Here is a 71,150-nt window from a genome sequence, read left to right on the forward strand (position 1 = left end):
TACCCTAAAGGCTTTGACCTGTGATGGAAACGAGAGGAGAGACGTTGGTCACGGTCCTATGCCCACATACCTTTCAAGAGAAAAACCACGTTCTGAAAAAAGTGAGACCAAATGCCCACCCTCACTGGAGGCAGCTGCCCAATAGCAACAGTGTGTTTTACCATCTGATGCAGAAAAGAGAAGCTGGGACTTGATTTGCAACACTGTTGAGAGCCACCTGTTGGTCTTGGGGAAACCACCCCCACCCCCTCTAGCCCTTGGTTCCCCCATCTGTAAAATGCAGAAGTTGGAGGAAATGACTTGAAATCTCTTCCAGGTTTGAAGGCAAGGTTTGTCAACCCCTTGCCTCTAAGTTTAGAAACATTTGCTCCCACCTGAGTTCCTAGCTCAGGACTGGTGATGGGTGGTTCCACTCCCCGCCAGCAGACCTCTCTCTTGTCACTGGCAGAGGACCGACACCTAAGCAGTTCACCGGCTCCTGAGCACAGGGAGACCAAAGGGCAGCTAAAGAGTTAACATAGCCCCGTCCAGATCCCAGAGGTGCTGAGTCAGGACAGTGCGGGCTGTGTGATCACCACCAGAGGGTGAGACCTGCCATCAGGTGGGCAGATGGTTTCTGTGTTTCTAACACAGGAAGAAAGGAAAAGAGGGAAGGAGAGCAAGATAATCAAAGCTGTTTCTCCAGGAGCTGGGGGTGATGGGGCCGGAGGGTAATCTCCAGCCTTGAACACACAAGAATACACAGAGGTGAGCTTCTCTCACAGAGCAAAGGCTAAAAAACACAAAACAAAAACCCACCCAAAACAAACCAAATAAAGTGCCTTGAGGTATTTCATTAGTCAGGGCACAGAATGGAGGCCCCTGGCCTCAGCCAACAATGTGTGTCTTGCTAAGAAAAACATCACCACCTGAGACCACCAGAACATTGCATGTCAGTCATATTTCAGTTTTTAAAAGGGAAAGAAAAACAATACATTGTTCGGCAGCATGTGTGCCTCATGTTATCTGTAGGAGGAAAAGCTGACTTACCCATGATGGTATCTTCTATGAGGATGATCATGCAGCTTAGAGGGGTGTAAACTGCACTCAATCTGCAGAGACCATCACGGTGAGCTGGGTGGCTCGCAACATCTCTAACAGCAACAGATGGACCCATGGGGTGAGTCGTTTTCTCAGATAGCTACAGATGCAGAGGAGGCCAAAGGTCACTCTGGACCATGGGTCAGGTGACCTGTGTGGGGCATTAAGCTCAGCTCCAAACGGTCAGTGCTGTGGCTACCCAAGCATCCTGTGATCAACCAACGCACACAGCCCTGACACAGATAATCTCCTCTACATGCCACGCCCACAGAAGATGCCGTTCCGTTCCAGAGAAGTCTTATCTTCTCACCAGAACAGTGTCCAAGACCTACTGTCATATTTACTATTTTGTGTTGGCATTTAAAATCTCTGGTCACTTCCTTGGGGGGTGGGGTGGGGTGTGTGTGTTATCTAGAGAGACAATCTTCCTTTTGGGCCCCTTTCCTCAAGTACTGGGGAAGGGTTGAATCCTAGATCATGTTTGACTATTTTCCTGGGTGTTGTTTTCCTGCCGTAGGTTATTCTCCTTTGAGACTGGCCGCCACCCTCGCCTGTCCCCAGAGTCAGCGTGAAAGATTCAAGGGGCATCAGGAAGTTTCTTTATATCTTCCCAATAGTTCTCCTCCCTGCTGAGAAAATAGCTGAGGTTCCTTAAACTAGATCAGGCCTTATATTCTGCATCAGAAAGTTTATTCTGTAAAGAGTGAAAGTGAAAGTGAAGTCACTCAGTCCTGTCCGACTCTTTGTGACCCCATGGACTGTAGCCTACCAGGCTCCTCCCTCCATGGGATTCTCCAGGCAAGAGTACTGGAGTGGGTAGGTGTTGTGGGTCATACAGTCTCTGTTCTGACTACTCAACCCTCTGCTTAGGGCTAGAAAGCAGCCATAGATAACGGGTAAATGAATGAGCACAGCTGTGTTCCAATAAAGCTTTATTTACAAAAGCAGGAGCCAGACATGGGCTGCTGGCCAAAGGTTGCCCATCCTCTGTAAGTGTGAAGGGGAGTGGGATGGGGTAGGGGGAGCTGATATTTACCACACTAGGCACTATACTTGCACCTTCATACATGGTAATATATACATATATGCATTTTTTATTTTTTGGCCTTGACACATGGCATGTAGAATCTTAGTTCCTCAAAGATGGAGACTGTACCCCCTCCATTGGAATCATGGAGTCCCAACCACCACTGGACTGCCAGGGAAGGGCCATACATTGTATTTCATTTGGTTGTCACAAAAATCACTGTGTAGAAGGTATAATCAAGGTCCATATTTTGTAGCTGAGGAAACTGAGGCTTAGAGAGGTTAAATAACTTGACTGAGGTCACTCAGCTGTTAGCAGGATCTGATATGGTATGTGATGTATGTGAGGTTCTGAGGCCTGTGCTCTTTCTGCAGAAACAAAGATGTGTAGAATGCTGGAGCTCACAAAATCCAACATCCTCATTTTGTAGAGGAAGCGAGAATAATAGGGGGAAATCAGATCGAGACAAACTGTCTTCTTTCTTTAATTTATAAAAGAATGGCCCTATTGCTGTCACCTGGGGCACGGCAGCTCCTCCCCACTACACCCGAATAAGGAGTCTTCAGTAGGGACTCTCACTTCCTTGGGGCAGACACCAAACTTCCTCTTCACACGCTTTCCATTCTCCCATCCTTATCTTCTGCTGAATTTCCAGTAACACGTCATGGAGACAGCTAACAATTTTCTCTCACTGGAAGATCTGTATTTCTCATAGCATTGATTATGGAGGCTTGAATTAGCTGGACAACTTTATGTTGCAAATAACATAAATTCCAACCCAAACTGGCTTAAAAAATAAGTCATTTAACTGAACAAAAATTTATGTAACTGAACAGTTCGGAGACGGGACTAACTTCAGGTGGGATTTGATATAGTTTCAAACAATGTGCCCAGAACCCAACTTCTCTCTGTTGGTTTCTCAAGAGCCTCAGTTTTAATCTTAGGCATGCTCTCCCTCAAGGTAGCAAAGTGGCTGCCAGGCATTCCTGAGGCTAATCCTTTTTTATTTGCATACTTCCCCCCACGACACAAAAGGATGTTCTTCCTTCCCTGAAACCCCAGCAAACATTTTCTTGCATCTTATTGGCTTGAGTTAACTACTCATTTTCCTGGATCATGGAAAAAGCAAGAGAGTTCCAGAAAAACATCTATTTCTGCTTTATTGACTATGCCAATATGGGCTATAAAAAAATATATATATATATGTATATTACCATGTATGAAGGTGCAAGTATAGTGCCTAGTGTGTGGTAAATACCCTATAAATATCAGCTCCCCCTACCCCATCCCACTCCCCTTCTCTGTAAGTATAAAACACTTACAGAGGATGGGCAACCTTTGGCCAGCAGCCCATATTTGACTTAGCCATATTTGACTGTGTGGATCACAATAAACTGTGGAAAATTCTGAAAGAGATGGGAATACCAGACCACCTGACCTGCCTCTTGAGAAATCTGTATGCAGGTCAGGAAGCAACAGTTAGAACTGGACATGGAACAACAGATTGCTTCCAAATAGGAAAAGGAGTACATCAAGGTTATATATTGTCACCCTGCTTATTTAACTTACATGCAGAGTACATCATGAGAAACGCTGGACTGGAAGCAACACAAGCTAGGATCAAGATTGCCGGGAGAAATATCAATAACCTCAGATATGCAGATGACACCACCCTTATGGCAGAAAGTGAAGAGGAACTAAAAAGCCTCACGATGAAAGTGAAAGTGGAGAGTGAAAAAGTTGGCTTAAAGTTCAACATTCAGAAAACGAAGATCATGGCATCCGGTCCCATCACTTCATGGGAAATAGATGGGGAAACAGTGGAAACAGTGTCAGACTTTATTTTGGGGGGCTCCAAAATCACTGCAGATGGTGACTGCAGCCATGAAATTAAAAGACGCTTACTCCTTGGAAGAAAAGTTATGACCAACCTAGATAGCATATTCAAAAGCAGAGACATTACTTTGCTGACTAAGGTCCGTCTAGTCAAGGCTATGGTTTTTCCTGTGGTCATGTATGGATGTGAGAGTTGGACTGTGAAGAAGGCTGAGCACCGAAGAATTGATGCTTTTGAACTGTGGTGTTGGAGAAGACTCTTGAGAGTCCCTTGGACTGCAAAGAGATCCAACCAGTCCATTCTGAAGGAGATCAGCCCTGGGATTTCTTTGGAAGGAATGATGCTGAAGCTGAAACTCCAGTACTTTGGCCACCTCATGTGAAGAGTTGACTCATTGGAAAAGACTCTGATGCTGGAAGGGATCGGGGGCAGGAGGAGAAGGGGACGACAGAGGATGAGATGGCTGGATGGCATCACGGACTCGATGGACGTGAGTCTGAGTGAACTCCAGGAGTTGGTGATGGACAGGAGGCCTGGCATGCTGCGATTCATGGGGTCGCAAAGAGTTGGACATGACTGAGCGACTGAACTGAACTGAACTACCCATTTTAAACCAATCACTGAATCCAGGGGTCAGGACACTCTGTCTTAAGCTAAATCAGGATCCATCCCTGGAACTGAGAGGTGGGGTTAGTTGTACTTAAACCACATGGTTGAGAACCAGAGAAGGGTTAATCTCCCTTGAGAAATTAGGGTGGTATTGACAGAAGAGAGTTGGCAAACAAAAAGGCTCTGGGTTAAGCTAAGGTCCTCTAACAGCTCTCCCATTTCCAAGGGTTCACTGCTTCACTCTTTTTCCTCCTCAGGCAGAGCAAGCTATTTTTGCATCAAGATCCCTCCCCTGTCTTCTTGGAGACAAGGGTGAACCTCTTCTGCCATCTTCCTGGCAACAAGCCACAATGCCAATTGCACACAGGGTGAGTGTGTGGTGGCTGTGTTCCTAATGGACACTTCTTAGTGGTTGAGTGTTGGACTTCTCAAGTGACCCACTCAAGGAGGGTTTTGAAGACTTTTTTTTTTTTTTGACGTGGAGCATTTTAAAAATATATTTATTTTTATTTATTTGGCCATGCCAGGTCTTAATTGTGGCACATGGGATGTCTGACTTTTCATTGCCACATGCGAGATTTTTAGTTGTGGCCTATGGGATCTAGTTCCCTGACCAGGGATTGAACCCAGGACCCTGCATTGGGAGCGCTGAGTCTTAGCCACTGGACCAGCAGGGAAGTTCTGATATGGACCACTTTAGAAGTCTTTATTGAATGTGTTACCATATTGCTTCTGAATGTGGGATCTTAGCTCTCCTTCCAGGGATTGAACCACTTCTCCAGCATTAGAAGGCAAAGTCTTAACGGTTGGATCACCAGGGAAGTCCTTGTAGGAGCGTTTTGAAATGTTTTGAGCGGAGGAAGCAGCCTTGACAACAGCCACTCACCCACTGTTCAGGATGAGTAAAAACAGATGCCAGAGAAGTGAGCAGGGCAGAGTGCTTATTTCACGAATCCAGTGATGCCTTGGCTCATTTTTAATGCTATTTAGGATGTCTCTGCCCAGAAGCTCTCTCAGAAGAGGTCAGAACACAATCAGCAAATCACTAAGCTTGCCAGCCTTTTTCAGAGTTCACAGTATCACAGCAAGCGATACATTAGGGCACCACAGGGCATCTTTGCTAAATGCCAAAAATCCCATGATATTAAGAGGCACAGCTCAGGTTCCAATTTACCTGTGAGCAGGTAGAAGCTGAAGGCTCATCTGTGTTTCCCATGGGGGAAGGGAGGGGAGGAGTGCCAGGCATCCTTTGAAATCCTGACAGCCCTGAGATGAAGACTGACCTGAAATATAAACACAACCGTGGATCATTTGTAGGGGAAAAAGGGGGAGACGTCAAAGTCCGTGGCATTTAGTGGCCTCAAGTTCATTTTGGTTGCAATGTATGTATGTATAGCCCGTGCTTGGCTGTCTTATGTTGTTTGTATTTTAACTTCCTGATTTCCCTTGTAGTCAAGAGTTTTCACAACCAGTCCTTAATCTTTGAGGAGTGTTTCTCTAGTTAGCACAGGTGGTTAAAAGTCAAAACGAGGTTTTGTCCTTGTTTTCTCTCCCAGGTATATGTCCCCCAAAAAACTGAAAGCAAGGGTATCAAACAAATATCAAACAGATACTTGTACGCCAGTGTTCATAGCAGTGTTATTCACAGTAGCTGCAAAGCGCGAAGAACCCAAATACCCATCAACTGATGAATGAAGAGCTGAAACGTGATTTATACAACGGAATATTATTCAGTCATAAAAGAATGAAATTCTGGTACATGCTGCAACATGGATTCTCCAATTTCTCTCCCAGGTATATATTCCCCCAAAAAAACTGAAAGCAAGGATATCAAACAAATACCAAACAGATACTTGTATGCCAATGTTCATAGCAGCGTTATTCACAATAGCTGCAAAGTTGGAGGGGGAGCATCTTCTTTCCCTGAAGGTGAGCAGTTAGTTCTACCAGCTGACAGAGCAGCAGTCTAACCATCTCTGGTGCTTTGGGTCTCAGCTCAGAGGCTGAGGTGAGAATTAGAAAGGGGAGCAAATTGTTCTGAAGCAGGATTGGAGAATGGATGTGGCTTTCCCACACCATTGCCTTTGATGAATGATCACAAATAGAAAGGAGGAAAAGCCTGGGATTTAACTGCATTTTGAGAGCTTCCCTGGTGGCTCAGATGGTAAGAATCTGCCTGCAATGCAAGAGGCCCAGGTTCGATCCCTGGGACAGGAAGATCCCCTGGAGACGGGCACAGAAACCCACTCCACTATTCTTGCCTGGAGAATTCCATGGACAGAGGAGCCTGGCAGGATACAGTCCATGGGGTTGCAAAGAGTCAAACTCGACTGAGCGACTAATACCCTAACACACACAGCGTGGATGAGCCTTCAAAATATTACCCTAAATGAGACAAACCAGACACAAAGGGACAAATACTGTATGATTCCACTTCTAGGAGGTCCCTAGAGTAGTCAAGTTCACAGAGACAGAAGTAGAACAGTGGTTACCAGGGGCTAGGGACAAGGAGGGAAGAGGAATTGTTAATGGGAAGATGGAGAATTTCTGGAGATGGACCATAATTTCTATCTGGGAAGATGGAGAATTTCTGGAGATGGGTGGTAAAGACGGTTGCACAACATTTTGAATGTACACGATGCCACTGAATTATACACTTAAAAATGGTTAAAATGCAATGAAAAAAGTGGAAAACACTTAAAAATGGTTAAAATGCAGACAAGACTATAATTCAAAAAGATATGTGTACCCCTGTGTTCATAGCAGCAATAGTCACGATAACCAAGACAGGGGAACAACCTTAGCGTCTATCCGGATGAAGGGATGAAGAAGATGTGGTGCATTCTATACAACGGAATACTACGCAGCCACGAAAAAGGATGGGCCAATGCCATTTTCAGCAACACGGGTGCCACCAGAGATTATCATACTACGCGAAGTCAGTCAGGAAGAGAAAGACAAATACCGTATGCTATCCCTTGTATATGGAATCTATATATGATACAATTGAACCTATCTATGAAACAGAATCATGGACAATGGACATAGAAAGCAGTCTATTGGTTGCCAAGGGGGAGGAGGCTGAGGGAGGGGTGGAGTGGAAGGCTGGAGTTAGCAGATGTAAGCTTTTATATATAGAATGGATAAACAACAAGGTACTGCTATATAGCAGAGAGAATAATAATCAGTGTTCTCTGATAAACAGTAGCTGGAAAGATATATACAAAAGAATGTACATATATGTATAACTGAATCCCTTTGCTGTACAGCAGTAATTGGTACAACACTGTAAATCAACTATACTTTGATTTAAAAATGATTAAAGTGGCTAATTTTATATTATGTATATTTTATACACAATTTAAAACGGTTTCTTAATCAAACTTAGAGATAAACATCTATGTCGTGGTCTGTTCTACTTTGTCTCATAAACCTCATCAGCCCCAACCCAAGCCCAGCTGGTGATTAGAAATTAGTACCTTTGACCAGAAGAGAGATCGTCTCAGGACAATCTCTTCTGGTTGCTGGGAAATAGAATCCATTTAATAGAGGGTTAGAACAGTGATGACACTGAAGCTTACACTTCAGGGTAAGCTAAATAAGGTGTAAGTAAACAAGGCATCCACACTGTTCAAACATCCAATAAAACAAAGCACAGGTAGTAAAAAGGCTCCCTCCCACCTTTTCCCATCCACTCAGTGCCATGTCCTTCAATAGATGACTCCTGGCTTATTTTTTAACCATCTATGTGTATATGTATATGCATACAAGCTACTATGAAAGTGTTAGTTGTTGGTCATGTTCAACTCTTTGTGATCCCATGGACTGTAGCCTGCCAGGTTCCTCTGTCCATAGAATTCTCCAGGCAAGAATACTGGAGTCGGTAGTCATTCCCTTCTCCAGGGGATCTTCCCAACCCAGAGATCAAACCTGGGTCTCCTGCATTGCAGGAAGATTCTTTACCATCTAAACCACCAGGGAAATCAAGCTACTATGGGTATACATTATTTTTCCCCCTCTTTTTTTTTAACCCAAAAGGTAGCACACTTCTCTGACCTTTTTGTTGTTGTTAGAATGTGTCTTGCTGAACTTTCCATAAAATATCAAACATGTAAGGAGTTTCCTTAACTCTCTTTTTTATAGCTGTATAATACTCTAACACATGGCAGAAACATAATTTATTCCTTATTATTGAACATTTAGCTGTTTCCATTCTTTTGCCATTACATAATTATAATGGATAGCCTGTATAAATATCATTTTGCACATGTGTAAGGATATCTGAAGGAAAAAAATTCTGTGATGACTAGATCAGAGGATATAAACATTTGTAATTTTGATAAATATTGACAAATTGCCCTTGATAGGGGAGTCAATTTACTTTCCTACTGGCAATGTGTGAGAATGCTTGTTTTCTGGCCTATGCAGTGATATCAAATTTATGGATTTTTACCAGTATAATGGGTGAAAAGTGAAATCTCAGTGTGGCTTTAATTTGCATTTCTCATATGACTAGGGTTGAGCATCTTTTTATAACAAGAGCCATTTCTCTTTTCTTTTTTTTTTTGTGGTCCATCTGTTTATATCTTTTGCCCATTTTTCTCTTGGGCTAGTAATCTTCTCTTCAAATATTATGGAAATTAACTCTTTGCCTATAACTTGAGTTGAACATATTTTTCCTGGTTTATCATTTGTCATTTGACTTTACGTTTTGCCTTGCAATTTTTTTGCTGCAACCTGCTGCATTTGAAATTTTAGTTCCCTGACAAGGGATCAAACCCTCGAACCTGAGTCCCCTGCAGGGAAGCATAGAGTCTTAACTACTGGACTGCCAAGGAAGTCCCACAAAAATTTTTGTGTGGCCAAATTTATCGATTTCTTTTTGGTGACTTTTGGATTTTGTGATATGAGATAGACCTTGCTTCCCGTGGAGTTACAAGAGAACCCTCTCATATTTTCTTCTATTACTGTCATGATTTCATTTTTCTTCCACTTCAAACTTTAATTGGAATTTATCCTCACATGTAATGTGAAGTCTGAATCCAATTTTGTTTTCCACTGACTACCCCCTAGTTCCAATACTACATGTTAAAAAATCCATCTGTCCCCTCACTGCTTCCAGATTCTATTTGAATTAAATGCTATGGGATGGAGTGGTTTACCAGAGTCCCTATCCAAGGTGGATTCCATCTTTTGAGCCCAATCACTAAGGGACTGCAAAAAAACACATTTGAGACCTTTAGCAAATTTTCTGGAAAATGCAACCCCAAGTGCTATGCTCACCAATCTGCATTCCCAACCTCTCCCAGACCTCACTCAGTAATTGATCCTTATCTCATTAACCCTTTGATGCTTTAAAAAAAATAATTTCATTATTCTTTGTCTAACCAAGATTTTTCCTTGTGGAAAGTTTTCTTCTAAATTACCTAGTCCACTACCACCAGAAGAGGAAGTTCTGGGTTAGGAGGTAGAAGTCCATATATCAAACCACCCTTGAATACTTGGGATGAACTCCATGTGCTATATTAATTTTAATATGCTATATTCTTTTAATTAATGTTGTAATTGAGCTTTTTGCATTAATATTAATTAATGAGTTGCACCTATATTTATGTATTTAGTGAAATCTTCACTGGACTTGTGCTCATATTTCTAAAAATTTTGGAAAATTTTTATTCTTTTTCAGTAACATGTAACATTTCAATAACATGTAACAAAAGCCCTGGGATTATCTTCTCTTGAAAGGTTTGGTAGAATTCCCCTGTGAAACCATGTAGTGCAATGATTTTAATTGCAGTCATTGGGACCCTTGCTGGGGGGCTATGGAGGGAAGAAATGTAATCTACAATATAGACAGTATTTTATTCACACCAGTGCACACAGCTGGAGCTGGAGTAATTGTGTGATCTAAAAAAATTTAATTCTAGTAAATTTGCGATACCATGAAATTATAAAGATTAAATTTTTGTGTTTTTTTTTCCTGTTTTGCTCCAAGAGTCAAAAAGCATATGTCTTTTCATTTACTTATTTCATGCTCTAGCTTTTTCAGAGATCAAAATATGTGCATTAAATCACTTCCCAAACATTTATTCCGCCTTTCTTGGCCATCAGAGCTCTAGAGATACATATAGTTGCTTCAGGCCATAATGATAACTCTTCCTCCAATACCCAAAGCTAATCTTCTATAACATTTGACATTTGCTCATCAGAAAACAATTCCTACTTCTGGGCTTCATATCTGTGCTGTTCTCCCCCAACGGGAGAGGGTTTCACCTCTTTGATTACTCCTATAAGCAGAGTAAATTATGATCATTAAGAATGAAGATGAAAGCAAGATGGGGGGGTAGAACATTGAATCTACACGCTAAAGCAAAAGCAGAATAAACAAACAAAAGCTCAACAACAACACAAGCCCAAAAGCCCTTTAGGACAAAATGCTATTTACTAACGGGTTATTTTCTCATCTCCCTTTCTGAGGGAAAATCACTCACAGAGACCTTGACGGACAGCCTTAAAGTGACCTCTGCAAGGTGGCCTGATTTCATAGGAGGTATGGGATGTAAAGTGTAATTTGGAGCTTCAGAGTAATAAGAGACTAAGAGCATCTAACCTGGAACCTTGCCCTATCCCCACAACCCCAAGAAACAGTATGAGTAAAGTTCATGTCAAGATAAGAAGTGGCTGGAGACTTTCCGGTGGTCCAGCGGTTGATACTCAACACTTCCACTGCAGGGGGTTCACATTCATCCCTGCATGGGGAATTAAGATCCCCAAAGCTGCTAGGCACAGACAAAATTTTTCTTTTTTTTTTTTTGAAAGAAGTGGTTGAATTTCAAAGGATGTTGTCACCTCCAACCAGTTTGTACCCTTATGATGTGCTGCCGTGATTTTCCTGGCTAAATGAAGTTATTTAGCCACTAACTAAGGGAACCTAGAAATTCTAGTTGCCAAGATGTGTGTCTATCTCTGTTTCCAGACTATAATCTCCTTGGTGACAGGAAATTATATATTTCAATCTCTGATTCCTCAGCGCCTGGCACAGAGTACCTACTCAGTACATGAAAGAAAGAAAGAATGAAAAGAACAGTTTCCATTAATTAATTCATTCATTATGTATCATGTACCCGTGTTAGCCCTGTGCTAAATGTGGATAATAGATCAGAGGACAACCCTGGTCTCTGTTCTAATGCGATTTGTGACCCAACAGTACAAAGATGTCCAAGCACCACAGGAAATCGGAGGAGGGACAGTGGCTGTGGGCTCACCCCACACACTAGAGAGGATTCCCGTCTGCTCTCGGTAGGACCTGCAAAGCACACAGCAAAGGAGTCTTGAGGGAAATGGTTCAGATTCTGGGGGGAGGGGGCTCTTGCTGCCTTAGCCCCCAACGCAGTAGGTGGTGATGCTCTCCTTGGTTGTGAAAAGATGAAGAAAACCAGGGCGCTCACCTTGACAGCCGCTCCCGGCCCGAGGCCCAATGCGCAAAGACTGTAATCTACATCCTTGCTCTTACCAGAGAAGGAAAACCGACACAGAGACGGGAAGAAAAGCACACAGTTGGTGCAGACGGTGGGGGTGTGGTTTCGCTAGAGATGGAGGGGCAAGCTCTAAATCAGGCAGTGGTACGCCCCCTGCTGGACCCAAGATCATTCTGCAACTAGCGGAGCAAGGGCAAACCCAGGGGAGAGGAAGGTTGCAAAGTTGAAACAAGGAATAAGGAAATTTCCTCGTTCCTCCCAAATGCTGAAACCAAGTAGCCAAGGGGAAATATCTACCAATGCTGATCAAGGGGCCCCCATCTTCCCTATCTTCCACGGGAATCAGGAATGGGTTGTTGTTGTTCTGTCGCTCAGTTGTGTCGGACTCTTTGTGACCGGTGTGAACAAAACTCCCTCTGTAACCAGGGGCTTGGCTAACCACTCTTCCGTCAAACTCACTACCCTATTAATGCCTCAATTGCCATCTTGGGTTCAACCTCGGGGAAAACATATGAGTGACTGTAAAACATCTACCCCCTCTCTTTTTCTGAAAATACAAGGACCCTGGGCAGGATAATAGTAACAGATAGCATCACTTGTAAGGTCCATGTATCTAGCTTACTGGCATCTCCCGTCACTCCTCCTCCAAAAGCATATAATTTGAGGATTTTCTTTAAAAAAAACTTAACCGCCCCCAACTAATCTTTTCCAAACTGGCAACAATTATAAATTCGAAACAAAAACATAGAGGCATGTGAGTTTCTCTTAGGCTTTTCATTTCAATAGAGCTGCTAATTAAAAGCTATAATTTAACAAATAATGATCTAACTATTTCACTTTGAAATCAAACCAAAAAAAACCTATCACTAAAACGCTGGACTAGAGATAATGAATCCAGGCACAATTCAGATTCCTGCTGGGCCCATCCTGGCCCCCTTCCAGCAACGGGCCTGATGCCTTTGATTAGCGGCAATAGTTTTCCAAACCATTTGGAGCAAACTCGCCATGGGGAGGATAAGTGAGCAATTTGTGAGGCTAAGTGTTTTTTTGGACCCACTCCCACTGCTGATGGAGCAGGATGAATATTTATCCCTTCTTTGCCCTCATTCATTGTCACTTGGCCAATTTCATTTTCTCCTTGGCCCCTCTTTGGCCCCTGGGGAAGGATGTTGTTCCTGAAGTGACAAGCAGGAAGGAGATGCCAACAGGAAAACTGAGGGATGCAACCAGATGATGCTCACTGCATTCAGCATCCTAAGTGGTTAATAAAATAATAAATGATGAGAGCAAGATTGAGTCCCATCTACCACGCCCCCTCCCATAGCTGGGAATTGGGCATCTGTGCCAGGCTATGAATAGCTCCATGTTCTGGAACCTCCCCTGCAGCCCAAGCTTGCACCAAGTGGCTCATGCCCAGTGTGTGCCACCCAGTGGCTCTGCTGGAGCACTCCTTCTCTGAGGCAGAAAAACCTCACACACAGGCCCCTCTGTGAAGTCCTGGGAGGGGAGAGAACTGGATACCTCTGAGCAGGCCTCAGGAAGTGGCAGAGGGCTCCCCATGGAACCACGGCACTGGGTGAGACCCCAGGAGAATACAGAGCTCAGGCAGTGTGGATCTGTCTGTAGGTACGGGGAGGAAGGGGCTGCCAGGAGCGTGCTTGCCACACTCCCACCTGCAGGACGTGGGCTTGGGCTGTTGCATCCCCAGAAACCTCCTGCTTTGAGACCTTAGACCCTCATGCCCGCTGTCTTGAGTCCTATCCTTGTCCTTTAGCTCCCTCTCACCATCATTCTACCTGTAGCTGTTCTTCCACCTCAAATAGACATGATAACAGTTAAAATCATCACCACCACCATCATCCTGTCATCCTCAGTGCTACTACGTACTGAGTGCTTACAACATGCCCAGCACTTTGCTAGAGAGTGTATGTGGATTGACTCCATGAATCCTTCCAAGAACCCTAAACCAATAATAATAGAGTTTTAAATCTCTTTTCCCTCATTTTCTTCCAGGCTCTTCCTGGATTCTTTTCCTTTCCCAACCAACTGTACCGCACAGTCAAATAGTTCTGAGTGCCCAGTACCCCTAGAGTCCTCCTCCGAGGAAAGTGGTTATTTTGGGGAGTATTCTTGTTTCCTCTCGTGTCATATGACTGGACTATTCTTCTGGTGCCAGTGGTTTGGCCTGGGGATGGAGTCCAAGCACAAAGTGGCTATGGATAGGCTGGACATAAAAATGACCGACCAGTCATGATATGGGTCTGTGAGAGTCTGTCCAGTCGGGATGCTCCGCACCAGATAACAACAACATCACCCAATCAGATTTCCTCTGGAGGGATGGCTATGAGATACTCAATGGGACAATGGAAGGCGACTTCCTCGGAGATGACAAGAGGACAGAGGATAACCACGATAACTGTATGTACTTGGATGTATGTTTATCAAGTGCCAGGTGCTCGCTGAACGCTTCTCAAATTTTATCTTATTTATTTTTCAGCAGTCTTGCAACACAGATACTGTTAGCACTTCACTTTAGAGATGAGAAAACGGAGGCTTAGACAAGTTCGTCCATTTGCCAGAGCTTACACAGGCATGGAAGTGAGGAGATCCAAACCCAGGCAGTGAAACTGAAGATACTAGTCTATTTTTTTTTTAATAATAAAAAAATTAAGTTTTAAAAAGATAACAGTTGGTTGCCAGGGGTAAGGGATGGGGGGAAAGAAGGATGAATAGGGAGAGCACAGAGGGTTTTAAGGGCAACGAAGTTACTCTGTATGATACCATGATGGTGGGTACATGTCATCATACATTTATTCAAACCCGCAGAATGGACAAAGCCAAGGATGAACCCTAATGGAAACTGTGGACTTTGGGTGGGAGGGATGTGTCAGTGTTGGTTCATCCACTGTAACAAACGCACCACTGTGATAGGGCATGTAGATAGTGGCAGGGGCTGTGCATGTGTGGAGGCAAAGGCACATGAGAAATCTCTGTCCCTTCTGCTCAATGCTGCTGGGACTCTAAACTGCTCTAAAAAATAAAGTCTGTTTTAAAAAGATAATAGAAGCTACCATTGTGATAGTTTCAGGTGAACAGCAAAGGGACTCAGCCATACATATACATGAACCCATCCTCATGGAACTCTGCTCAATGTTAGGTGACAGCCTGAATGGGAAGGGACACTGGGGGAGAATGGATTCATCTATATGGAGGGCTGAGTCCCTTCATTGTTCACCTGAAACTCTCACAACATTGTCAATCAGCTATACCCCAATACCAAAGTTAAAAAAGATCATAGAATCACATGGTCCAATTATTTTTTTTTTCAAGTATGAACAAGGGCTTCCCTGGTAGCTCAGTGGTAAAGGATCTGCCTGCCAATGCAAGAGGCACAGGTTTGATCCCTGATCTGGGAAGATCCCACATGCCGCAGAGCAACTAAGCCCATGCACCGCAACTATTGAGCCCGTGCTCTAGAGCCCGTGAGCCGCAGCTACTGAAGCCTGCGTGCGCTAGAGCCTGTGCTCCACAACAAGGGACCCCGCCTCGGTGAGAAGCCTGCACACCTCAGCTAGAGGGCAGCCCCAACTAGAGAAAAGCCCGAGGAGCAATGGAGACCAAGCACAGCCATAATACATAAACTTAAAGCAAAGGCATGAACAAGTGTTCCATAAAGTGATTATTTCCCACCTCTGTTCTCCAACCTTCCAGTTCTGCTCCACTCCAGTCTCTGAAACCACTATTATTAATTTCTCATTTATCCTTCAAGAATTTCTTTATGCAAATACATGTACCTATATTTATATATAAGTACATATTCTTTATATATTGCTTTTCTCCTTCGTTAATGAGTTCCATTCATTTTTTTTGGTCGTGGCTTTTTCTGAAATTTTTATTACTTTTTGGCCACACCTCGTGACATGCAGAATCTTCAGTCTCCAACCAGGGATCAAACCCGCGCCCCCTGCAGTGGAAGGTAGAGTCTTAACCACTGGACTGCTGGGGGAACCGCTCCTTCCATGCCTCTTGAAACACCTCATAATCCAGCCAGTGCCCAGTGGCTGATCATCTTACTTGGCTTCTCTTGAGCCTCTGGCTAACGACTGTGGCTGCATTCTTGAAATGTGTCACTCACTGGTTCTTCCCACCTCTCTGACCTCCGTCTTCAGCTTCCTTTGAGGACTCCTCTTCATCACCCACTACTTTCACGACCTTCATGACTCACCACTGCTCTCGACACGTTTCCCCTGGGCACTGTGATCCACTGGCCTCGACCTGGCGTTAACAGCCACCAGCATCCGCTGCTGACTCTCCATCTGTATCTCCACGCTCACCTCTCCCTTGGGCTTTGTGCTTCTCGAACCCTCTGCCTGTTGTGAATATCTCCACGTGGATGTCCCACGATCACCCCAAAGAGAGACAGCATTAGTCGCTTAGCCAGGTCTGACTCTCTGAAACCTCACGGACTGTAGCCTGCTATGCTCCCATGTCCATGGGATTTCCCCGGCAAGAATAGTGGAGTGGGTAGCCATTTCCTTCTCCAGGGGACCTTCCCGACCCAGGGATCGAACCCTGGCCTCCTGCATTGCAGGCGGATTCTTTACTGATGGAACCACCAGGGAAGAGAGAGAGAGACAGAAATCTCCAGTTCTGCACCCAACTTTGATGTGTGGGCCTTTCCCACACACCAAGAAATTATCTGACACTAGCTGGATTATGGTACCACATATTTGGAGGCAGCATCAGATCCCACAGGATAAGAGCTCAGTTCCATAAGACTGAGCCCCTCCCCAACGTCAGATGCCAATCGAAAGTGTAGGTTGTCACCTGTGCTTCTGACTGACTGGCTAGAGACTGGAGGTTTCAGTGAGCCTCCTGGGGTTCAACTAATTTGCTAGATCTGGTCACAGAACATTGAAACATTTTACTTGCAGTCTGTGTGTGTGTGTGTGTCCGTGCGCACGCTGCGCTATATTCAGTCATGTCTGACTCTGCAGCCCCATGAACTGGAGACTGCCAACTCCTCTATCCATGGGACTCTCCAGGCAAGAATATGGAGTGGGTTGCTGTGCCCTCCTCCAGGGGCTCTCCCCAACTCAGGGATCGAACCCACATGTCTTGCATCTCCTGCATAGGGAGGCAAATTCTTTACCACTGAGCCACCTGGGAAGCCCTTTACTTACTGTATTACTGGCTTATTATCTATAACTCAGGAACAGCCAGGAGAAAGATATGCACAGGGGAAGGTATGGGCAGAAGGCATGGAGTGCCACTCTCTCCAAATCTTGAGTCCATCAACCTGGAAGCTCTCTGAACCCAGTCATTTGGAGTTTGATGGTGTCATTCTAGACATATGATTCATGAAACCATTGGTCATTGGCAACCCATTCAACTTCAGCCCCTCTCCCCTCCCCAGAGGTCAGGGGATTAGGAGTAAAAATTCCAGTACTCTAATCACATGGTTTTTCTCCCAGCAACCAGCCCCCTATCCTTACATACAGTCCAATAGTCATCTCACTAATATATCGAAAGGAATTTATCACTTAGGAAATTCCAAGCGTTTTTAGAGCTGTGTGCCAGAAATGGGGATGAACACCAAGTACATGCTTCTTATTATAAGTCACAATATCACAGGGACTTCCCAGGAGGTCCAGTAATTAAGACTCACCTTCCATTGCAGGGTGTGCAGGTTCGATCCCTGGTTAGAGAGCTAATATCCCACATGCCGTGGGGGCCAAAAAACCAAAACATAAAACAGAAGTAATATTATGACAAAATTCAATACTTTTAAAAAATCAAAATACCATAAGCTCTTATTGGTTCTGTTTTGTTGGGGGACCCTTGATGGGGGAGCCTGGTGGGCTGCCGTCTATGGGGTTGCACAGAGTTGGACACGACTGAAGCGACTTAGCAGCAGCAGCAGCAACGGCTAGAAGGCATCTCCCTGGGTCTTATTTTCTTAATCAAGTTCTTATTTGATCCTAGGTGACAGATTCCCTTAAAGAAAGAAGGAAAAGAAAAAAAGAAACAGGAAACTATCTATTTTTCACAGCTATGAATTCACCAGAAGAAGGAACCAGAGCAAAAGTTTGTAATGCTTGGGGATTCCAGCAACTATTTTCACTATATTGTATCTTCAAGTGAGAGAAAGGGTATCTTGATAGCATTTTGTTTACTTTCTTTTATGGCAATGCCTTTTTTCTTTTCTTTACATATTTTAAATAAAAATTGCAAACATTTAAGGTGTCCAACTCGATGAGTTGGTGGCTCAGACAGTAAAGAATCTGCCTGCAATGCAGACCTGGGTTTGATCCCTGGGTTGGGAAGATTTCTGGAGAAGGGGATGGTTACCCACTCCTGTATTCTTGCCTAGAGAATTCCATAGAGAGAGGAGCCTGGAGGGCTACCGTCCATGGGTCACAAAGAGTCGGACACGACTGAGCAACTGACACACACACACACACAATGTAGTTAATATGGAGCTATTAATAATATGGAGTTAATAATAACAATGTATCAATATTGGTCCATTAACTGTAACAAATGTACTATGTAAGAGGTTAATAATTAAGGAAACTGAGTGCAAAGCATATGAGAACTCTGTATTAGGCTGAAATTTTCTGTAAATCTAAACTCATTTTTAAAGAAAAAAATACTGGAGAGAGAAGCCAAGTCTAGGTTTTGTAAGGGACTGGAGGGGAAGGGGCTCCCGGCCCGGCGGGGAACCAGCTTCAGAAAGCAGGAGGAAGGAGGCACAGGCGGGTACAGACAGATACTTCTGTGGGCGGTGGGCAGGAGTTGAGAGTTCACATCCAGTGGTCTCAATGTTTCCTTTATGACGCAGAAGGTGAGGGTGGATTACCAGATGAGAGAGGGCCTACGTAAAAAGGTAGCAAGTGGTGAAACTTTGGCGAAGCCCTGAGAGGAGTGCAGGAGGAAGCTGACCAGGGACAGAAAGCAGTTTCTTCTTACCTCCCAGATTTGTGTTGCAGCCAAAGGCAAAGCCTTGGGCCTCAGGCCTAGAGGCCTCGCTTGACCGTCTCCTTGGAGTTCCACTACGTGACCAGCAGAGGGCGCCCAAACACCACCAACGTCCCCCCGCCCCCATCTCCCAGTTTTCTCTCTTCAAAGTTTCTTTGATTCCCGGAGTAAAACATTCTTTTTTGAGTCAGTCATATTTGAAGGACAATAAACTCTTTGATATAGCCCAAAGGAACACCTTTGAAGAAAAAGAATTTAGGGACTTCCCTGGTGGTCCAGTGGTTAAGACTGCGCTTCTACGGAAGGGAGCGTTGACTGGGGAACGAAGCTCCTGCATACCTCGCGGCAGGGCCATTAAAAAAATAATAATAAACTAAGCAAAAGAATTTAGTTCTGCATCTAAGAGCTAATTTATTGGCCTCCAATAAATTACTGGCAAGACGGGGTACACGGCCGCCGTTACTGTCCAGTGGTGATTCAAGCGCTATCTCACGCACAGATCAGCTCTGCGGTGGCTGTTATTATCATCCCATCTACAGAGGAATAAATGGAGTCTCAGAGAAGCTAAGGAGGTTACCTGAAGTTCCTTCCTATTGAGCTGACGCCATATTCCCACCTGGTTTCAATTAACAATCAACCCATTAGTAATTATTCAGCAGGTCTGTATGCTGGAAAGCTTGCCCTGGGAGATGTGAAGAAAGGATCTTCTGTCAATAAATTTGGCAAAGCTGAAAACTATTTCCAGTTCTGTATTAGCACACTGGAGAATCCCAGGAGTCAGCAAAGAAACCTGCCTGGTTTTGTTCAAATCCATCACTTTCCAAATGTGTTTATCCAGAGAATGTTTGTTGCACCCACAGAACGAACTCTGTCAACTGCTTGGGTTGACACTGCCATCGTGGCCGGGAGGCAAGCAACCATATTTGCCTGGAAATGGTAACTTGAGTGGAGTGGGTACTGAGTGGAGGAGGGAGGCATGAAAGGTGGGTAGGCTGAGGCAAGAAGGCCAGTAAGAGCAGTGCAAGGACTCTTCTACCATGAGGCTTGGACAGAGCAGTGGCCGTGAGCAGTGAGGAGCGGAAACGCTGGACCGGGAACTGGGAAGCAGAGGTGACAAGCTGGGTCACTGGACTGGTAGTGTATGGGAGTGTGGTGGACAGCGAGTGGGGGAGACGCGTTGGACAGTCCCTGGAGGTTTAGCTGGAGCAACTAGGAGAATGATATTTGTGTGTGGTTTTTTTGTGTTAGTTGTTTAGTCGTGTCCAACTCTTTGAAACCCCATGGACTGTAGCCCGCCAGGCTCCTCTGTCCATGGGATTTTCCAGGCAAGAGTACTGGAGTGGGAAGCCATTCCCTTCTCTAGGCAATCTCTCCCATACTGTGGGCAGATTCTTTACTGTCTGAAACACCAGGGAAGCCCAGGTGAATGATGGTTTTGTTCAATCCACCAAGATGGGAGCCAGAGAGAAGAGTTTTGACCTGACCTCTTAGGAGTCACTAAACCTCTGGGAGGCTCTGTTTCCACATCTATGAACTGGGCATGAAACCAGTCAGGCAAAAGGCTGTCCTGAAGCTGAGAGGCTTCTGCAGTGCCCAGAGAATGTCTGCCCCCTCTCCCCACTTCCCTGACCCATCCCAAGCAGGTGGCTCTTTCCTTTATGGGGAAGGGACAGAGCTGAATTGGAGGAAAATTTTTATATCGACCCACAGAAAGTAATGAGGATGGAATAAAAAAAAACTCTGAAGCTTTGTAGTCAGGGCAAATAAGTCTCTGAGATTTCGTCTTCTCATCTGAAAAATGGTGACAGATACCACAGGCTGCAGGATGTCAAGAGTCAGTGGGCCCATGGATCGCCCAGCTCAGACAGATCTGTCTCCCAGACAGATCTGGCCCTGGGAGAATGGGTGAAGGAAGAGCCAGGACCCGGCATCCCTGAGCCGGAATCGTGGCAGGACGCATGTGGCCACCCCGCCGAATGTAGGCAGGTGACCACTGGGTCCCCTCTCTCTGCATCCCGCCTTCCTCACCGTCCCAGCTCCAGGTCATAGCCCATAAATCTCCTTCACACAGAGCTCGGTAAATCAGGGATGTGTAGGAGACCCCCCAGCTGCCTGCATTCTCCCTCCTGCTTTTGGAGAGGATAGAGGAGCAGGAAGCCCCTAGGAAGGGGTGGGGTGTGACTACCCCAGACCCGCCCACCTCGGCTTGTTAATTACAGACCCAGGGTCTGCAGAGCCTGATTTATAGTTGGGGCTGGGAAAGTCTAGGAGAGCCTGGAGGGGCAGAGGTGACGGGGTTGGCTGGGGGGGTGGTGTGTGGGGGGTAGGACCGGAGACCAGAGAGGATCCTAAATTCAGAGGGCCTTGTTGAAATGACAAAATTAATAGTACTAAATGAATACATTTACAAATAAATAAAATATAAGCATAATAGCAATAGCTAACATTGATTGAGAGACTGTGCGCCAAGCTGGCTAAACACTTTATTAATTCATTCATCAAATATTTATTGAGCACCTATTCGGTGCCAGGAATCTGGCATATATTATCTAATGAACTTCCCCAAACAGCCCTGCCAGTTAGTCATTCTGGTTCCCATTTTGCAGACGTTGAAATCCAAGCAAGAAGCGATTAAGTGACTGGTCCAGGGTTACTAGGCGACTGAGTAGCAGATCCAGGACTCATACCCCTGGCTATCTGTCCCCCGAGCTTAAACTTTTAGGAGTAGGTTATCCTGCCTCTTTGCTACCACTTGATTCACTGTCTTCCTGTGTGACCTTGGGCAAACGCCTTTGCCTGGCTGACAAAAGAGTTCTTATTGGCAAAAAAGGCATCTTGTCCTGCCCATAGCAGAAATTAGGAGGCTCAAATTAAACTGAAGCATATGCTGATGCTTTTTAAAAATGATCTGTAGAATATGGAGAAGGAAATGGCAACACACTGCAGTATTCTTGCCTGGGAAATGCCATGGACAGAGGAGCCTGGGGGGCTATAATCCATGGGGTCGCGGAAGAGTCGGATATGACTGACTAAACAACTGGGCATTGAACTAATTTACATATATAAATCCCTTTAGAATTCTAGGAATTACTTTAAAAAAAAAACTATGAGTAAACATTTGTACTCAAAATTGTTTTTACACATGCAGCAAAATTATCTGTAAAGCAAAAGTGAGAAGAATAGATGTGAAGGAAAGAGAAAGAATGTCCTATGTGTGATTCAAGAACCATAAGAGAAAAAAAGGAAGTGCAACAGAAGCAGTATCTGAAATGACAAAAGTGAAGAAATTTGCCAATCTGAGAAGTAACAAACCACAAATCTGAGAAGCCCAACAAATCCTAGAATATAGATATACATATATATATTTTAAACCCACACACTTCAATGTGTCATAGTGATATATCAGAAACTAAAAACAGTGAAAAGATTTCAAAACCAATCTGGGAAAAAAATACCTTCAAAGGAACAACTGTTATTCTGAAGCTGACATCTCATCCACAGCAATGGAAGTAGGAAGACAACAGCACATTTTCAAAGTGATTCAAAAAGAACAGGGACCCCCATGGTGGTCCAGTAGCTAAGACTCCGTGCTCCCAATGCAGGGAGCAAGGGTTCGATCCCTGGTCTGGGAACTAGATCCCACATGTCTCAACTAAGAGTTTGCATGGTGCAGCTAAAGATCCTGCATTCTGCACCAAAAATCAAAGAACCCAAGTGCCCCAACTAAGACCTGGTGCAGCTAAATAAATAAGTAAATATTTAAAATAATAATAATAAAAAAGTAGAACTGACCAGACTTATATAGGAGAAATAAAGGTGAGAGAGTCATTACTAGTGGGCTTTCACTGGAGGAAATTCTACAAGATATAACTCAGGCAGGGGAAAAAAAAGAAGATTCCACATGGAATGTCTGAGATGCAGAGCAAAGAAATGAGTAAATATATGAGCACATTTAAATGAACATTGATTGTATTTTTAAAAGATCTGTAAAATGCTATATGAAAAGTGTATTAGTGAAGATGATATTAGATGCTAAGGGAGATAAATCCTCTAACTCAAAGGCTTAAACATGAAAGTTTCTCACTCGTGTAGTCATTCAGGTGAGTGTTCCTGGTCGGGCAGTTTTTCCGGGCAGTTTTCCTCCAGGCAGAAATGAAGGACCTGGCTCCTTCTCCTCTTCAACTCTGCAATCTTTAGCTTGTGGCTCCCACGGCTGCCCTTAGGTCTTTGAGCCAGGAGAAAAGGGACGGAGTGTCGGGGCTGCACATGGGAAGTTACTATGGACAGGCCTGGGAGTGACACACACCACTTCTGTTCAAATTAACAGAATTCAGCCAACTGCAGGAACGGCTGGGAAATGTTCACTGCTGTATTAATTATCTATAGCTGTGTGACAAATTACCTCAAAATGCACTGGCTTAGGGACTTCCCTGATGGTCCAGTGGCTAAGACTTGCAGTTCTCAATGCAAGGGACCCTGATCAGGGGAACTAGATCCTCACGCTGCAACTAAAGATCCCGTGTGCTGCATCAAAGATCGAAGATCTCGAGTGCCAAAACTAAGACCCAGTGCAGCCAAATAAATAAACAAAAATAAATTAAAAGAAGAAATGTGCTTTAAAAACCACCACATATTGGCTTAAAATAACAATGAGCATTTGTTATTTCACAGTTTCTAATGGGTCAGGATTTGAGGGATAAACCTCTGCCCCTTTTGTTCACGATGGAGTATGTGTGTGATTCCTAGAACTCTTGCAGTCATTGTGCCCCCACGACGGAAGCCACCTTTAGAAAGAAATATACACAGAAGAGATATGAAAGAGTCACAGAAGAATAGTCACATGAATGATTACATTAAATAAAGGGATTCTGAAATTCCCTTGAAAGTATAATGAGCCAAGAACATCAAGGTGACTCTGGAAATGAACAATGAGGCCAAGCAATTGCCAGATCAGACAGGCATTAAACAGAGATGGCTGGAGCTGGCATTATAGAGATGTGGCATTACAAATCACTGGAGACAGACTAAACTATTTACCAAATGGAGTTGGAAAAACGGGCACTCGGGTTCCAACTTTTAAAAATTCAATAATAAAGCAATCGCAACAACAATGGCTGCCATTTATGCACGCCTACACAGTTTTAGAAATTTACATTTGATTTATTTCTATCTTCACACCTACCTTACCAGGCAGGTATTATCATTTATTCCCACTTGACAAATGAGAAAACTGAATCTCAGGAAGGCAGACCACACACGGCTGTCCGCTTCCAGACCCTGGGTAGGAGCCCTGTTTCCTCCCCACAACAGTTGTGCCCTGTCCTGAGAATTCCAGGCCAGGGCAGTGGCTGCCTTGCCGGCTGGCCCGCCGGCCCAGGGGGAGACAGGAAGACAGAGCTCTCCACAAGCCGAGCCCAAAATTTCTACTTTACCCCCGACTGACCCTGGGGCCGATCTACGATCTACGATTAGAACCCAGCTAAAAGCACAGAGGCCTCTTTGTCATTGCTTTAATGAGAAGCCAATCACTAAGTCATTAGTGGGTGGAGGTGATGAGGAGTTTGGTACTGGGGTGGGAGGGAGGAGGATGATGTTGGTTTCTGGATGATTTATAGCTGCAGTGCCAGACTGCCTGGGGGAAGGGAGCAGAGTTGCAGCAGCAGGAGAAAGTTATTATTCCTAGAGCACCTTAGAGGAGGTGAGACCTGTTAGGAGAGTCTAACATACTGTTTTATTTAATCCTCACAACAAATCAGATGAAGCAGTATTACTCTATATCCCCATTTTACAGATAAGAAAATTGAGGCTCAGAGGGGTTAATGAAGTATCTTGCTGCTGCTAAGTCGCTTTAGTCGTGTCCGACTCTGTGCGACCCCATAGAGCCCACCAGGCTCCCCCATCTCTGGGATTCTCTAGGCAAGAATACTGGAGTGGGTTGCCATTTCTTCTCCAATGCATGAAAGTGAAAAGTCAAAGTCAAAGTCGGATACGACTGAGCAACCCCATGGACTGCAGCCTACCAGGCTCCTCTGTCCATGGGATTTTCTAGGCAAGAGTACTGGAGTGGGGTGCCACTGCCTTCTCCAAATGAAGTATCTTACCCAACAGTTATTAAGTGATGGTCTTATTCCAGAGCCCAAACATCCATTCTGCTGTTCACTGTTAGAGACACAACAGAGGTGAGGGTAGATGAAGGGCAAAGAAATATTCCAGCTTTAGACCAAGTAGGAACATGCTGTTGGGAAGTGGTTGATTGGGGGATGTTACTCTGTGGGCTGGGAGTAGGGGCAACGAAGAGGACCATATCACTGCATAAACTTGGAAGAAAGAACCCCTGGGGGGGCTAAGTCTGCCAGAAAAAGGATAATAATAAAAATAATAACTAAATATTGTGAAGTTCCAACTATATGCCAGACATTGCACTGAGGGCCTTCCAGTTATGAGGCAGTTACCAATTCATTTGCTTCCCTGTGGTTCAGACGGTAAACAACCTGTCCACGATGTGGGAGACCTAGGTTCAATCCCCGGGTTGGGAAGATCCCCTGAAGAAAGGAATAGCAACCCACTCCAGTATTCTTGCCTGGAGAATCCCACAGACAGAGGAGCCTGATGGGCTGCTACAGTCCAGGCGGTCACAAAGACTCGGACACCCACTGAGTGACGAACAAACCGCTACCAGTCATTTTACGGCTGAGGAAACTGAGGCTCAGAGAGGTTAAGTTACCTACCGCAGGTCTCAAGGCAGGTTCAGAGACTGATTTAGGAGTAAGAGAAGCAACAGAGCAGTTACTTACTCTCTGCTCTAGGCTGTCAGGATTTTGGCTGTAAACAACTCAACTTGGTTCACTTAAGGGGAAAAGGAAGTTATTGCGCAGCTCTGAGATAAAGCACAGGATCAGTGGAAAGTTTAATGGGATTAAGTTTGGGAAACTCATCAGAATTACAGGAAACTGGGTGGCTGGATCCACAGCCTAGCTAGTAACCTCCTGGCTATGCCCCCACAGGACACTGGAGGTGACTGGCCAGTATAGGCAGTTTCTCCCCAGGAGCCTGTTTCTTTGGGGCCCCTGCTCCACATTCAAGTCAAGGTGTCAAGAACCTGGGCTTCTGCCTGTTCTAGCTGCCAGGAGTCTTTCCCAGCCGAGCTCTCCCCGCAAGGAGGTGTCCCTTCCCCTAGAGACTATTCAAATGCTGCATGGATTTCCCTGCTGATCCAGTGGTTAAGACTCCCTGTACCCAAGGCAGGGGGCCCAGGTTCCATCCCTGGTCAGGGAACTAGATCTCACATACCTCAACTAAGAGTTCTCATGCCGCAACTAAGATCAAAGATCCTGCATTCCACAACTAAGACCTGGCACAGCCAAAATAAATAAAGGCTTTTTTTTTTTTTAATTAACAAACAACAACAAAAACCAATGCTCAGAGCAAACCATGGTAACAACAATATTCACCCCAAGTCCCAGGTGCCCCAGGTCTCCCAGTCAAGAAGTGATCAGAATGTCATCAGCTCTCTGTCCTTCCTCACATCCAAGTCAGATCTTACACTTCAGAGAACCCATCACTAGAGGCTGCTCAAAAATCTCAGGCCTCAGATTCTTGAAGGAGGATATGGAGATGGTAACACTTTCATCATCCTTAACATCCAGCTGGCCACCCCCATGTGCCAATTCTATTTTCCAAACAAGTGTGGATACCAGCCCGCCTCTCCCGCAACCATCTGCATAGCTCAGGCCCCTCCTCTCTCCTCTGGATCCTTATAGCAGCCTCATTTTTTCCCAAGTAACTGAGATACCACTTTTTTTTTTTTTTTTTAATTTGACGGCTCCAGGTCTTAGCTGTGGCACGCAGAACCTAGTTCCTTGACCAGTGATTGAACCTGGGTCCCCTGCATTGGAAGCGCGGAGTCTTAACCACTGGACCACCAGGAAGTCCCTACAGTTAAGTATTCTCTTAAATGGAGTCTGCGTTAGATCCCTGCTCTACACTGTTCAAAGGAGGTGTTTTCTGTTTCATTCACTACGCTGCACCGGTTACCTAGACTAGGAAGATAGCAACACATTTTTTTGCTGTTGAATGAAGGGGTAGAGCCTGAAACTGAGCCCAAATCCGCCGGATTCCAAATTCCCCCCAAGCCAAGTTCATCTCTAAGTTGAACCGCTGAGGGACCCGGCCTGGGAGAGAAGGGAGGCTGCCGGCCTTTCTAGAGCCCAGCTCTCCGGGGATGACGGGGCTCCCGGGACCACCCTGGGCTCGGTTTCTCCGCACAGCCCGTCCCAGGATCCCGGTTTTCTCTCCAAGGTGGGAGTTGTGTCTTCCCTCAGGGGAGCGACGCCGGAACTTCCAGGGGAAGAGCAGGAATTTCTGAAATCCAGGCCCGGCCGGGCAGTAATTGGCACCTTGGCGGCCGCCAGCGGAATCGCCCGGCCCTAAATCACGGCCGCGGCCCCGCCTCCCGGCGGCGGGGCGGGGAGAAGCGGCGCTCCCGGCGGGGGCGGATCCCGGGCGCGCGGAAGGAGGACCGGCCGCCGCTGCAGGTGCCGCGGAAATGCCTGCCCCGCCGCCCGCCTTTGAAGTCGGTCCGCCCCCCGCCCGGCTCGAGCCCCGCTGCGAGCTGCACGCCCCGAGGGTCCCTGCCGGGGATCGTCACGCTGAGTCCACTCGGATTCCCGGGATTCATGGGAAGGCGGCCGAGTCGGGTGGGGGCGCTTCTCTTGGCGAGCCCCGGCCATTTGTCCGGAGAGTGTGACCTCAGAATTACTCATTTGGAGCCCAGAGTGTGCAGGGAAAGGGTCGGGAGTGGGGACCCGGCCTGGGGAAGGAGGACACTCGGGAAGGAGAAGCCTGAACTGTTTTAGGGAAGGGGTGCAAGGGCAGCCCCGCTCCCAGCATCAGACATCTTGGGCCCTTGGGACATTTTCTTTGTTTTCCTTAACCTCCCTTTCCTATGGATTTCAGGATTCATGGTAGGGGGCCGGCAGAGAAATGTGTGGTTCCATCTCATTTTTCCCCTTGCTGATATTCTATGACTGTTTTGTTATGTTTAAGCCCCCCAGCAGTCTATTGCCATGAGGGTTTTTTTTTTTTTTTCCCCTCCATCCAAAGTATGGGTGGGGATGTTCTAAGGCTAACATGCAAGAAGCAAATTGTGTGTAGTCAAAATTATCTCTGAAAAAGACTTAACCTTAAATAAGGTATTATGTATACAATCCTGAAGTCAGTTCTTCTTAAGCAAGGTAAAATTGAATAACCACTGGATCAGATTCTGAAAGAGTGAATACGCATATATATATTTCTCAGCATTTCAACCACTTTGCTTTTAACACAGAATTTTGTATTCAGTAAATGTGGGGTGAGATCCCAGAAGTTAGACTGTTGCTGCCATTACAGCCACATTTGAGAACACAGCTTTGACAACTTCCAAATTTCCCTGAGGTCAGTGGAGGATTCCTAGGCATTTCTTTTTGGCTGCAAGGATTACGTCCCTCTATTTTAATACAGAGCTTCTGTATATTTAATGCACATGTTCATGGCTGTCAACACATGTGACAATCTATAGCACTGGGCCTGGTATTTGGTACATGAACATAAATGTTCACTGGATTTGAATACAGAGCTTGTTTGATCAGACCACTGTGAAATTTCCAGAGTTCTGCGAATATTTTAATACCAGGGAGGCACCATTTATTCAACATTCAGCAATCATTTCTTTGGACCTACCCTGTACCAGGTAGTGTGCTAGGAACTGGGAATACAGACGTCACCTGGATACAGATGCAACATGAACATAAAAGTACAATATGTAGATAACCAACAAAGACCTATTGTACAGCACAAGGAACTATACTCAATATCTTATAATAACCTGTAAGAGAAAATAATCTGAAAAAGTGTGTGTGTGCATATATATATATATATAATCACTATGCTATATACCTGAAACACATTGTAAATCAACTATACTTCAATAAAAAATTAAAAAATAAATAAGAAGGGGGAAAGTGCAATGAAAAGAAGTGAAAAACGTCAATGTGTTAGTTGCTCAATTGTGTCTGACTCTTTGTGACCCCATGGACTGTAGCCAGCCTAGCTTCTCTGTCCATGGGATTCTCTAGGCTACGATACTGGAGTGGGTAGACATTCCCTTATTCAGGGGATCTTCCTGACCCAGGACTGAACCCGGGTCTTCTGCATTGCGAGCAGATTCTTTACAATCTGAGCCATCAGGGAATTAGAAAAAATAATAAATAGGAAGGGAAAAATGGACATGTTCTGCCAAATTCTAAGATGGGGTAATACACAGAAGTGAAGGGTTCAGGGCAAGGCTTCCCAGAGAAGGAAAGATTAGCAAGCAGTGGAGGCTGGTGACCAACTGCAGGCCACTGAACTGCGTCCAGAACTCCAGCCCCTGCATGAAGGTTGCTGTGGGCTGTTCTTGGGTCCCCTCAGGCTACTCCTGACTCCCCGGGCCCTGGCTCACCTGCAGTCCGGGGTCAGGTTGGCAGGTAGTCACTTATGTTCTCTGGTGCTCCCCCTGGGGTCCAGCAGCCATCAGTTCAGCTGGGGACAGAGTTAGAATTAGCCAAAGAGATCCCAGGCAGCGAATCTCAGTCCAGGAGCCAGGCACAGCTGGGCGCTCTGGATTGCTCCTAGCTTCCAGCCCACATTCTCTACTTTTTCCCTGCTTGTCTCTCTCCATTTGGAGGTTCCTCCCTCCCTTTCCCCCTTCCCACTTTTCTCTGTATCAGTCAAGCACTTCCCCCCCGACCAACAGGTGGTTGAAACTATCTGACTATCTCAATAACTTGTTTCAAAGGGCAGAGGCAAAGCCTCTATTACCTACAGGTGGTCAGTGGGGGCTGCTGGTTGGGAAACCCAGAATGCAGGCCCAGCCTAGAGCAGTTAAAAGCTTGGTCTCCAAATAGGAACCACAGTGGCTGATTTGAAATCCTAGCTTGGCGGCAGCTTAGTCCTTTGACTTGGGGCAAATAACTTCACACTTTCAGAGTCTGTTTCCAGTCTGTAAAATGGGTATTATTATAATAATAGAGCCATCTGTACAGGATTGCTATGAGACTAAGATAATGTATGTTAAAAAATACACTTAGTGCCATGCCTGTCTATAGGACGCATTCGTATGTCCAACTGAGCCCTCGAAGGGGGAAGTTTTGGAAGGAGCTGTTGGCTGGGGGTGGTTGGGGAGGGAAAAGTCTCCCTGCCTTGCCAACAAACCACCCCTCCCTGGCTCTTCCGGGACTGAAAGGTCCACCTGCTGCTTCCTGATCTGTCTGCCTTTGAGCCCAGCGGCCAGGCTTTTCTGAGGGGCTCGGCAAGATCGCTGAGCAGGAAAGTGGTTCAGCTCTCTCTGGAGTGGCCTTGGGGGGCTAAGGGACACAGGATGGGGTGGGAGCAGAGGTGGCTGTGGAATGTGACTCTCGGGAACCATTCTGTCTGGGCTTTGACCTTTTTCCCTGCCTCCCACACTGAGACCCATGAGACCCCGGATGCACCCATAACACCCGTGGCCACGCTTAGGGCCGAATCCTGCTTGAGGTCTGCATTTCTCTACGATTGTATGTGTGTTTTTAGGACAATGGGAGACGACTGACTTTAGAGGACAAAACATCCAGTTCTAGCTGCTTTCATTCACTTTTAAATTTCACAGATACTTCAGGTTTGGGGAACAGAGAAATACAATGTCCTTAGGGTACTTAGCGGAGAAGGCAATGGCAACCCACTCCAGTACTCTTGCCTGGAGAATCCCGAGGACAGAGGAGCCTAGTGGGCTGCCGTCTATAGGGTCGCACAGAGTCGGACATGACTGAAGCGACTTAGCAGCAGTAGGGTAATTAGGGACTAGTAGGCAACACAGAAAATAAAAGAACAGCCTTATTCTTCTCCAAGGAGCAAGTCATAGTTTGACATAACAGGGTTATTGGTCTGCTCTTTGGCAAGATGGGTGTGAACTCCATACCCATCCCAGCTGATACCACAGTCTTGGCAATTTGGAGGCATCTGGATTGTGAACGGAAATGAGATTGACCTTGGTGCTCCAGATAACTTACTTGTGGATGCCTGAAATTCCACTGGGCAGTGGTGGTGGTGGGGTCTTTCTCTAGGCTTAAGCATTATTCTTTTTCTGAGACCCTATGTAAATTTTAAATCCCTGGGGGTGGGGGTGGGTTAACTGGGTTCTTAACACAGCAGTGCTCGGTCCTGAGACAGAGCTACTCAATGACTTTGGACTCCAAAAGATGCCCCTGGTGGGTACCACAAGGGGAGCCGGTGGACCACAAGACAATCTCCATTACCCTGTGAGTTAGCACTCAGCTCCGCTCTGCCTGCAGAAGAGAGAGCTAAAGAGATGTAAGGGGTGAGTATGTGTGCTGTGCTAAGTTGCTTCACTCTTTGCAACGCTGTGGACTTCCAGGCTCCTCCATCCAAGGGATTTTCCAGGCAAGAGTACTGGAGTGGGGTGCCATTGCCTTCTCCAAGAGGGTGAATAAGGCCCAAGAAAAACCCAAACCCGAAATTCCAGCCAGCCTCACTCTGGGAGCTGAAAGAGCCAGAAACTCCAGGTCCATCTTAACTGCAGGGCCCTGTGGTCTCTGATTTGCCCCCTCCCTTATGGGTCCTGCTGGAACAGTCATGCTACCCTCTGTGACAGCCTTGTGTTTGCCCACGGGCCTTGACAAAACTTTCAGGGTTCTTTAAACACACTTAACTACCCCTGGGCCCCTTCTGTGTGCCTATCAGCTCTCCTGCCCACAGGCCAGATTTGGCACTCAGGGTGAAGAATGTGGACCCCAGCCACCCCAGAGAGGCCCTGGAGTGAAGCCAGGCCAGGTCTCCCCGTGGCTGGAGCACTGCCCTGGGCGGGTCCCACTGCCCACCTGGCCCCTTCCTACAAGAATCTGCATGCTTCCTCCCTCTGGGTTCCTCCCTCACCAACCTACCTGGAGGCCGGTCATAAAGCAGGAGGAGGGAGATGGATGGATGAGGAGGGCGGAGAGCCACGTGGTGCCATAAAGCCCCAGCTAGAGAGGGCCTGTCCCGGAGTGTCCAGGCTGCAGGAGTGCACGCTCAGAAGGTGGACTGTCAGCCTTGGGAGCCGGAGCCGGGGCAGCGAGGCCCTGGAGGAGGCCATGCACCGAGGCGCGCCAGGACCAGGCCTCAGGGGCCTGAAGGGGGCTGAGGGCTCTCCTCAGGACTTGGGGAACTCTTGCCTGGAAGCTGGGAGGGATTTGGGGGTGCTGAGAGAGAACGGCGGCCCCCGAAGCCTGGGCGAGGCGGAGGAGGTGGCCGGGAGTAGAAAACGCAGCCGGCCCGTGCGGTCCAAGGCGCGGCGCATGGCCGCCAACGTGCGCGAGCGCAGGCGCATCCTGGACTACAACGAGGCCTTCAACGCGCTGCGCCGCGCGCTGCGGCACGACCTGGGCGGCAAGAGGCTCTCCAAGATCGCCACGCTGCGCAGGGCCATCCACCGCATCGCCGCGCTCTCCCTCGTGCTGCGAGCCAGCCCCGCGCCCCGTTGGCCCTGTGGGCACCAGGAGTGCCACGGGCAGGCCGCGCGCGCCGGGGACGCAGGGGACCTGGGCTCCAGCCCGCTGGCGCCGCCGCTGCCCGCCGGGCCTTCCGCGCCGCGTTGCGCCTCGTGCCACCCGCACACGCCCCTGGGGCGGCCCAGGGCGGTGGCCGAGGCGCTGCCGGGCTGGGCCCAGGCTTCCCCCGGAAGCTGGCGCCGAAGTCTCGGGGCTCCCTCGGCCTGGCCGCGGGGCCTCCTGCGAGCGGGCCCCGGGCTGGGCCACCAACACTCCTGACCAGGCATCGAGCGCACTGAAGGGCCCGGAAGGAGCCAGCGGCAGGATGACATCAGAACGGGAAGATTAGAAAGCCATCCCTGGCAGAACCGAATGGGCTGAAGCCTGATGGGGAAAGGAGGCGCTTTGTCGGTGGGAAGGAACTCTGGAGACTGGGCCGCACCTCCTAGAATCCCGGGAACCCAGCCAGGAGCCGGATTCTTCTGAGCTCTTACCTTTGGACGTGAACTCTCCTTGGAAAGTGATTTTTGCATCTCGGTGCCTCTGAGTCCTATTATCTCTTGCTTTACAAAAAACCCCCACTTTTTTAAAGGAGAAATGAAGACCTTTGGACAAAGTGGGGGGTTTATGTGGGCGGTACCTGATGGGGTCTGATGACTCAGCGTGGGTCCCCTCCCCTTGCCTGTGCTGATGCCCCATGGTCTGGGGGAGGCCATCAGAAGCAGCCAAATAAAAAGGAGGAGCTGTCATCTCTGTCTGCTAGCAGGACTCCACGGGGCCCAGGAACCCAGGGTGGCAGGAAGGCCCCGAGAGGCTTGGGGCCTCACCCTGGAATGATGGGCCCCTGGCCTGAAGCCCACAGGTAGGTACTAGGAGACATTGGTTCCTGCAAGAGCCCAGGTGTGACCAAGCACTGTGAGGGGGCCCTGTGGGAGAGGACATTATCTGGAGATGAGGAGCGAGTCTGGGAGGCTGACGATGTGGTCAGAACTGCTGTCTGCCGTGAGCCACAGAGAGCGTGGCAGTGAGAGCAGGCTGTGGGCCAGTCTCAGGGAAGGAAGCTGGGGGCAGGGCCAAGGACTTGGGGGGCATCAGTAAATCCCGCTGGTACCCCAAGCGATGGGCGGATGAGGCTCCCGGGGAAGAGTGGGAGTGTGGACTGTGCCTCTGATGAGAGGCAGATTTGGAATCCAGGAAAGAGGGGCTTGGGCCAAGGCTGCTGCAGAAGAGGGAGCGACAGCTGGCCCCCCTTGAGAAGTCTGGACAGCTGCTCTGTCTCTAAGATGAGCACCCCGAGCTCATGTCCAGCCTCACTGACCGGGCTCATATCGCTGGTGCTGCTCGCTATGAGGACCCGGATATGACAGGGAAAGCCTGAGCGCTTGCTGGTCTCCTTGGAGAGTTGGGGGCGGGGGGAGTTCCACAGCTCAGAATGGGGGACCCCACAGAGGCTGGAGAGATGCCCATAGTCTCCCAGGGAGGAGTGAGGGGTCCCCAGAGCACTTGAGATGAGGCTCATCGTCCTAATTACAGGCGTCTCTGCTTTCTACAAGTGAGACCCTGGCTGGCACACTTGGCATCCCGTCCCCAGGCCCACAGACCCCAGGGCTCCACATTTCACAGGGCGGGTGGCCAAGTCACAGATCATGAAAAGCCTTAGACTCTGGGGCAGTGGGCTCTTGGGGCCCCACCAGGAGCAAAATGTGGGGCCCTGGCCCCAGGCCTGCCCACTGAGCGTCCCCTGTCAGGGAGAGGCAGTACCATGGTCTGACAGCAGAAAGGAAAGAGCCAGGCTGTCCAGGGATCCAGGCTCTGTTCTGCACTTAATACATGTGTGCCCATTTAATCTCTAAGGCTGGGGTGGGAGCGGTGGGGGAGGGGTTCACCTCTGACACAGGTGGCTCCACCTCAGGATGGCTGTATTAACCTTCATACATCAGGCGGCTTATGGCAATTAGAAGGTGTTCCACAATTGGTAGTGTTTGCATATTTTAATTTTCTGACAGACAAGCCTGGACAGTGCTTCCACCTTGCTTCAGCCTCAGGTTTGTATTCTCTGGAAACATGATAAAAATGACCAAGTCCTGCTTTTCGGAGTTCCAGGATGAGAAGAAATGAGGGTTCTTCCCTGGCTTGGACGCTCAGCTCTGGAAGGGAGAGGGCGCCCCCTGCAGGTGAGATGGGGAGTGTGCCGCAGACTCTGAAGGCAGTTTGAGGATGTGGAAGTATTGTCTCCTTACTTACCAGCTGAGTAACCTTGGCAAATCGTCTTAAGGGCTTTGAGCCTAGGTGTTTACATCCGGTATAATGGACTAAATAAGTCCTTATATCATAGGCTGTTCTGCAGACTAAAAGAGAGAATGCATTTAAGGCACTTAGCATGGTGCCTGGCCTACAAAATCACTCACTGCATGAAAGCTATTTAATATTAAGACAAATTCCATTTGTAGAGCTGTTAAATGGAGAGAATGCATGGGAAGGTATTTTATAAAGTCTGCAACACATTAGTTATTAACATTGTTTCATCCGGGCTATCTGTTTGAGGGCACACATCTGCATATTTACAAGATGATAAGTAAATATTTGCCTGGCATGTTTACAGAAATGTGTAGATATATGAATTTTTGTGTGTGCATATGTGTATCTATTGACTTAACAGGTACCCCCTCCTCTCCCTGATTTTTAAAGGGTGCTAGACCAGAATATCTTTAATTATGCACCTTCCAAGTTTTCTGGTGGAGAAGGCAATGGCACCCCACTCCAGTACTCTTGCCTGGAAAATCCCATGGTGGAGGAGACTGGTGGGCTGCAGTCCATGGCGTCACTAAGAGTCGGGCACATCTGAGCGACTTCACTTTCACTTTTCACTTTCATGCATTGGAGAAGGAAATGGCAACCCACTCCAGTGTTCTTGCCTGGAGAATCCCAGGGATGGGGGAGCCTGATGGGTTGCTGTCTATGGGGTCGTACAGAGTCGAACATGACTGAAGTGACTTAGCAGCAACAGCAGCAGCAGCAACAGCAGGTTTTCTGGAACCCTTGCTTGAGTTCTTTGTTTGTTTCCTAAAACCATATCCGTTCTCCAAGATGACTGATTTGCTGTGAAAAGAAGCTACATCCCTGATTATTGAAGACATGGAAGTTATCAACCAAGACCACATAGGTTTATCTAAATGTAGTGGAAAATAGTACAAGGATAGGTATTAAATGAATATAAAAAGGAAAGTTATGGAAAGAGAAGACACACATAGAAGTCAGAGCTGTAAAAACCACAGCCAAAAGAGATGCACGACTGATCCACCTAAAGACAGAAATTATGTATCTATAAGATTAATCCCCACAGAGTACTCAAGTAGTGTTCAAAGGAGAGAGAGAGAAAGGGCTCACTTCGAAAGGGCAGAGAATAATAACAATTATAGCACTTTTTGCATCGTGAATGAGACATGCCAGCAAAAGTAAATGACAATCGTTAAGACCCAAATGTCAGAGATGTGGAGAAAGGGGCACATTTACAAATTTCTAGTTGTATTGTGTATCTGTTCCTTTTTTTGGTAGAGAACAATTTGGCAAAATCACAATAAAAATACCCCAAGGAAGCAAACTCAGGTATTTGCAACAGGATGCCAGCAATGGTGAGCAGGGAAAGGAGATCAAACTGGTCTGTGCCTGTTGCTTATAAGTGTGGACCAACAGGTAGGCGCAGGAACCGACCTGGAGAGAATTTGGGGGATGTAAACAGGGCCAATATCCATTCGGCTCTTGCTAATTGTTTTTAAAAGTGAAAGTTTCGTTTGCTCAGGGCACATTCTAAAGAAGAGTGGGGAAATGTTTTGCGCATAGACAGCAAGGATTCCTTTGGAGGGACTCAGGGTGGCACTAGTGGCAAAGAACCCGCCTGCCAATGCAGGAGGCATAAGAGACGTGGGTCCGATCCTTGGGTCAGGAAGATCTCCTGGAGGAGGCCATGGCAACCCACTCGAGTATTCTTGCCTGGAGAATCCCATGGACAGAGGAGCCTGGCGGGCTACAGTCCCTACCATAGGGTCGCAAAGAGTCGGACACAACTGAAGCAACTTAGCACACACATACCTCACTGGATGTGAAACTGGGGTGCTTGCTGATAGGTGAATGGCCACATCAAGTTTTGCTCACATTTTGCACTCATGTGTGTATGTGTTTGTAGACACCAGAAGGCTGCCTGAAGCAGGGGAGCTGGGCCCAGGCAGGTCTCAGTGAAAAGTAGAATTTGCTTAATTACTCCTACCTTGTCAGCCCCATAGGGTTTCCCGATACCCAGTGTGATACTGAGGATAAAAAGGCTTGTGGTCACAGTTACAGGGTTTTTCTTTCTTTTTACCTCTTCTTGCATTAGGCTCAAACTGACCTTACCTTCTGAGGTTTGTGTCTCTGCGCACTCCAGGTCCACTTTCCATACCATTGTTTCCACCTCAGAATTCTTCAAAGCCTAGGATGCACTCAGGTTGAGGCAGGTAGAGGTGGATTTAGCAGCCGTGTGGACACCCTGGGCATTTGATTGGTGCTTTTATCTTCTTCTGGTTCCTCCAGTCAGCCGTCACTGTGAGCCAAGCGCATGAAGAGGGAGCTGGGGGCACACCCGCCCCCTCCCCAAGACCTCACAGCCCATCGGGGATGGGGCAGAGAGAGGGGAATGACTTTCTTCAGTGACCTGCAACCATACTAGGGAGCAGGGAGGTCAGCCCACAGCAGAACAGAAGGGCGGATACCACCTGTGTAGCTACAGGGGCTTATAGCGCAGACCCGCACCTGGGGCCCAAGGGCGTGAGTGCAGGCGGAGTCGGAGGGGGAGCTCAGTGCCTTCCCTTCTAAAGGCTGCTATGGGCTTAGCTTCTAGCTGCTCTGCAGAAAGTGGGCCCAGGCTTCCCAGATCTTCACGTTAAAAGTCTGCAATCCCCTTTTTTATGTGAAGTGGGTTTTTAAAAAACACGTTGCGCACCAAACCCACTTTGTCCGATGGACCTGGCCCATGGGCTTCCAGTGGAGACTTCAGTTGAGGGTGGGGGTGGAGGGGAGGTGGCACCTGCAGGTGGGGGCAGGACCAGGCTGCAGCCGGAGCCGCTGGCTGCGTTGGGCTTACCAGTCCCGGAGCCCAAACCAGGCGCTCCGTGTCCTCGCCTCTCCCCCTCCTCACTGGTCCCCACTCTCATCTCTGGTCCTTCCCCTCATCAGCACCAGGCCACTAGATGGCGCCACAAGCCCAGCATCTCGCAGTGCAGAGCAAACCCGGCTCCCTAGTCCGGGAACCCCAGTTTACCTGGTAATCTTGCTACTATGGGTCACCCTGGGGACTTCTTGGCTCTTTCTTGTTTCTTCCAGTTTTTATTAAGTAAAAAAAAGCTTCTTTATGTCAGGTTTCTTCTATCCTTCAGGCCAGTGCTGCCCGATAGAAATACAATGCAAGCCATGTTTTAAATTTTCTGGTAGGCATATTAAAAGGAGAAAAGAGACACAGGTGACATTAATTTTTAAAATGTTTATGTAACTCAATATAGCCAAAATATTATCATTTCAATATGTAATCTACATACACTGTGTTAATGAGATATTTTAAATTTTTTTGGTACTGTTGGAAATCCAGGGTGTGTTTTATATGTATAGCATATCTCAGTGTGGATGAGCCACATTTCAGGAGCTCTATAGCCAGATTTGGCTGCTGGCTATGGAACTGGCCTGGTTAGGCTGTTTAGTGGGCCTGAGTCCGTAGGGCCTGAGTCCTCCCCACCAAGAGTGAGCTTCTAGATTGTAACATGGAATTCTGGCCAAGCTGGACAGTGACTTAGAGTCTAGGACTCTTGGGCATCCAAACTGCCACCATCTGCAGAAGGTCTCTTATTTTAAAATTTTTTTTAGTTTTTTTTAATTTTGGGCCCTGCCTCAAAGCTTGTGGGATCTTAGTTCCGCAACCAGGGATTGAACCCAGGCCCTCTGCAGTGAGAGCTTGGAGTCCCAACCACTGGACTGCCAGGGAATTCCTGAAGATCTCTTATTTTAAAAGCATGTTTCTAGAAGTTCCTGGGCAGAAGGGCCCAGTTCACTCCCCTTGCCCAGTCCCTTCTTCCCCTTTGTGGCCAGCTCACCAGTCTCTGCCCATCACACCCTCTTCCACCTTGTCTTGGCTCTTGCTGTAAGCAGCATTTCTGAAGCCAGTGTGATACACAATTCAAAGATACCTCTTTCTGCTAAAATGGCTCATCTTGCTCCAAACCAGTTTCTGGATGTGATGGATTCATGCCTAATTGGGATACAGTTTGAAATGAATCTGGGTTTCGGTTTCCTAACCTCTGATCTCAAATGAGCTCCACAACCTCTGAGACTCCTTCTCACCTCTAATTTCTCACCCCCACCCCGATACATGACCTACGCCCTCCTCCAAACCACAGACAAGCATCCAGATGCACACACAAACCCTGGTGGTTCTGGGTCACCTTATAAGACCACGTAAGCCGGGGGATGTAGAAAGAGATCCAGAGAATAGAGAAGGTGGCAGAAACGGAGGAGATGTGAGAGAACTAAGAGGGACGGGACAGGCAGCCAGGGCCACGGCCCTTCAAGCTGGCATCTTCCCCAAGGAGCTCCTGAAGCAGAAAGATCTTTGCTGGCTCTTTAAAAGCACCTCAGAAAAGCTCTAAGGGCCATGAGATGGGGCCAACGCTCCTCCCTAACAGCCCCTCTGCCACCCCTCGGGAGCTGCTCAGACAGCCATTCAGAGGGTGCAGACACAATCCTCCTCCAGGGGCCCCACGAGTACTCACTCTACCCCTCCCTCCAGAGCTCGGAGCCTGGCTCTGGTCTGGATATCTCTGGGGCTTGCGGGGGTCGGGTTCAAGGTGGGATGCAATAGGTCCAGAGTTCAGTGTTTCACAGCAGATAGGAGAAGAGGAGCCGAGGGCTGTCTCCCGGGACAGGTGAAGGCACACCCATTTGGACCCACTTTGCCTTTCTTCCCCATCCAGAGCCCCCAGTGCAGAGGAGGGGGTCCTGGGTCCACAGCGGGAGCCAGAGGCTGGTCCAAGCCACCCTGGGCAGGGCTGGGCTGGGGCAGAGGCAGAATGCTGCTGGGTGGTTCTCTGGGGAGAAGTGAATTGAAAAGCATCTCTGAGGAGGGCAGGGAAGGAGGGAGGATGGGTGGTGTGTACACACACACACACACACACACACAGCCTCCCTGACTTAGCCTGAGCCTCACTCAGGAGAGGAGCAGTCTCCTCTCCGCTCCTGAAGCTGCTTTCTGCTCCTTCCCCGCCCATCCGAGCTGTCAGCAGCACCAGTGAGGCTGGCCTCAAACTTGAATGGGGCTGAAGGCTCCAGCTTCCTGGAGCTCCACGGGGCGGCAGGCTGGCCGCTGCCTCTGAGTTCAGCTGGCCTGGAGAAGCTGACCTTCCCAGCCCACCGGCTGGCCCTGGCTCTCCTGGGTGACACGTCTGCCCCTGACCTGTAGGCCTCCAGTCCGGGCCAAGGAATGGTGCTCTGAGGTCCCTCGGAAGCCCCTCGTCCCATCCTGGAGCTGGAGCAGCCCAACGCCCAGGCCAGCATGGCCAACCCTGGACAGCCTCAGTTTTCCCCGGCGCGGGAGCCAGGCACTGCCTCACCCCTGGACCTGCCAGAAATGGAGAAGCTCCTTGTGCAGGTCAGGGGCCAGGATGATAAGCCCCTGAAGCCGTCCAAGTCCCTCTCAGGGCCTCTGGACCTGGAGCAGAATGGCCACAGCCTGCCCTTCAAGGTGATATCCGAGGGGCACCGGGAGGCCTTGCACCCCCTCTCGTCCTCCCGGGCCAGCTCCAGGCGGGCGTCCTCCACGGCCACCACCTCTTATGCCCAGGACGGAGAAGTTCCCAAAGATTACCTCATCCTTGCCATCGCCTCCTGCTTCTGCCCCGTCTGGCCCCTCAACCTCATGCCCCTCATCTTTTCCATCATGGTAAGTGCTGCTCTTCATCGCAGGGCGGGGGCTAGTTTTGGTCAGCAGCCATGCTTCCCTGGCAGGCACCAGTCACCCTGCCTAGGGTGTTGAGAGAAGAACTGGGGTCCCAGGGGGTGGGGAGGGGAGACTCCCCATCTTAGCCGGCCTATTACTACCCCTTGGAGAGGGGTCCAGGGCCCCCAGAACTTCAGTTTCCTGTCCTCCTTCATCTCTGCTCCTGGACATCACAGCTTGACTTTGCACACATCCCTGCTGGGAAGGGGATCCCAGAGAGATCCCCGGAGCTAAATTCTGCCCAGAAAGGACAGCCAACTTGGGGGTCTGGCCTTTGCAGGGGCCGGGGGCTTTGTCGCAAGGAGTCATTCCTGAGTGGGGCTGTGAATCAGCAGAGATTGCAGCCAATATGGGGTCTCAGGGCCCCGTGTTCTCAGGAGGGGAGCCAGGCATCACCTCCCCACCCCACCCCATCCCCAGGGCCTCCTGGGTGTTCTAACAGCTTCTGGCAACTCTAGTTTCCAAGAGCGAGCAGTAGCTTCCCTGCCATGGACTGCGGGCCCCAGGGGCCAGCTCCACCAGGGCTGCTCCTCTGGGGGGATCTTCTTGCTGGGGCCCTCTGGGCCTTGCCTTTGTACTGATTTCAATATCTGTCTTCCTGCAGGGGCAGGAGCGGTGGTCTAGGCCACAGGTGGGAACGCATGTGTATCAGAGGGCATGGCTGGCCTGGCCAGGGAGGGGCATGGGGGCTCATCTTTGCGTCTCCCATGCTGGTGTTGTAGGGTTTTGAGTACATAACCTTCGATCGTCTCCAATCCAAGCTGTTGGGATTGGGCTGCTGGCAGAGGAGCCCCAGGAAATGTTGGTAGCTATTGGCAAGTGAATTTCACAGTTCAGAAAGTTGAGAGAGACAGACAGAGAGAGAGGCTGGCAGGGAATGACTTTCAGAATGAGGTTAGGAGCAGGGGATGGTACACTGAGAGGGGAGACAGTGACTGCTTGCCCCTGGAGGGACTCCACTATTGAGTCATTCGTCATCCAGTCCCCAGGAGATGTGGTCTTTCCTGCTGCCACGCTCTCCACTGAGAAAACCCTTATTTCCTTACACATCTCTCTCCACTTCACGGAGGCCCAGTTTCCAGCCAGGGGCACCTTCCCCAATACCCAGCACCACCTGCCAGGGCTTTACAGGGAAACTGACAACATTCTCAGGTCCCAGCGATTGGCGAATTGGCGTGGGAAGAAGAGTCAGGGCTGGGCAAGGCCTTTGAGGAAATTCCTGTGCTGCCTGCGGCTCTTGGGGGGCAGGTGGAGGCGGAGCTGGGCCACAGGGATCGCCGCCAGTGGCTCTGGGTAGGGACAAGCTCTTGGTTACTGGGAGAAGCCCCGTGCGGGAGACCAGCTTTGGGGAGGGAAAGCAGACAAGGGTCCAGGAGAAAACAGTTGCTAAAATTCATCTTCTGGTGGGGGTGGCAGAGTGTGAGCTGGGTAAAAGCTGCCTTTGTCAAAGGAAACCTGGGCCCACAGCTGTGGGACCGCTGAACCTACCCCTGGTGCATTTCTACATCTATCTTGGGTTCTTGAATCAGGTCTGATGGTTGCCAGGTCTGGGGCAGGGAATACGGTGCTAAACCAGTCACCATCACCAGTTCCCACAAGCCTCCTGTCCAGTGGGGAGAAATCTGTAAACAGATCCTTACAACACATTGCAAGAAGTGCCCATGCTAGACAAAACCACAAGGTATTGTGCGACCTCAGGCAAGTCACTCAAACCTCTATTCTCCTCAGTATTCCCATCTGCAAAATGGGTGTCAACATAATGCCTAAATTATATAGAGTTGTATGAGCCACACAGGGGGCTTTCCCAATAGCGCAGTGATAAAGAATCGGCCTCCAATGCAGGAGACACAGGTGATGCAGGTTCGATCCCTGAGTCTGGAAGATCCCCTGGAGAAGGAAATGGCAACCCATTCCAGTATTCTTGCCTGAAAAAGCCCATGGACAGAGGAGCCTGGCGGGCTACAGTCCAAAGGGTCGCAAAGAGTCGGACACAACTGAGCGCCTAAAGCACACCGCTATGAGCCATGCAAAGTGCGAAAGCACCCGGCACATAGTAAGCGCTAGGACGTGGAGGCAGAAAATTAGGCCAGTGGCTCCCTGGTGTTGGGTTTTTTCTTTTAGAGCTTTGAAATAAAACTCACATAGCATACCATTCGGGGCTTCCCAGGTGGCACTAGTGAGAAAGAATCTGCCTGCCAATGCAGGTGATGCAGCTTCGATCCCTGAGTCGGGAAGATCCCCTGGAGGAGGAAATGGCAACCCGCTCCAGTATTCTTGCCTGAAGAATCCCCATGGCCAGAGGAGCCTGGCGGGCTATGGTCCATTCCATAGTGTCCAAAGAGCTGGACACGACTGAAGCGACTTAGCATGCAGGTGTTTTTAAAGTCTGTACTGAATTTGTTACAACATTGCTTCTGTTTTGATTGTTTGGCCTCCAGTCATGTGAGATTTTAGTTCACTGACCCAGGATTGAACAGGACCCCCCTGCATTGGAAGGCAAAGTTTTAACCACCAGATTCCCAGGGAAGTCCCAAGGGTTAGCATTTTTAAGCAAGATTTTAAAATTAAGGTCGATACATTGTTTTTTCACGCATAATGTTATTGCACGCTTAATAGACTACAGTAAGGTATAAACGTAACTTTTATATACACTGAGAAACCAAAACATTTGTGTGAGTAGCTTTGTTGTGATATTCACTTTTCTAGTTCATAGGACACTCCCATGCCCCAGGGAGGAAGGGGGTCAGTTATTTATTTAGAGTTGAAACACGTGGTCCCCCTCAGATAGCAGCAGGGGTGAAGGAGAGCCAGAAAGTGTGGAAAGAGAGTTAAGCCTCTATGCTGGTGTCTCCAGGTCTGGCAATAGACTTCAAAGCTCCTCATCTGATGTCTCCTCGCTGGTTACCAAGTGAAAGATCAAGCCCTTGACCCCAGGGAGGAAGGAGACCTGCAGCCCTGACACCCTCGCTAGAGCTCACTGTCCGCAGAGCGTGTTGTAATATGAGGCTGGCAGAGTCTGGTTAATCATTCCCATGTAACAGATGAGGCAACTGAGGCATGCAGAGCAGTGCCTTGCCTTTGTTCACACAACTGGTAAGAGGCACATCAGCTGGCTCCTGAATCCAGTGTTCTCTTCACCTGCCCCACCCTGCACCTACCTCTATAACAAGGATGGCATGTCCCTCCCAGGGAAGCCAAATCTTTTGGGCATTTGTGCAGGGAGGGAATAATTCTACTCCCTTCTCTCTTTTTCTCCCCTGCCTCCCAGTGGCCTCCTCCCTGTCACTCACTCCATCAGTGGAAGACTAATGGACCACCAAGCATTCTTCCCATTGTGGCTTTGACAGGGGCCAGCTGGGACCAGGGGCTCTATCTCAGGAGCTGTGATCACAGGTGTCCAGACCTAGCCCTGCTCAGCCCCACAACCTTCTGTAAGCCTCCTGGGATAGTCAGGGCAAGGCTGGCTTCATCCATTTTACCTCCGGGTGAAGCTGAGAAATAACCATGCTTCCTGATCCAGCAAGGACTCCTGTCAGTGAGAGATGCTGGACCCCAAGCAGTGAGCCTTCAGTTGCTGACCAAGCAAGCATCAGACACGCTTGGGTGTGTATCACATCTCTGTCCCTTTTAAGGGCACATGACCATATCCAAACCACTCAGCTTCCTTCCTTAGCTCCAGTTTCCTCATCCATAAAATATGTGTAATAAAACCGTCTACCTCCTAGGGCTGTTGGGAGAATTAAATGAGCTAATGAGTGTGCCAGAGCCTGGCACATAGTAAATGCTTAGTAAGTGGAAGTGGTTGCTGTTATTATTAATACTGAATGAAACTGCAATGTCAGAGGAAAGAGCAAACCCCCAGTGCTGTGGTCGCCAACCTTTTTGGCACCAGGGACTGGTTTCATGAAAGACAATTTTTCCATGGACCAGGGGGTGGGGGATGGTTTCAGGATGATTCAAGTGCATTCTGTTATTATTATTGTGTATATTTCTATTATTATTATCTCTATTATTATTACATCAGCTCTACCTCAGATCATCAGACATTAGATCCCAGAGATTGGGGCCCTGCCCCAATCTGGCTTTCAGGCAAACGCGGCTTTTAGCAATTTGGATATAATGGAGTCTCACCCCTCATTACATCCCCAGAGGAGGTGGGCAGCCCTGTCTGTGGTTTTGGTGGCAGCCTCTCGTAAGTTGTTCCCACAGCATGTGGGAGCGATGCGGAGATCCAGAGTGGCTTCATCGCTTCCTTACTTAGGCATTTTTGACAAGTTAATTATTTAACTGATGTGTTGCAGGCTCATTTTCATTCATTTATGATTTATCCCTTTCCTCAATGAGAGTGCTACGCCCTGAGCAGGGCTGATAGTCAGATGGCATGCAGGCATATAGCTTAAGATATTAAGACTTCTGAAACCGTTGGTAAACTGCTGCTGTCTCAAGCCCCTAAATCTCCCCAGCTGCTCCCATCCACCACTGCAGCCACCCTGACTCCTCCTGTCCCTTCTCTCAAGCAATGGAGGAGTTAACCTGTAGTCAGGGCATTTCAGGGTTTCTTGGTGATTCAGACAGTAAAGAATCCGCCTGCAATGCGGGAGGCCTAGGTTCAATCCCTGGGTTGGGAAGATACCCTGGAGGAGAGCATGGCTACCCACCCCAGTGTTCTTGCCTGGAGACTCCCCCTGAACAGAGGAGCCTGGCAAAGTACAGTCCATGGGGTTGCAAAGAGTCGGACATGGCTAAGCATGCTACAGCCCAGCAGGGGCCTTTCAGGATGAATTGCACGTTTGCAGAGAGAATGATGCAAAGAAGGCATGGAGAAGCGCACCTTTCGGCTTTCAGAAGCTGGGAGGTGCTTGATCTCTGTGGAAGGGCTGATAACTGATTAGTCCTGGCACATCCTTTCTGTTTGATTTTGGCTGCGCTGTGCGGCTTGTGGGATCTTACTTCCCCAAGTGGGGATCGAACCCATGCCCCCTGCAGTGGAAGCACAGAGTCTTAACCATGGGCCCTGGACCCTGGCACATCTTGTCTCTTCTCCTGAGGTCTGCTGGGCCTTGGCCTGAGCCTCATGGGTGGAGGAAGCTTTTTCCTGAGTTCTGTAGCCTCCTTCCTCTGGCTGGTTTCAGCCTCTGGCAGTTGTCCTCAGCATCCTCTTCACCCCATCCTCCCCGCCCCCACCATCCTTTCCCCACACTCACACTTGTTTTCAGCGTCTTTCCTCACTGATTTATTAACCTGAGTTCATAAATCGTTTTCTCGCTCACCATTCCCACAACCCCTGTGATCACAAACGATCTATTAATTCAGTCATTACAACCGTTACTGCAATTATTATTATTGTGCCTTCTACTTGAGCTGTTTTGTATAAGAGGAAGATGATGCAACTGATAGGGATGGAGAGCAGCTGGTAATTTACTCAAAAAAAAAAATGAGGATTTTCTTACGGATCCTTCATTTGGTAACTCATGGGGGTGGGGAGGAACTTCAAAAATGAGGGCCAGCTAGCAGTGGAGAACTTCTCGGGTAGAAGCAGGGCTCCAGACTTCCCTGGCGGTCCAGTGGGTAGGACTCTGTGCTTCCACTGCAAGGGGCACAAGTTTGATCCCTGGTGGAGCACTAAGATCTTGCATGCCATGTGGTATGGCCAAAATAATAATAATAAAAAAGTTAGGGCTGCCTACTTAGAGGTAATTACTTTCCCTCCATTTTACAGATCTGAAAGCCAAGATATACAGAATAGTTGTGATGTTTACATTGGACAGAATGTATAACGTGCCTGACACCACAAAGCAGCCACAATTAGGTCTGCTCTGATCCATCTGGCCATTTCCAGGGTGCCTCCTTAATGGCACCCCTCATGCTTGAAGGCATGTATGACTGATCACTCTGTGGATCAAGAAGTGCGACTGGGTTCAGTGTAACTGACAAAACATCTCTCTCACCTTTCCTCCTCACCTCTCATACCCAAGAAGCTGCACGTGTGCCCCTCTCCATGGTCCTGAACCATTGCTGCACAGACAACTGTTTTTCTGAAAAATGGGGGTGGGGGGTGCAGGACACATCTCAAAGCCTCTGCCCTTCCCCCCACCAAGGCCATACTTACAGTCAACAATGAGTCCCTTGATTATGATTCTGGATTTCAGAACTTGAACTTCCTAGAAATCCCAGAAGTCTTTCTGCATGATGCTCCCTTTCCCTCCCATTGTTGCCTTGGTGTTGATGTCCTGAGTTTGGTGACTCAAGCTGCCAGCTGTTAGAGCATTTTATCTTCTACCACCCCTATGAGGCAGGGATTGTCATTAGGAGGCTTTACAGATGAGGAGCTGGAGCACAGACCACCGTGCAGGTGTGGTGTGAGAAGCAGCTGCAGAAGCAGAGAAAGGGCAGATCAGGAGGGGGCCACCTGTCACAAAATGGAATCTGGATTTGGTCCTGTGGGCAGTGGGGAGCTTACAACTGGGTGAGATAAAGAGAGGATTTCTTCAAGACAGGAGAGAAAAAGATACAATTAAGAAGGAGAGGGTGGGAAGACCAAGGAGAGCTGGTGCCCTAATGTCCCTGGGGAGCAGAGAGAGACTGAGGTCTGGACTTGAGCTTGCATAGTTCCTGACATGAGGTAAATGTTCAGACGATGCTAAGGATGACCATTCCAGTGGAGGAATCCTGGTGGGCTTCACAGAGGAGGTGGAATTGGAGCCCGCCATTGAAGGAGGAGAGGATTTGGACGTGTGGTTATGGGGGACCGGGAATGCAGGCGGAAGAAATAGCATGAGCAAAGGTAAGTTGGTGCTCATACCCTGAGCAGCTCAGGTCCAGAGGTCATGGAAGAGAATAGCAGAGGCTCAAACCAGGAAATGCAAAGCTAACCTGAGTTTGGACTTTGTTCGGCAGACAGTGGGAGGCCATGGGAGATACTGAGTAACAGTGATTGCCTCAGCCACCGTCATCTCTCTGAGCTTTTATATCAGCTCTTAACTCTCTTCGGATCCCCTACAACAGCTGGGGTATGGCAGGGGTGGAGGTCTTTTGGAAACTTGTATCCAGTCCTACCATCCTCTGCCCCTAGGTTTCCATTCTCACTGGCTCTCATTGTTCTGGGATAAGGACCAACCTCCTTCCTGTGTGGGCAGAGCCCTACCTGGCCTGGCCTTGCCCACCTCTGCAGCCTCTTCCTCACTGTCTCCAGCCACACTGGCCTTTGTCTGAGTCCCTCCTGCTCCCTTAGGTCAATAACAATTTATCGATCATCTACATATTTGCCATGTAGGGCCTCCCCCAAGGCCTTTGCACATGCTATTCTCTCTGCCCAGAATACTCTTCTTCCTTTTGAAAAAAATATACTTAATTCTGACTCATCTCTCCTCTTGTTGTTCAGTTGCTCAGTCGTGTCTGACTCTGCGACCCCGTGGACTGCAGCACACCAGGCTTCCCCATCCTTCACCATCTCCTGGAGTTTGCTCAAACTCATGTCCATTGAGTTGATGATGCCATCCAACCATCTCATCCCCATCATCCCCTTCTCCTGCCCTCAATCTTTCCCAGCATCAGGGTCTTTTCCAATGAGTCGGCTCTTCGCATCAGGTAGCCAAAGTACTTAAAGTCTCAGCTTTAGCATCTTTCCAATCTCATATCTCAATCCAAATATCCTCCCTTTGGGAAGTGTTCCCCGACTCTCCCCTTTTACAAACTCTCGTAACACCAGGTACCTCTTCTTTGAAACACTACCCACAGTTGCAATTTTACTTTTGTGGGGTCATGATGGTGACCTGCCGCCCCCACCGGGATGCAAGCTCCATGAGCATAACAGCTGGGGGCTCACTTGTTCACTGTTGCATCCCAGGGTCCTAGCACCAGGCCTGGCATGAGTATCTGCAGGATGGACTGGTGGTGCGGGGGGCAGAAAGGAGAGGAAGAGAGCTTGGAGCCAAGGAGGCATCTTCATGAGGCTGTTGCCTTGGCTTGAGTGACAAGTGGGACCTGGAACTAAGGCAGGTCCAGCAAAGCTCCAGAGGACAGTTGCAATGGAATTGACTAGGGGAGGAAATTAATTACTATGTTGGGATGGGAGGGGAGCTATGACTCAGTGGGAGAACTCTAGGCTATTGATAATAATTGGGGCTTAAGCAAGAGGAAGGAGGAGAACAAGGCAAGGAGCAGATCTGGGAAGTAGGAAGCTGTGGTTTGGGGCAAAGGGAGTGAGGGCACGCTGCAGCAGGCAGGTGGTGCTGGCCTGGAAGGAGCTTGGCAGAGGGAACCAGGGGGTGGGGCTGAGGGATCAGTTAGAATTCTGAGAGATGAAGGTAGGACCCAGGTGCATCACTGAAGAGAACACAGATAGGAGGGTTGCTGCTCTGAACTTCAGCTTCTTCAAAAGTGGGCAACACCGCCGATCTCACAGGATGATTCTGAGCCTAAACAAGGTAATTTAGGCACAGTCGTTAACAAGCTGCGTGACACAAAACAAGGGCTCAGTAAGGATTCATCATCGTTGTTCACCATCATCATCAAGGTACCTGATGCTTCCATGCTGAACTCAGGAGCTTCCTATAATCAGAACATAAAATAACCAAACAGGGACTTCCCTGCTGGTCCAGTGGCTCAGACTCTGTGCTCCAAAAGCAGGGGGCCTAGGTTCGATTCCTGGTCAGGGAACTAGATCCCACGTGCTACAACTAAAAATGATCCTGCCTCCCACAATTAAGACTTGGCGTAGCTAAATAAACTAATAATAAAAAAAAAAACAAGATGTGAAAGCAGTCACCACCTTTTAGTGGACTCCTTCCTGTTTCTGTTCTAGTGGTCCAAGTTCTAGAGCTGGAGGAATCTAGAGGTCACCAGCCAGTCCTGGGCAGTGGTGAGGGGTCTCCAGGGACAAGCTTGGGACATACCTCCTAATGAGCCACTCCCAGGCCCCTTGGGATACCCTCTGTCTCTATATCCTCTGTTCATCCCCCTCCTTGTACCCACTCGATTTAACCCAACCAAATAGGGCCAAGAGAAGCTGAGCTCACTGAGGATAATAATAATCAGATACAGTCCCTGTGAAGGCATCCATGGCTCCACCACAGCCCCAGCCTTCCTGGTTCAAACTCAAGACATCTCACCTTTCCAGTGTGATCTGGGAAGTGGGCTTGTGATCCTGGGTGGGAAATTGGGGGAGGGAGGACCAGTGATTTCTTTCCTTTTATGGGAAGAGAGGGCTCACAGAGGAAAGGAGGCAGGTATGTTGGGCCGTAGAAAAAGTCGCAGAGGCTGCCTTAGTGCAGCTACAGGAGTGAGCCTTGGGCAGGGGTCCAAGGGGGCCTGGCTTATCTTTCCCACCAGCTCAGCATGGCCTGAACATGGTTCACCCTCCCAGGCCTGCAGCCTCTACTGTACCACCCTGCCCATCCCTGTCCTCAGATAACACCCTGGGGACTTCCCTGGCAGTCCAGTGGTTAAGACTCCGTGCTTCCACTGCAGGGGGCATGGGTTCCATCTCTGGTTGGGGATCTAAGATCCTGAGATAATGCCTGGCATTGCCCGGTTATGTCCCCAGCCAGCAATGGGCAAGCTTGGTTAGGGATCCCCACAAGAGGCCTGGCCACTTGAGTCCAGGCCGTTTGTCCTGAAGGAGGCCTCTGCCTCTCCCGTAGGGGAGCTGCTCAAGTGTGGGCTGCAGCGGGGACCCGGATGTGTTTGGCAGCTCAGGCAAGGGGCCCCCTGCAAGGCTGCTGAGGACAGGGTTTCTGCCACCCTCTCTCTGCAGTCTCGAAGTAGCGTGCAACAGGGGGACCTGGACGGGGCCCGGAGGCTGGGCCGCCTGGCCGGGATGCTCAGCATCACCTTCATCATCATGGGGATCATTATCATCATCGTGGCTGTGACTGTCAACTTTGCAGGTGAGGCCCAGCGGCACCCCAGCTCCCTTGGTGTGAGGACCACCCAGGACAGGGGTGGTGGTGGGGAGAAGGGTAAGAGCATGTGGGCACCACAGCCTTCACCTCACACCCCAGAAAAGCAAGCTCTCCAGTCTCCTGCAGGGACCGGCTGAGTGGGACTGGCTTTCTGACTCTCCAATGGCCAGAGAGTAGATCACCAGGAAGGGTCATGGGAAGAGCACAGGCCCAGGAGGCAGAGGCCACAAGTTCCAGTCTCGGCTCTGATGGTCCTGCACCAGGGTCTGCCTGGTTGAGCCTTGGGGTTTTTATGTCGAAAGTGGGAGGAAGACACCTCCAGCACAGAGGCTTTTGTGAGCATCACCTGAGATAGCGCAAGTGACTCTGACTTGTAACCTGGGGGCTTGCCACACAGCATCCCTGCTGAGACAGTCAGGTCTTACTGGAAGTAAACCGAGCCTGTGCTGGAAGTCAGGAAGTGAGACTTTCAGGAACATCCAAAGGTGGTCCAGGCAAGCGTGCCAAGCAAGGTGACCAACCTTTACAAAGGTGCTACTCACAAAGCCCAGCAGCTTTGAGAATTTCTGGGCTCTGCAGGTCAGTATTGTCCATTTCCCTCTAATCACACACTCATATTGGAAGCCTCCAACCATCTCTGCCCCTTTAGTGACCAACCTACGCTTTTCCCCTAAAGACCTTGCCCCACCACCTGTGCTCTGTGGACCAGAAGCTTGGCTGCTGATACTGGGAACAGGTTGTAAATATAGAATCTCATTCCCCACCCAGACCTGCCGAATAAAAATCTGCACTTTAGTAAGATTCCCAACCCCATCATTAAAGTTTGGGAGGTACTGGCCTAGAATATGGAGTGTTCATCTTGGGGCAGAAATCCTGGGATTTGGCTGTAGGGTCATGGCCTCATGTGAGAGGAAAGAATTCAGGTTTGTAATCAGCTGGTCTGGGTTCAAAAATACAGGTCCCCTCCGTCACCTGTTTGAGCAGAAGCACGTTCCACAAAGTTTGAGAGGCATGCAGGTTCCTGCGAGGCAGGAGCCCACTAGCCCAGGGCCCGAGCCTCAGCATCACTTTCCAGTGCCTCGGTCTCCCTGTCTTGCTCCTCTTGAAGCTGACCCATGACGCTTTTCATGTGTGTTAGTGGTAGCTGCTCAACTGTGTCTGACTCTGCAGACACATAAACGGTAAGCCCACTGTAGTCCATGGGGTTCTCCAGGGAAGAATACTGGAGAGGGTTGCCGTTCCCTTCTCCGGGAGATCTTCCAGACCCAGGGATCAAACCTGGGTCTCCTGTATTGGCAGGTGGATTCTTTCCCATCTGAGGCACCAGGGAAGCCCGTGTTACATTCCATGGCAAGTAACAACTGCTGAACTCAAATTTGCAAGGGGACTGTTTAGCTTTCACTAAAACATTCAAGCAGGAGTGGGTCTAGCCTCAGGGGTCACCATGCCCACCTGTGAAACAATCACTGAGACTCCAGTCCTCTCCTTGGTAGGAGTTTACTTCCACCCGGAACCTCAAACCGAATCACCTCCGTTACCACTTCCCCTGGGAATCAAAAACCCAAATCCTCCAAAAAGAGACTGGGAGACCCCGTGTTCTGAGCTCCGTCCTGCTATCACTGTTCTTTTCTTTACAGTTCCGAAGAAATGAAACTAACTAGGGAGCGGTGCTAGCAGAGGCGGCTCCTGCCCGTTGAAGAGCTCCACCCACACGCCTCACGGAGGACAGGACGATCCCCCAGCTCGAAAAGCACAAACTTGGAGGGAAACCCCTAAGTCACCCCATTGCTAGCCCGCATCAAATGGCGGAAAAAGAGAGGAAGAAAGGAAAGGAAATGGACTCTGAAACAGATGAATAATGTGGTCCAGTCTCCTGGGCAGGTCCCGGTATTTTAACCCCGGGGGTTCTGGTTGGTTTCTCATCCCCGTGGTTTCCTGGGATTGGCCAAGCAGGCATATATTGTCAGAGTGAGAATAAACCACTCCCGCCAGCGAGACCACGGCGGGGAGAGAGTCCCTGTGTGTCTGATGACCAAGAGCAAAGACACAGACTTTATCTTTTCTATTTTTCTTGAGGTGGGATGGAAAAAGACTGTCTGCATGCCTTGTGCCACATGCCTGCAACAATCCCAGCCGGTGCCCTGAGCTCAGAGGCTGAACTGCTGCTTAGCACCTGCCCTGGAACCCCTTGGACACATGGGACACGTAGCTGTCCTGGAAAGAGGCAACAGCCACCCTTAAATCCTTCATTGCAGGATGAGGGCACCAACAGGAGTGTTGGTAGAGACAGAAATGGGGACAGCATGGACCTCTTCTCAAACATTTCAGCCTCAGGAGCATCTCGGTTGAGAAGCCCGGTCCCAGAACATCTCCCAGTATAACCCGTCTGCCTCTTGTTCCCTACCTGGGCTGCAGTCTGGGGCACTAACCAAGAACTCCCGGGGCCCTGACTCCATCTCCAGGTTGGCTAGTGAAGAGGAACTCAGGCCTGAGCTCACATTCGGGGACCACCTGGTTGGGGCACAAACTCAGAGTTCCATGTGGAGGGGCTCAGGGTCCCTGTGCAAAGGGGCTGAAGGTCCTCACCCAGAGTGGCTCAGGCGGGGCATGGCTCCCACCTCCCACCCCAACTGCCCGTGATGCTCTACGCCTCACCCTGCGCCCCTGACCAGCCACTAACAGCAAAGGCTTTCCCCAGAGCCGGCCTTGGGACCACCCTTGGGGGAAATTCCTATAGGCTCCCAGGCCCTTAGGGATGTCTCTGCCTCCTTTAGGGATGTGGATCCAAGAGTTTTTATGAAGGTTTGTTGTTTGCTGGTTCTAGAGAATTTCAAGAGAAAGGGAAGAGCCTGGCTGAAGGGTTCTGTCTTCAGGAACCCCGGGCTTGAGAACACACATGCCCAGAATCAGGGGCCTGGACACCATGGCCTGTGTCTCAGGACCTAAGGGGACACCGGGAGAGACTGAAGCAGGGCCCCTCAGACATCCCCCCTGGTCTTTCCTGCTCCCACTTCCCCAGCTGACTGCAGCCCCCAAGCCCTGGGTAATGTGATGCTCTGGGCTCCCCCCACCCCAGGATGCCCTGCCTAGAAGCCAGGGTTCCAGGAGGCTGGGAGGGCGGATTGGCTCCAAGTTGGCTGAGCATGTTTCCTCTGTACCTGATCAGCACCCTTATGCCTCCTTTTAGGGCCCCTGCCTGTCTCCCCCACCCTCCTCAGAGGCTCCTGGGGAGGGAGACTGTTAGAGGCTCTGTCTTCCGGGAGGAGCTCTGGGTCCTGGGTGTAGCTCTGAGCCTTCTAGGATGGCCTGTGTGATGGAGGGGAATTGAAGGGCGGGTTCAGGGCCCAGAAGTACTGTGTAGATCCCTCTGGGGCTGGCGTTCCTGCGTCAGTGCCCCACCTGGGAATAACCCCAGCCTCTCTCACCCCTAAAGGAGGGGCCTGTTGGATCTGCTTCATGGGACCTTTGAAGCCAAAACAGAGATGCCCCTGTTTGTTGGGGATGGAGGGGGATGAACCCAGAGTCTTTGTGTCACTTTCAAGGTCAGGCCAGGGGAGTCAGGTGGTCTGTGAATCTGACATTCACAGGCCCCAGCTCTGGAAGGAGGGGTCATGAGTGAGTGTCTCCTGGTAGGCCCCAAGGGGTCCCCAGCTTCAGCCCCCCAGGGAGACGACAGCAGTGAACCAGACTATTTAGGCGCAGTCTCATGGACAGAGGCCCAGCTGCGGCCTCTGTGTGCTCCAGGACCATCACACACACCCTGTCCCGCTGTCCACACTCACACCCATGAAAGCAGACCCTCACTGGCTCCTCCTCCAAACCCAGAATAGGAGAGAAAGAGAGAAGCTGCTGCAGACAGCTCCAGGAGCACCCTTCCATTTGGGCAAGAATGACTCGAGTTTTCTACTCATACCAAGGGTGTAGCTCAGAGGCCCCAAGAGGCTTGGCATTCTGGCAAAGAGGAGCCAAGGATCTGAGGACAGGAAACCTTTCAGAAGTAAGACTGGGAGAGAAGCTCCTCATTGCCCCTCACCCACAGGACACCTGACACCCCCAGGCCTTGGTGAAGATGAAGGGACAGGGGCCCTGCCTCCCAGCTCCATCGTGGGTCCAGCACTGGCTGCATGAACACCGTGGTCCCCTGGCTTGTGGTGCTGAACCAGCCCCTGCCCAGGCCTCCTAGGGAACAGCAAGCACCACCCCCCACCAGCCCCCACTTACCAGTTCTCGTCTCTGTATTTCTCTGCATGGAAAGAAATAAAGCTGACTGCCCATCAAGGACCTGTGTGTGTGTGCTGCTGGGCTCAAGGGGCTCCAAACAAATTGGGGGGGCACTCGGGAGCCTGGCAATCCAGGGGCTCTGTTGCCAGCATGAAGCATTCCTTTAGGCAAGCCATTTGCCCTCGCCTAGACTTAGTTCTCCAGTGAGTGCTGGTCTTTCCTTGGTTGTTCCTTCTGAACAAAGACCTCAGGAGTTGAAGAGAAGGTCAGGAGGCTGTGCTGGACATTTTGCAAACCCTGATGAATCCACAGGGCCATCTGAGGGAGTCACTAGTGTTATCCTGGGTTTCAGGCTGGGAAACCAAGGCTCAGAGAGGTTCAGACACTCGACCTGGGTCACACAGGACTTGGCCATACAGAAGGTAGTGAAGAAATGTTGGTGAACTGTGTCCCTAGGTCTGACCTCAAAGTTGGCTTCTTGCTGCCATCTCTGCTGCCTGGAGAGCAGAGCCCCATGGAAAGAAGGTGAGTTAGTTGTGTGTGTGGTAGGGGACAGGGTGCGTGGGGAGAATCTATTTCCAGGATGACTGCTTGATGGTGGAAGGGGGCAAGGGCTTTAGGAGTGGGGAACTGGGTGTAGGCAGAGCCACTGGGCTGGGCAGTCAGCAGGAAAGGAAGGACTTGCCACGTGACCCCGATAAGCTGTTTATACTGAGGGCAAGAGGCTGGGGGAAGGGGGAGGGAAGGGCATCGCACTAGGGCGGGGCAGGTAAGCAGAGAGAGCCCCAGGACCCACAGGGCAGCCCAGGCGGTGGGAGTTGGGACTAGCCTGCCTGGGTTCAAATCCTGCCCCTGCACTTATTAGCTGCGTCTCCTTGGGGAAATTCTTTCCAGCTAGACCAGGGTCCAGGGGAGCGCTTCTCATGTGCCGGGTGCTGGGCTCTGTGTTTTGTGCCAATTGTCTCATTTCGTGGGGCTTCCCAGGTGGCTCAGTGGTAATGAATACGCCTGCCAATGCAGGAGATTTGGGTTCGATCCCTGGGAGGGGAAGATCCCCTGGAGGGAGAAATGGCAACCTACTCCAGTATTCTTGCCTGGGAAATCCCATCGACAGAGGAGCCTGGTGGGCTACAATCCATGGGCTTGCAAAGAGTTGGACACAATTGAACACACACACACACACAGACACACACATCTCATTTAATCCTCACATTACTCCCCATGAGGTGTGTCATCCCATTTTCCTAAGAAGAAAATGAAGCTGAGCAAGGCCAGGTGATTTGTCCAAGGTCATAGAGTCAGGAACCCACGAGGCAGGACAGTCACGGAAGCTTTGCTGATGTGAGCTTCCTCTCCCACCTTAGAGAGTCTGCGAGCGGTTCCCAGGGAGGTGGCTGTTTCAGCATCCTTTACCTGTCCTGCCTGGTATGTGATGGCCACATTTCTCTTCAGCTTTTTGCTTCAGCATTGCATGTGATCTTTTCAAAGGCATTTTGAGCACTACCTGGGGGGTTCAAATTAGGATGAAATGCCACCAGTGAACTGCTGCCCATTTAATCACACGCAGTTATCCAGATACCTTCTCCATGTGGTGCTGTGTGTCACTTTACTGCCTGGCTTGGTGATCTGAAAGGTTTTATGGCCATCAGTTTTTCAGACACTACCCAGCTTTAGAAACTTTAAAATGGATGGGGACATGTGTCTGAGATTCAGCAAGGGAAAAGCTGCAGCTTCCACAATGCAGAAGGCCTCAGGTCACAGACGGCTGTGTCCTCTCTGAACCTGGACTCATCACCTGTGAACAGGCTGGTGCTGTGCTCTGCACACCCACAGGGCTGGCAGAGGTTCAGTGGTGTGTCCTGGTTAACCACAAGGGCTGGACATACACGGGTAATGCTGCAGCTGGAAGAGCACCTAGAATCTAGAAGGGCACCCCAGGCTAGCCTTGGAGACCTTGCTCCCCTCCAGCCCCAGCCTGACCTTCCTCTCACGGACCCACTGCCGGAGACCACCCCACCTGCCCAGGAGAGCTCGCTGGCTCAGGCCTTAAACCTTCGCTCCCTGGCCGAGTCGCCTTGGTCAGCCACAGCCTTTCTGGTCCCCAGTCTCCAGGTAACAGGGTGAGCTGAGCAGGTCTATGAGTGAGCTTCTAAAGCCAGACAGTTCACTGGAATCACCGGGAGCTTGGGTGGCATTGGTGCCTGGCTTCCATTCCCAGTGAATCAGGTTTAAGTGGTCTGGGGTGTGGCCTGAACTTCGGAGTTGTTAAAGCTTTCCAGGTGAACCCAGTAGTCATCTGAGGTGGGAGCCACAGGGCTCTCGAGCCTCACCACTCAGTGTTAATGGGGATCACCAGGAATGGGCAGAGATGCAGACGCTGCGGCCACACCCTGACTGGAATCTCTGCCCTTTCACAAGATCCCCAGGGGTTCATGTTTGCTGAAGTTGGGGACGCTCAGGGTTAGACGCCTGAAGCCGGGTCAAGTGGGTCAGCGGGGCTGCAGTCTACCCCGTGGCAGTATCTTCTGGTGGGGTGGTCTTTTATATTTCCTCTAAAAATAATAAATTTGTTTTCCTTTCCTTTGGCTTGTAGGATCTTAGTTCCCTGACCAGGAATTGAACTCAGGCCCTTAGTGAGACTACAGAGATCTAACCATTATGCTGCCAGGGAATTTCCATTTTCATTCCTTTCTTTCAAAAATCTATTGAAACAGATGGAGAAAATCTAGGCAATACTGAGAAGCCAAGAGAAGGACACTGAGAGAACCCCCTGATAAGTTAGGGGGGGTCTCATAGCAAAAAAGGTCTTCACTCTGCTTCCCAGAGTGTTTGTGAAGTGAGTCCCCTCTTAAACCGAATTCCCTTACTGAATTTATGATCACTCTTTCCCCAAAACTTTTTTCATTTCTTGACCCTCTGACCTGAGTCCCGAGCTAACCGAACATAAATCAACCAGTAATCAGATGACTCAGACTGCTGTTTGCAGATATCAATACGAATGTACTAAAATTGGTGGTGTAGAGCTTATCATTTGGAGAAGGAAATGGCAACCCACTCCAGTGTTCTTGGCTGGAGAATCTCAGGGACAGGGGAGCCTCGTGGGCTGCCGTCTATGGGGTCGCACAGAGTCGGACACGATTGAAGCGACTTAGCAACAGCAGCAGAGCTTATCATTAACCTGTAGACTCAGGTTGTTTCTCCAGGGCAAGAAGAGCTCACCAACCCCCGAGCCACGGATCACCTGGCTTGAGAATCGTAAACTAGAGACATGCCGACTCCTGAAACTGTGATTAAGGAATGTCACAAGACAATGATTAACCCCAGCCAGTTTGTTCTTCCCCTTTCAAAACAAAACTACGAAGTCAACGACCAAGCTGGAGTGGATCTGAGGCTTGTCTCCCACTGCTTGGCTGGGTGCTCAATCAGGTCGGACTCTTTGTGACCCCAAGGACTGATGCCCACCAGGCTTCTCTGTCCATAGAAATTTCCAGGCAAGAATCCTGGAGTGGGTTCCATTTCCTCCTCCAGGGGATCTTCCCAACTCAGGGATTGAGCCCACGTCACTTGCATCGGCAGGTGGATTCTTTACCTCTGAGCCACCTGGGAAGCAATAAAGCTTGACTTTGCTGCAAACTCCCGCTGTCAGAGTTTGGCTTTCTGGGCTGTGGGCACACGAGCCCTTTCCTCTGTTACATTTGCCTGTGAGCCTGCAGCATGGAAAATGTGCCCAGTGTGGGTATGGGTATGTGTGTGGTTGGTGAGTGTGCCCCCAAAGCACAATTCCCTACTCCCCTCCCCAGCCTGTCATCCCACCCCTACCCCACACACCTGCTGGAACCTGCACGGAGCTGGAGGAGACAAGCAGGTGTTTTAAATCTGCTTTGATGGAAACTTCTATTCGCAGTCAAAATGAATACCCTGGAGGAAGCATGAGGAAGGGATTTGGAGAAGCTGTGGTGCCTCTTGCACCCCAGTGCTGTGGCAGAAATTCCTATTCCCGAGGTTGGCCCAGGTACATGTGGTTCCCCTGTACGAATAATCAGATGGGCCCACTGCAGGCAGAGGATGTGTGGAAATTGTGAAAGTTCCCCCCTTCCTGCTTTATTTGCTGCCCAATCCCAGCCTGGAGCCCTGAAAACAATTGGATTTCTGAGGCCTCGGGCATAGCTGAATGGCCTCCCCCACCAGCCTACCCACCTTGCCCCATTGCTGGAGGGTCCCTCCCTGGAGCTGCCGGGCAGGGCTGGTCAGCTAGAAGCTGGGCCCTGCCAGGGTTTCTCCTTCTGCATTATTGATCTGCTGCCTGGCTGTGGACATGAATAATTCATCAGGGAGGAAGCATGAGGATGGCAAACCCGAGGCATCCGGGCTCCTCCCTGCCTCCAGCTCAGGGCTTACTCCACTCTGCTTAATGGGCTTCCAGGGAGGCCCTGCTGATTCTCCAGATTGTCCTCCTGCTGGATGCTGGATGAGCTGTTTGGGGTGGGGGTGGTCAGAGAACAGGAGTGTGGGACCCCTGGATGTGGGTGTAGGTGAGCAGGGCTGGCAACATGGGGCAAGGGGGCAATATCAAAAGAATGACTCAGAACCCCTCCAGGAGTTTTCCCTCTGACTGAACTTTTCCAAAGCACAGTTTCAGGGGCTTCAAAGCCTCCGGGGAGAGGCAGAGGGGCTGCGGGTGTTGGGGTCTGCCCGTCCCTTGACGCTGTGGCTCTGGCATTAAATTCTGTTCATATGTATGTATGTATGTATGTATGTATTTTATTATGGGCAGCATTATCACCATCTTCTACCCCACAAAGAACCACAATGCACTGGAATGTTTTATTAATTTATTTTAACTGGAGGATAATTACTTTACAATATTGTGACGGTTTTTGCCATACATTGACATGAATCAGCCACAGGTACACTAAACTCATATTTATTAAGGGTAATGTCTGTGTACAGTCTCAGGCCAGACTCAGGTGTGCAAGAAATGTTTGCTTGTTTTTTCTTTATATCTGACTTCATCTCTTTGTCTCCATTCTGCCTAGTGGCAGAAACTTAAGCCCAGTCATTTCAGAGTTCCTTCCACCTTCCCTGGAGATGACAGCATGCTGGGGTGTCCAGGACACAAGCGGCTACAGTGTGGTCCTTGGTGGCATCGCAAGGCATCCCCATTCTGTCACCCTCAGTTGCAGATGGCTGCTGGGTCAACTTTCAATGTGCTGAAAATATTTACTATCTGGTCTCTTACAGAAAAAGTCTGTCAATCTCTGATTTAGAAGGATTTCTCCACAAGTTCTATTTATGATATCTGTGCCCTGGGCCATAAGGAAGAGTGTCAGGTCTGACAGTAGATTGCAAATACTCTTTCAAAGCAGTAAACAAGCAAATTTGTACTCTTCAGCAATTGCTACTAAAAACAAACTTCAAATAGTAAGAATAATAATAATAATCCTGGTCGTCTCAGCTCTTTCCAGGCCATGCGGACTCTGTTGCAACTCCTTAGCTCTGTTGTTGTAGCACAAAGGAGCTATAGACAATACACAAAGGAGTATGACTGTGCTTCAATAAAACTTTATTTATACTAACATGGGGGTGGACAGTGATTGGCCCGTAGGTTGTAGTTTGCTAATCCTATTCTAAATCCGCTCAATGTACTAGTTTCTGTGGCAGTCGAGCTTTTCACTGAACTCATTTTCCTTTGAATCTTGGGCACCTAGCTATATTTCCCAGATTCCCTTGCTGTTGAATGTGGCCATGTGACTAGGTTTTGGCCAAGTAAACATGGATGGATGTGACATGCTTCATTTCCAGGCCTGGCCCTTAAAAACACCCTCCCCACCCCCACCCAGAATCCTCCATGTCTCCCATCTGCCAACTGGATGTCAACTCCCAAGACAACTTGGAAGCTGGTCATTGAAAACAGCAGAGATGCGGCCCCTGGGTCCCTGGATTACTACATGGAGCAGAGCACCCCCTTCCTCAACCCCAAGCTACTGATTGGGTTTATGTGTATTATGCCACCTGAGATTTCAGGATTCATGTACCTAATTCAATTTCTTTCCTTTTTTGTTACCCATTTTACAGATGGGAAAATTGTTGTTGAGTTGCTAAGTCATGTCTGACTCTTTTGCCACCCCATGGGCTGTGGCTTGCCAGGCTCCTCTGTGCATGGGATTTCTCAGGCAAGGACACTGGAGTGGGTTGCCATTCCCTTCTCCAGGAGATCTTCCTGACCCAAGTATCAAACCGGCGTCTCCTGCATTGCATTCTTTACTGCTGAGCCATTACGGAAGCCCTGGGAAAATTAGATGAGCTAATTTAAGGTGTGGCATACCAAGGGCTTCCCAGGCAGCACTAGTGGTAAAGAATCTGCCTGCGAGTGTAGGAGACGAGAGACAGTGATTCAGTCCCTCGGTCGGGAAGATCCCCTGGAGTAGGAAGTGGCAACCCACTCGACTATTCTTTCCTGGGAAATTCCACGGACAGAGGAGCCTGGCAGGCTATATATAGTCCATGGGGTCACAAAGAGTCAGACATGACTGGGTATGGACACACACTACATGCTACATACCAGGGTATTAGCTGAGTGGTCTAAGAAATATCAAGTTAAAATTCATTCACTGAACAAACATGTGTTGGCCTACTATGTGCCAGACACTGTGCTGAGTATACATACTGAACAAAACCAACTAGATCTCTGCCCTCAAGGACTTTATAGTCTAGTATCTAGAGAGATTGAACAAGTGAATACCTAATCAGGATCTATGACAGGAGGTAAGAAATGTCCATGAAAATGTGTGATGGAGTTAACACAGATGATGGAATCGGGGAAGTTCTCCCTAATGAAATGGCATTTACGCCGAGTCCCGAAGGAGCTGCTCAGTGAGGAAGTGGGGAAGGTGTTGAGGCAGAGCCAGGCCAGTGGCCAGCACAGGCCAAAGTCCAGGTGGGAAAGTGCTGGGCTCATCACACTGCAATATCAGGAAGGCCAGCTGGTGCACCTGGCTCATGGCCCATCGGTGATTAATCCGTTATTGAAGGTAGATTAATGACAGTCCTGGGGTTGACTGAGTGCTCATTTCTTCCAATAAACACCATTTAAAGAAGTGCAGAAGGAAATGGCAATCCACTCCAGTATTCTTGCCTGGGAAATCCCATGGACAGAGCAGCCTGGTGGGCTCTAGTCCATGGGGTCACAAACGGTTGGGCACAGCATAGTCATAAACAGCAACAGCAGCACTTAAAGAAGAAGGAATGAAAAGGCGGATCATCAGTAGCTAAACTGGAAACAAACATGGGCAGTGCCAAAGCTCTCACTGCAAACTCCCAAGCGCCAGGCCATGGGGTGGGAATCAGGGGCAGGGAGAGGAGGGAGGATAAGCAGTCCCCATGTCCAGGCGCTCTGGGGGTCTCTAGGGAGGTGTGGGCAGCCCATACAGTGACCACCCAACAGGGAGACAGGGAGGCCGAGGATGACCATGCTTCGGCCCAAAAAGGGGTCTTCACAGCAAAGGGCTCTGTTGTCAAACAGATCCAGGAAACAGTGAGTTAAATAAAGCTAAATACACCTGCTTTATTGTCAGACTCCTCAGAACTACTACACCGATGTGCAACATGAATCTGTGAGAGAGGGTAGGGACATGGTATTTCCTAAATTTAATGCACCGCCAAGATTTGAGATGCGTTTTCTTGCTAAACTATTTTAGATCTGCTGAGCCAAGCATTTCTCTATGTTATTAAAGACTCTTTGTAAACATTTTTTGAGTGGCTGTATAATAGGTATAACCTGGAGAAGGGCATGGCAACCCACTCCAGTGTTCTTGCCTGGAGAATGCCATGGACAGAGGAGCCTGGCAGGCTACAGTCCATGGGGTCACAGAGAGTCAGACACTACTGAGTGACTACCACTTAACAGTTATAAACCATCATTAATGTATTTACCTATCTTTTCTCAGGTTGCTGGGCATTTAGGTCTCCAATTTTTCTCTGATTTTTTTTTCTGCCTATAATTTAAGAACAGGGCTTAAGCACCAGGGGAGCAAATTCTGAAGGTGCGTTAGGAGCAGCTCTAGCTACTGGGGGCTCTTTGGGTTCCACTGCTCTCTGGAACCAGGGAGAAGAAAGAGCCGTGCCTAGGGTTGACTCATCACCATGGCAACCACAGGCTCAGGAAGAGGGAAGATGCTGGCAGGTGGGACTACACAAGGAAGCCCCAGTGACTGGGCCCATGGAGCCCTGAGGCCTGATCTGTTGGAGGACCCTCTGGGAATGATGGATGGGCCTCTAAACTGCTTTTACTTTCTTCACAGCTGCTGGAAGCACCAGGCTACCAGCCAGAAGACTCCTTCTCCACATGAATCTGCCTGCTGGAGCAAACTGGGAGGCAGAGGTCAGGAGCTAGGGAAGTGGGTGGCTGAGAGTAGATGAGCCCACATTCCTGCCTTCTCATTGGATGGAGAATCTTCTACACATTTCCTAATCACTTTTGAATTCAGGGAAGTTTTAACAAGGATCCCTTTATACACAGCTGCTTGTCAGGGGAAGAGGTTTCTGGGTGAGAGGAGAAGGTCTCCTTGGAACTCTCCCAGGAATGCAGTGGGCAGGAGGGCCATGGGATAAACATCATGGCCCAGAAGCCTCTGTCTGCTTGCCTGACTCTCAGGCCCCTCAGATGTGATCAACAACCTTCCTCCATGAGAACTTTCTGTGCTCCCTGGCCCATGCAATAGTCATTGTTTAAGCCTTTTTCTTTTTTAAACATCAAAACTATCCAACTACTAGACACCACGCTGATATCAGCAGTCACTATTGGGTGGGGAAGTGGCCCTGGAGCGGTGAGCCAGGCAGCCTTCAGTTTTTATGCCTCATACTTCAGATCCTCGGAATCTTCCAGCAAGCATTTATATCTGTATTACTTGAACAATTTATAATTTAATTTAAAAAGTAGGAATGTATGACAGAGGAAAAAATCTTTCCCATATTCCATTAGCTGAGGCAATCAATGTGAATATCTGAGCATACTTCTTCCAGGCTTTTAAAAAGGAATCTGTTTTTAATATACAGCAAGTCACTTTATAATAAAAGGTCTCATCTAAGTGCTCTTAGCACTGTAGCTGGACTCTACAGTGCTTTTAAGTAACAGGTCCCTTCAAGCCCACCTCCGCACACAAGCCAGTGTCAGAACTACAAAACGGCACCATAGGGGTGAGGTGGGGTGGGGTGGGGTGGGTGCTGTCAGAGGGGCTGGAAGCCCTCAGGAGCTCTTCCCCTCCTTGGACTGACTGACTGAGTGGGTGAGTCTCCAGACAGGCTCCATCCATCATCCCTCAGCAGGGCCAGCAGCCCCTCCCCAGGGCTCACGTCTGACCTTTGCTTTGGAGTCAGCACTTGGTCTGGGTCCTTGCCCTAGAACTGGGTACATCCGTCCGGCTTTTGTGTGGAGTCTCCTCTCAGCCCCATCCCGGGCCTCCTGGCTGGAACCTGCCCTCCCACGACCAACCCCAGCTGGAGGTAGGTGGCCCTGGTACCTCCATCCCCCACTGAGGTCGGAGCTCCCCACTCTTTGCTGACCTCTCTGGGGACCTGTGGCTGCAGCATGCCATCCACGGATGGGACAGTTTGGACGCTGCAGAGTCAACTGTGATGGGCTTAAACCCAGATGGGAAAAAATGGGCCTGTGTGATTTTACCCTTCAAACCAGACCTCACAGTCCTCCCCAAACCCATCCACCTGCTGGGAAGCTGACAGAAGTCCCAGGCCGGGCATCCTCTGGGTGGTTGGCCAGGAGAGACATTCTAGAGCCTGAGGACATTCCCTGAAGACAGGGACACGCAGTTCCAGGCAGGGCTGGCTTGTTCTCCCCAGGGAACCAAGCGCAATGAACTCATGTTTTGATCATGGCCCGGGGGAGCCGCTCTGGCGCTGGGTGAACGGGCAGGAGGTAAACAGGCACCGAGGAGACCGGCTTCTGCTCCCTGTGCAGCTGGTCACATATAAACACAGCACAGTGGCGACAGGCTAGAAAGTGGGGAAAGAGTGGGGGAATCTCTCACCAGCCACCTCTCCCTTCCGGGTGACTTTCCCCAGAGTGTGGAATGGTTTTTCCTTCCTTAATTTCATTCTGATTGCAAAAGTAATACACCTTCATTGTGGCACACTTGGAAAACGCAGAAAGTGTAACAAACAAAAACAAAATCGTCTCCAAATCACGTTCTCCAGCCACTCTTTCACCAGCCTTCTTTTTGGCATCACGCTGGCCAGCAACTGAACTCCTCTTACTGACTTCTTTGTTTGCTAGTTTACTGTCTGTTCCTCTCCCACCACAATCTTAATTCTATCCTTTTTTTTTTTTTTTGAAATGTATCTGCTGTGGGTTTGGTTAGTTGTGCATGTGGAGAGTGTATACAAGTTGTACAGAAGCCCAAGAAAGAGTCTGTCTTAAGTCTGCCTGGCACATAGTTAATGACCGAGGCCCAGGAAAGAGCTGGGCATATGGTGTGTGCACTCTTTCACAAGTCCATGGGCTGTAGGCCTCCACGCCCCTCTGCGCGTGGGATTGCCCAGGCAAGCATACTGCAGTGGGTTGACATCTTCTCCTCTGAGGGATCTTCCTGACCCAGGGGTTGAACCCGAGTCTCCTGCATCGGCAGGTGGATTCTTTACCACTGAGCCACCTGTTTTATTGGATGTCTGACAAGTGAATGAATCCAGAATGATGTGTATGTTTTTACTCAGTTGTGATGACCCAGTCCATGCTATTTTGTATACTGATCTCTGCATGTTCTTCATGCCAGTTGGGGTGGCGTGGGGGAGAGAGTGGGTGTGGCTCTGGGCCCAAACCTCTGCCCAGGGAGGATGGGAACGACACAGAGAAAGTGGTCTAGGGATGGTGATGTCAGAGTCCTGCATCTGCCCTGTGTGGGGACTACTACATCTCATAACTCTTTGGGGTTGTCTGTACAAAAATCTGAGAGCTTAGCTGAACTAGCTCAAGGCCTCAGAGCTGATCAGCAGTGGAGTTATACTTGGAACTGAAGCTACAATAATATGTTTCTTTTTTTTTAATATCAAATCAGAAATACAGGTTTCATATTAAAAAGGCTTTTAATTAAAAGAAGCTCTGAAGCACATCCTTGTCAACTGTACACTGTTCTATTGAAAGCCTTAGTCTCTGCTGATAAGAACTGAATTCAACAAAGAGGTCTGGTTAGCTGATTAATTAACCGAGGCAGAGTTCTTATAAGCATTTAAATTGGGTGATCCTGGTCTCGTTCAATGAAGAAAGATAAAGATTCTCTTGCTGTCAGATTGGTTTAATGTATAAATTTGCCTTCATCCATCTGAAAGGTAAAGCTCTATGTCTGTAAAGTATATTTGAGATAATTGTGAAAAAGTTGTGGGTAAGGCAGGAGATGGTAATAGTTCATCAGCTGTATATATTCATCACTTCAAATGAAATGTCAATTGCACTTGCCAATTAAAAATAAACTAGCTCACTTTTCTGGGTCTTTGTTCTTTCAAAACCAAAAACTTTCTCTGAATGACTTTTGAGATGACTGTTGCAATTTGCGGTCACCCACCAGTAACAGCTTACAAGTGCGATCCAACAAGAGAACTTCTAATTTAAAATCCAGCAAAGTAGGACTTCCTTGGTAGTCCAGTGGTTAAGACTTCACCCTACAATGTAGGGGGTGCAGGTTCCATCTCTGGTCTGGAAGCTAAGATCCCACATGTCTCGAGGCCAAGAAAACCTAAACATGAAACAGAGCAATATTGTAACAAATTCAATAAAGACTTTGAAAATGGTCTGTGTAAAAAAATAATAAAATAAAATGCAGCCAGGTCTATCTGTCCCCCAAACCCGGTTTCTGTCCCAGCTGCTTCCCCTGATATCGTCGGTCTTCTTTCTGGTTACTCGCAGCCATCAGCACTTACCCAGCCAGAAGTGTATCTGGTATGGATGGAGCTTCATGGACCAAATCATTTCAATGAGAGGTCTTCGGGTTCTCATCTCTGGATGGCCACTCCTGTTTCTGGGAGATCTGTTCCTAAAAGTTTCCTGAAGCTCAGACCCAGCTCCAACAGTAGCCCCGATGGGTCCAACCACACCAAGGGCAAAGTCCCCTGGCTTAGGAGCTTCCTTGAGAAAGCCACGCCCCAAGAGGCTGGAGTCCCCAGAGAACCCTCTACCCCAGGACACATTCCTTGCTCAGAAGCATCTCCCCAGGGCAGATCAGGGGTGCTGGAGGTGGGGGGTTTGGGGGCGGATGCTGAGCACCAGAGACTCATTCTCAGGAGATACCAGGTCCTGCAGGGAGCAAAAACCACCTCCCCCAAGCCTTCTCCTTGCTTGAAGGAGGCAATCACTGATGTAGAAGAAAACCTTCCCTCTGAGGACATGGACATTAACTGGAGAGCAAGAGGCATGAAAAAGTCACCCTCTCCATGGATGGCTAATAGAGGGCAGCTATACAGGCCACAGGTGAATTCAATCCATAGTAAACTCCAGATTTTAATTTTCACCAAAAGCTTCAGTCTCGTTTCTTCTTTAACTTTTTATTTTGTATTGGAGTATAGCCAATTAACAACGCTGTGATGGTTTCAGGTGAACAGTGAAGGGACTCAGCCACACGTATACATGTATCCATCTCCCCCAAATTCCCCTCCCATCCAGGCTGCCATACAATATTGAGCAGAGTTCCACGTGCTATACAGTAAGTCTTTGTCGGTTATCCATTTAAAATATAGTAGTGTGTACATGTCCATCCCAAACTCCCTAAATATCCCTTCCCCCTGTCAGTCTCATTCTTAATGCTAATTACCTGGGGAAAAATCATGAGATACCCCATTCCACTCTCAGAAGCTCTATTTACTTGGCCACGCCATGCAGCATGTGGGGTCCTTGTTCCCTGACCAGGCATTGAACCCAAGCCCCCCGCAGTAGAAGCTAGGAGTCTTAACCACTGGACCCCCAGGGAATTCTCCAGAAGCTCACATTTCTTCTTGCCCTTAGCTGTCCTTATCAGAGTTAAAGATGGCTGCCAGACCCCTGTGAATGGTCTCTCCTCCCCTGTATCAGCAAAAAGGGGAACTAAGGAGGCACAAGAGGCCAGGTTTCTGGCCATTAATGCAAACACAAAAATCTCTTCTGTCAGGTCAGCTCTGCACCCCTGCCTCTGTTGATATGAGCATTACCTCTCAGTTTTAATTATGATGTAACTATGGCAGCAATCTCTATTTCCACTTTAAAATTTTATTTATTTACTTGGCTGTGCTGGGTCTTAGTTGTGGCATGCAGGATCTAGTTTCCTAACCAGAGATCAAACCCAAGCCCCCTGCATGGGGAGCATGGCGTCTTAGCTACTAGACCATCAGGGAGGTCCCTCTAGCTCCAAGGAGTTGATCATTAGCTGGATTGACTGCAAGGCCATGTTGCTAAGCAAAAGTAGAGATGAGATTCAAACCCCTGTCTTCTAACTCGAGGTTAATGCTCCCTCCTCCTTGGCTGGCTGCACCCCCAGAATCCTAGTCATGCTTCTTCTCCATCCATCCTACTTCCATCTAGGACTCCATCCCAGTCCCTCTTCTCCATCCATCTGGGTGCCACCAAGTTCCAGGTCCAAGGCGAGGCCCCCTTTCTTCAGGAAATAAATACTGCGACTTAAAGCAAGCTGCTTTTGCCTGATGTGAATATAGTATTGCTTAGCTACATAATGTGCTTCTGGGCATTGAAAGTCAGCCCCAAAAGAGCTCTTTCAGGCAGCATCTGCTGAAGTCTGTGGCTAATTGACTGTCTGGGGAGGCTGATGCAGCTGTAGCGAAATGCTGATATTCCAGTCTCATCACTCAGAGTGAGCTCTTGAGCTGGGATACCGTTTCCTCCATGTGTCAGCATTTTTGAAACAGCTGCTGACGACTCTGGTAAAGCCCAGTGGGAAGTGGGGACTCCCCCAAAGCAGCCTGTGACCTAAAGACATTCAGCCCCCAGGCCAGTGATCCCAGTCCTGCTAGAAGTCAGAAAGCAGAGGTCCTCAGCCCTGGCTGCAAGATGGACTCACCTAGAGAGGTTACCACAATTTCCGACATCTGGGCTCCACCCCAGTGCAATTGTACTGAAACCTCTTGGTAGAAATGGAATGTGCTTGCAAGCTCAGTTGCATCTGACTCTGAGATTTCATGGACTGTAGCCTGCCAGGTTCCTCTGTCCATGGGATTTCCCAGGCAAGAATACTGGAGTGGGTTGCCATTGCCTTCTCCGATTCATATATATATAGGGTTGGTCAAAAAGTTCACTTGGGTTTTTCAGTAGGATGTTAATGGAAAATCTGAATGAACCTTTTGGCCAACTCAATATATAGTTAACTTTCTCCTTCCCAGGTCATTCTAATATGCCACAAGGATTGAGAACAATCGTTGTAGTGAATCAACAAATAGGAGATGGAGTGTTCCAAAGAATGGACATCGCTGTGGTTCCTTTTAAAAGGAGTCTTGCAAGGGAGGTCACTGAGTTCCCCTCACTCAGCCCTGCTTCTATAAAACCAACCTCGGCTGGCTCCAAGTGGGCGAGTGCTAGTCTCTCCACTCTGGCACTTTCTCCTTGGGGCTCCCTTCTTATATCAACTAGCCTAGACCTTTCTTCACAGCAAACTGGAGAGCTCAGCTGGGTTCAACTTAAAAAAGGCAAACAAATACACACACTCATCCAGAAAGAAATGATGGGGTTGCAGACGTAACAGTAGTTTGGGAGTTGGCAGAAGGTACCCTGCTTTTAAGATTTTTAAAAAGAAGAACAAAGTGTTGCTCAGTTATTTATAATGGGATAAAAATGGGAAATCACTCTATAGTTTTAAAAAGAGTGCTATATCCAGGGACTGCCCCTGGTGGTCCAGGGGTTAAGACTGTGCTTCCACTGCAGGGGGCAAGGGTTCGATTACTGATCTGGGAACTAAGATTCCACATGCCTCAAGGTGTGGCCCACCTCCCCTCCCAAGATAGTGCTTGCTGTTGTTCAGTCGCTAAGCCATATCTGACTTTTTATAACCCATGGGCTGGAGAATGCCAGGTTCCTCTTCCCTCCACTATCTCTCGGAGTTTGCTCAAATTTATGTTCATTGAGTAGGTGATGCTATCCAGCCCCTCATCCTCTGCCACCCCCTTCTCCTTTTGCCTTCAGTCTAAACACTGTAATATCTGTACAATTAAATAATCAGGAGTTGGGCATCTGCATAATGAAATTCAACACGACCATTGCAAAGGATGCTGTGGCTGAAAATTTAATGACACTGGAGGTTCTATATGCTGTATTGCATGAAAAAAAATCAGTCACAAGATAATACATACCATAGGATCCCAATTTTAAAAATATGCATGTGTTTAAGATGTTTTTTTTTAAATGAAAAACATTCCATGCATTAACAGCCAATTATCACAGAATGTTGGGGATAAATATGTATTTTAATTTTTCTACTTGATCTTTATTTCTATAATAAACACACATTAATTTTGTGAGGGGAAAAGCATAATAAAAAGCTTAGATGCTGAGCCACTGAACTGGTCCCTAAAACTGTGTGTGTCATTTTCAACAGAAAGATGCAGAGTTTCAGGCTGAAATAAAGTTTCACAGCATCATTAATGACATTCAAATAATGACAACAATATAGATCATTCCCTGGGATAAAGAACTTCTTTAAGGCAAATGTCCACATTTCCTTGGAGTTAAATGTTAATCTGATAGAACCCAGCCCCCTGGAGAGGAGATGGATTTTAACTTATGTGAAATTTTTATGAACTCATCAGTGGGTTGGAGCAAAGAGCAGGACCAGAATAGAGTCACAAAGAGGTCTAGGAAGATAAAGCATTTATTAACTCACTACTGCTTTGTTAAAAAGACATGAACCTGGATGAAGCTCTTACTTACCTGGGGTCTGCAAAACAACACCTACAAGCCTAAGTCATGTCCCAAGGTGGGAAGCAGGGCTGGAAGCAGCAAGTCTGCAAGAAAGGAAAATTTACCAAATCCTTTACCACAGACAGGCTGGGAAAACCACACTTGGCATCTCTTGCCATAGGTCACCTTCTGCAGGGAAAAGAGAAGAAATTAAAAAGCTGGAATGGTATTCACTTAAATAAAAATTATCAAGTTGGCTTGATGGGGTCTTAGAGAGCCCAGACGTCACCACCGTAAATGATTAAATACGATACGTGAAATCCTCAGTGTCTCATGAACAGTCCAGAGCTCTAGTTTTCTACCAGTGTGGATCAATCAGCTCACAGTGCCTAATTTCCCTGATTGAACCCAGGGAGAGGAACCTGAAGGGCTTGGCTGCTGTAAAGCAGGGAGGCGGCAGTTAATGAAGAGGCCATAGTATCTGACAACATTCATTTCTAGCATTACGACCGCTGCACTTCGATGCAGGGCAACCAGGTTCTTCCATTTATCTTTCTTTCCTTCCTTCTCCTCAGTACTTACTGAG

At 48.7% G+C, this 71,150-nt stretch overlaps 2 protein-coding genes and 1 long non-coding RNA gene across 3 annotated transcripts; 2 read left to right on the forward strand and 1 right to left on the reverse strand.

Annotated features, from left to right (window-relative positions):
* Positions 1–32,154: 32,154 nt before the first annotated feature.
* Positions 32,155–32,829, forward strand: BHLHA9 (basic helix-loop-helix family member a9). The gene has a single exon (XM_040243844.1). The coding sequence runs from the start codon at positions 32,155–32,157 to the stop codon at positions 32,827–32,829; it is 675 nt and encodes a 224-aa protein (XP_040099778.1).
* A 214-nt stretch (positions 32,830–33,043) lies between these two features.
* Positions 33,044–34,878, reverse strand: LOC120866261. Its single transcript, XR_005721624.1, has 3 exons — positions 34,795–34,878; positions 34,437–34,606; positions 33,044–33,113 (listed from the first exon to the last, which is right to left on the reverse strand). It is a non-coding gene; the product is annotated as an uncharacterized LOC120866261 (long non-coding RNA).
* A 4,854-nt stretch (positions 34,879–39,732) lies between these two features.
* Positions 39,733–52,550, forward strand: TRARG1 (trafficking regulator of GLUT4 (SLC2A4) 1). The gene is made up of 3 exons (XM_040243846.1): positions 39,733–40,507; positions 50,319–50,451; positions 52,104–52,550. The coding sequence occupies exons 1-3, from the start codon at positions 40,121–40,123 to the stop codon at positions 52,115–52,117; spliced, it is 534 nt and encodes a 177-aa protein (XP_040099780.1). The 5' UTR covers positions 39,733–40,120; the 3' UTR covers positions 52,118–52,550.
* Positions 52,551–71,150: the final 18,600 nt, after the last annotated feature.

The sequence above is a fragment of the Oryx dammah genome, unplaced genomic scaffold (genome assembly GCF_014754425.2).
Source record: "Oryx dammah isolate SB20612 unplaced genomic scaffold, SCBI_Odam_1.1 HiC_scaffold_8, whole genome shotgun sequence".
Classification (NCBI taxonomy): domain Eukaryota; kingdom Metazoa; phylum Chordata; class Mammalia; order Artiodactyla; family Bovidae; genus Oryx; species Oryx dammah.

What these genes read in the sequence shown, in the direction of transcription:
- BHLHA9 (XM_040243844.1), top strand. Translation starts at nt 32,155, where the DNA reads ATGCACCGAGGCGCGCCAGGACCAGGCCTCAGGGGCCTGAAGGGGGCT.
- TRARG1 (XM_040243846.1), top strand. Translation starts at nt 40,121, where the DNA reads ATGGCCAACCCTGGACAGCCTCAGTTTTCCCCGGCGCGGGAGCCAGGC. An exon ending in CCCTCATCTTTTCCATCATG is followed by an intron (nt 40,508 to 50,318) that starts GTAAGTGCTGCT and finishes CTCTCTCTGCAG; the next exon opens with TCTCGAAGTAGCGTGCAACA.